Source organism: Falco cherrug, chromosome 6, assembly GCF_023634085.1.
Source record: "Falco cherrug isolate bFalChe1 chromosome 6, bFalChe1.pri, whole genome shotgun sequence".
Lineage (NCBI taxonomy): Eukaryota > Metazoa > Chordata > Aves > Falconiformes > Falconidae > Falco > Falco cherrug.
This window is the reverse complement of record NC_073702.1, coordinates 32,777,722-32,849,810: the sequence shown is the minus strand read 5'-3', so window position 1 is coordinate 32,849,810 and position 72,089 is coordinate 32,777,722. Positions and strand designations below refer to the sequence as shown.

Sequence of the window (72,089 nt, the reverse complement as noted above, 5' to 3'; positions counted from 1 at the left end):
TTTCAAACTTTACCTGTAAGCACTGCTATGTGTCTATAGCCCCCTCTGTTCCCTCTCCACTCTTTACAAACATCTCTTCATTCAGTTACATCACAAAAAGAGATTGCTTATACATGCAAATATGCATATTGAACAGTTTATAACACAAACACTACATAACAGCTACTGGTTTCTATTTGCAAAGTATAGCTATAGATTAAGGTGGATTTTGTAAAAGAGATATTAGCATTCCATACTTCTAATTCTGAAATAAATAAAATTATAAGGAGTGGATTAATTTTTGAAAGGTTAAGTAGTTCTGGTTTGATTACATGTTTGAAAATCCACACTTAGACTCCTGCTTTTGAAATTGAATTGGAAACTTCTCTAAATTTATAGCAATTACTGATTGCTCTTAGACTAGAACTAACACAGAAGTAGTCCTTTTAGTATTTTGGAACATCTGCTTTAGATCCCTAGCTGAATGAAGAAATTATTTGCAGCGAAGATGTAACATGACCAGACTTTCAAATCTCATCGTTTCTCAGTAACTGTTATCCTACGTTGATCCACTCTTCTAAGAGCAATGACACTAAGAACTCAGACACATTTTAAAGCTCTGGATGTAGTCAATGGGTTTTGCATAGGGATTATCTGAAGGACTACAACAGAAAGGGGATCTTCATTGTGCTGGTGAGTGTAGCAAAATGCTGAGTAACTTGCCAACCTACCAAAAAGCATGCAGTCCATCACCATCCATGCAGGACAGACCTTTGTGGATTACTCTGCTCACTTCAGATTTCAAGATCAAAAGTACCATCAGTAACCACACCTAGCTGTAGCTGCTTTCATTACTTGTTTTGTTATTGCACTTAATATTGAAAAAAAAACCAACAACCACCTAGAAATGATTTAGCTTGCAAATCTGGCAGGAGAACACTACTCATAGGTGCACTGCCATCTTCTGGGAGAATCTATCCAATTTCTCAGTCAGATGAATTAGTCACTTAGCCCAGTTTCTGTCCAGTGTAGTGAAGATGTTGATTTCCAGCTAGCCAACAGTACAGCCAAAAGCTTTGCATTTTGATTTTATGATCTCTTGATTCAGCACCAAGAAACAATCTTCATCATAAACTACAGTTATGAGCACTAACACATCAGACCGCTTAGGAAGAATTCTGTCATGGCCACAGAAGGCAAGAAATCACTGTAAAACATTATTTTCAAACAAAGTGTTCAACGTTTTCAACTATTGGCTCTACAATTCCTTCTTCTAGCCAATAATCCAAAGGAAAACATAAGAAAGTGGTCAGGTTCCATATGCAGTCAGAGACTCATTATAAGTTTGAGATATATTAGCTGATCTTCACATAATTAAAGAGTTATTTTGTATCTATTTTTTGCCTAATGATGCACACTGACCCTCTGGAGCAGGCTGTTAATAACCTGTTTCATAACATCTTGCATGCTTAGACAGATTAGTTGGATATCAGCTTCATGAAGGGCTACGTGTCTCTAAAAATATTTTAATACTGCTAATAAAAAGTCTGGATGCCTTAAGTGAAAAGCAAACACTCCAGCCTTTTGAAATTTTTTTTGTTAAAACAATTCTGTTCTTTTTCATAGAAGCATGAGAAAACACTGACCAAAATCTCTTGCAGAAATCACACTAATTTGTAAAATTTTTAAAGCTAAATATATACTATGTCTCCACCGCCCTTACAGTTCACACTGTAGGTCCTGCAGTGCAGAGGTAAGGAAGCAGAGAAGATAAAAATTTCACTCCCTCATATTAAGTGGAACAACCTGTTCAATGATCTTAAAATGACTGTTTTATCAAGCCTCAAAAACTTTTAAGTAATAATGTATTTTGCTGCTTATATTGGCAAGCCATGGACATGCAGGTTACTACCAGTTATACCCAAGAAAAACAAAAAATACATTTTGTGTAATTCATTTATAATCACCAAACTCACCAGATTTAACTCAACCTCTTTCCATTCTATCTCTTCTTGTCATAGGCTGGAAGTACATCAGACTGAGGAGATTTAAAAGAATTATCTATTAGCCAGTGCTGAATCTCATTGTTGCAATTTATGCTAATAAGCCAATCCTAAGCCTGTTTATCAGTTAATGTACTCGGACGCTCAGTCACTCTACCAGAAACTGCACTCATCAAAATAGATTTTAAAGCAAATGCCTCATCTTGAAATGAAACAGCTGATAAAGGGTGGTAAACTCAGGATGGGATGCAAAGATTTCAGAGAGGTCAGTGACTCCTCCTTTGCCATCACCATGTCATGGCTCAGGCTCTGACTCACACAGAACATTTCATTTGTTTAGTGGTTGGCTGCTGCCAGCTGCTTTTTCCATGTCCCATCTAACTGACCTCTGGTGAAGCTTGGCTGGGGGTCTCTGCCCTGTGCTTTGAGTGCAAAAGTAAACTGCAATCAATTAGGCTAATGAGCTCAAGCGCAATCATGTACCTTCAGATTTTCTGTTGCCAAGAATATCTGATGCTCAGAGAGATGTCAAATAGACGTATTTTCAAATCTCTGTTTACTCTGCAACTTAGTTTGATCATTTTTAGGTTCCTAAAAATGGGAACATCTGGGAAGCTCACAAATGTTTAAGTGTTAACTAATGGAAAAGGCTGCCAGATCCAAATAGCAAACTCTTGTCAAATAGCTTCTTATTCTCCAACTATTATCTACCCAGCTAAAAGGACCCTGCAATGAATGACAGTCACCAGACACAAAAAGAGTTACACTGGCAATATCATTAATGAAAGTCATCTTCAGTGCGTCAGACAAGATGCAGAAACCATGATGATCTAGAACACAGGACCTTTCCAAAACCAGATTTATAAACTTTTCCCATCCATGAGGATCAGAAACAGAAGGACTGGAGAGGTCTGTGGTACAGTGTTTATTAAACCCCACTGAGTATAGCTGTGACTACTCAGGTTCCTTTGCCTCTCTTGGTTTCTTTTGTGAAATCCTGATGGTCTTTGCACCAACAGTGAAAAGTAAGCAGTTCTTTTCATGTAGAGGGCAGTAAACCAGTGAAGTTCTGTAAAGTGAACTCTCAGGGTTGTAAAATTGTTGCAAATTAATTTTCTGGTCATGGAGACAATTAATTCATGATGCCAACCCTTGGCTCCAGACTACACCTGCCAGTCCATAGAGTTTGTTTCCAGAGGAAGAAGTGCTTCAACCGCTCCCTCCATCACCTCGCTCCAGAACGTCTGCCCTTTTTCCTTTCTCTCCTTCCAGCCTCAGCCTGGTAGAGGCCTTCCCCTGGGCTTCCAAAACTCACCTCCCAGCTTTCCAGTGAGACCTTCTCTGGCTGGGAACCACACAGATGCCTTTATTTGCCAGTAACCTCCAAGGAACAAACACACAGCTCTTCCCCAGGCTGGGAAGGGAAGAGCCCTTCACCTCTCTTACATCTTTGCCCTGTCAGAGGACACAGGCTGGGCTGCAGATTCTGTCTTTGCTCCAGCCTGAGCCTATTTTTATGAAGGGACTAGAAGAAACAAAGATGCTTTGATACAAACTATTCTGAATTGTTCTAAAGCCTACAGTATTTATTAAGGATGCACATTCACTTGGGACACAATGAAAATTCTGGGGTTTAAGAACTGGTTGAGCACATCCTACCTGGATATGTCAAGACCTGAAAATGAAGCATTAAAAATCATTAGGTATTTAAGCAAAATGAACAATTATATTTTCACTAACTTTTGACTTCACACTGAAAGCAGCTTTCCTATATTCATTAAGGGATAAGTTTTCTGACTGAGTAGGGAGAGATACTGGAAAAAATAATTGTTTCTTTATACCCTAGAATTCATAAATGTTATTTCAAATATTTACAAATGCATGGACTGGAATACAGTTTTAGTGAAATAATCTAGCACAAAAAATGATTGCTCACTTTCCCACAGGAAGAAATTGAGTTTCACCCATGCTCCCTTTCCTGTATGATTAACTGATATTTCTGAACCAACAACAGATGACCTGAAGTAACCACTCACAAGAGGCTAAAGTCATAAATAGATACAGTCTTGAAAATATTTATTTAAAAGCCAAATAACTTTCAAATCAGCTGAGCAATATGATAGGCTTGCTTGGCACATATTGAGATATAAGGATGGAATCTTCCCACAACTTAAAGCCTATGCAGTTTTCTCAGAGAGTACATGCAAGGAAAGCAATAAAAGATCTAACAACTTGGCGGGGGAGGGGGGGGGGGGGAGCGGAATATAAATATCTATGCTGGTAATGAATACAAGCTGGCTATGTTTCATTGATGGCAAAAATAAAAATACAGACCAGTTTTATCATGACTTTCAAACGGGAGTGCAGTCACAATTAAGCTCAGATTTCAACATCAATGAAAACTCAATTGTATCAGCACCAACAAAGTCTATATAATATAAATATCCATTAATAATGAGAAGCAACCACACCAAAGGCATGGCTAAATATAAAAAAGCCTATAAATAAAAATTACTGCATGTAACTGCCCAAATAGACTATGCTGGAAGCTCAATCTTATTCATGCTTTAACGAAATTAAAGTTACCTTCTATCAGCACAACATTCTCTAAAGAGTTAGGAAGCAGCTGGAAACATCTATCGAGGGTACTAGCTGTTCTCCAAAGATGCCATCCCCAGAAGCTGTGATCCATGAACATCAGCTTTTTCAGTACTTTTGTAAATTCCTCCAGTTGTTGTGGTGGCAAAGCAGAATTGAAAGGTTTGCACTGGCCCATTAATTGATTCCAGGAACTATCCTGCTGCCAATAGCTCCCATGTCAGGGTTTCTAGTTCTTTCCTCCTTTCATCAAAGAGAGGGAAGACTACAGAACTGCAGAGCCAGTTGCTATGAGTGCTGCCTTACTTCGATTTACGGAGAAGGAGAGGGAGGTTTGGGGACTTATCAGAAATATTTTCCCTCCAGTTAAGGAGCCATGCACATATTCCAGCTCAGCTGGAAAGGAACTAAGCTAGAAAACTGGCCAGTCTCAGAATGGCACAACAATATTTACAGTACGATTCACAGATTAAAGACTTGCTAGTGGGACACAGAGATATAATTCATTCTAACAATACTTATGCAAGGAGCTAAACAGGTACGCAAAGCACAGAGGACTACCATATCCCTGGCTTCCTTGCATTCTTCTTTCACATTCAAACATAAGAGGCTGCTTGAATTTAAACTATGTATCTTGAAGCTATATGATATTTATGATAAACAGTTCAGTGGCACAGGTGAGGTCAGTGTTTTATACAATGAGATTTCATCATTCACACAGTGAACGACAAAGCTTTACAAACCACAGAAGTCTGGCATCTATTCAGAAATTAATTGAAATATTTTGTTCAAAATTGCAGGAGACAGTGCAAAGTTTAATGATTATGTTGCTGTTATACTATTTATAAGGCACTTTTCAAGCACACCCATGGACGGTTGATCAGCATGTCAAACACAGTAAGATATACAAATCTAAGCAAAGCATAACAAAGAAAGTTAGGTCCTGACTTTAAAAAGAAGAGGTTGCATTCTACAGCCTTGAAGCCAGATTTGGAATAAGTTCAGTGCTTAGAATTAATTTAAAAAGAAAAAGTGCTCCTCTAAGGAAAGAAGTGAACTTCTATTCCAAGTATAAAATGTGGCTATATTTCTGGTATCCACACACTGAATTAAATTATGTCTGAAAAATTAGGAAAGTATGAAAAGAAACCTGTCTGTCCTGTCTAAAGAGAAACAGATAGGATTTCAGTGACCCAAATGTAGTCAAGGGGTTAAGGACAGAGATTCAACATAGTAGCAGGGGTAAAAATGCAAACTGATGTATTCAAAAGAGCCTAGGGAAACTGGACTTTTGTGTGCAAAGCCTGTCAGAAAATAAAATTTCATGTTGCCGTGGAAATTGAACCCATTCCCAATCACAATGGAAGGGTGGGATTTTGAAATTTCCTCTGAACAAAAGTTTCCAGGGGAAAAAAAAAGATTAATTCAGAGGCATACAAATATGTTGCTTCTGACATAGGAAACGCTTTGCGTAGGTAAGGATCAGGATTGCATTTCAGTAGTTCAGCTTACAACTATTTATATAATTAAAATATTAATACCTTAACTTAACACGCAAGAAAAGCCTTTTCAGTACTATATGCAAATACATGCATGACAAATCGAACAGATCACAAAGATGATGATTAAAGAATTCGAGTTTGCACTTTGACTTTTAAAAACAGACATGAAATGGAATTAACACTTCCTTACAAGGGTGCTGCTGGGAAGATAAATTACATCTGCATAGTGCTTGCATACCAAAATTATCTATACCAAGAAAAATAAGGCAAATATGCCAAAGGCTGATAGTGGCCTTGGAATTTGCTCACGGCAGACTGTCACTGTGTCTCCATCATGCTCCCAAGGACCCTTTCACTGAGTAAGAAGTTATTTGACTCTTTATTGACATATATTCCCAGTTTGCTTCCTGAAGGTCCTTTCTCCTTTTTCACCAGTAAGACCATAGGAAAATATTGGCCAACACCAGCAAGGAAATCTGCTTTGCCCCTTAAGTCCAAGACAGAGTCACAACAGTAATTCAAATGTACGAGGCTGGGTCCCATCATCTAGAGGTTTTGTCCCCACCACACCCCAACTTCTTGGGCCGTGGATGCCTCTGTGACACAGGTAGGTAGTCAAGTAAAGTCCTTAATGAAGCCACTGAGTCAGACTCAATGGAGTAAGTATTTCTGTCCCCAACAAACTAACAAGTTACAGAAAGATCTGAACTGTTGCCACAGCTATGGAGTCACTGAAAAAACTCAGGTCTCCATCAAGAGGATGGTAACCCAGCGCCTTTGCAACTTTTCAGGCTCACAGCTCTCTTCCACCCACTCAGCAGAGAATTATTGTGTCTTTTAAACCTGTGTCATAGGAGCAATCTGCTCTATCTTTACACAGATTTGTATCAGCACGAGTGAGATAACAAGCAAGGGGAGCAGGAGGCATTCTCGAGCCACATGTAACATCTTTGTGCTCCCCAGCTTGAGCTCAGCTCCTTTGCTCTCTAAGTAATACAGAGAAAAACTATGCTTTGTCTTCTTGCAAAAGCCTTTCACATACATTAAGATTGCCCTAACTGCCCAAGTCTTCTCTTCTCTAGAATAAACAGCATAAGTATTGATTAATAATATTATAACAATCTCTCTCTTGAGCCTACTTAGCCATTTTAGTCACTACTTCTGCTTACCAGCCACTAAGCAGTTACTGGTTGATGCTAGTTTATTTACTGGAAAGAGCTTCAAAACATATTCACCAATTATTGCAGAAGAACTTAAATGTCCATTTGTAATTACTACTTAAAAGAAATAACAATTTTCTTGGTGATCAGCCTTCACAGTTAGATTCCCATTAACGGAATCACATGACCAGATGGGGTCCAACAGGCTTTTTGTGTGTTTTCTTTTTTGTGCTTCGTAACAAAGCCCTCATGTATAAACTTGTTAAAATGGACTAATCTCCTTTCTCAGGATGTGATTTTCTTGTAACTGCTTTTTATTTTCTGTCTTGAGCAAACCAGATGATTCATTTCTGCGTACCAGTCACCACCTGAGTGTCATGCACATCAAGGGAAGGAGGTAATGGATCAGTGACAGCAATCACAGAGGTGACATGGATTTTTTGTTTTTTGCTCCATCTGAATTCTCTGAGGAAGGTAACCATTTCCCAAAAAATACAGCTAAAACTGGATGAAAACGGTATTTTTTGTGAATAGGAAATTCATTGAAAAAGGCTGTGACAGTGAGACCAACTTTATTTCTGAATCCAGCCCACAGTTGGTGGGAATCTTACACAAAACAAACAAACTGAACAAAAACAAAACAAAAAAGGCAGGAGGGATTTTGGAACAGCGCATATTTCATTTTGAAATTTTCTGAGAGCGTCTTGTTTCCAAAGATGCTGAAATGCTGCATTTCAACATATTCTAAAAAAATACTTTTTCATTGTGAAACTTTTTTTTTTTATGTCAAACCAGCCTAAATTTAATTATATGCAAAAGAATTAACCCCTCAAAATCAAATGAAACACTGAGTCAAGGAAAAAAAGCTCAAGGGGTCTTAAATTATATATTTAAAAAAAAAAAACCCAAACATTTAGTTCAGCAATCAAGTAGAAAAATCTATTGTTTGCTGCAATAAATTATACTAATTTTTTATATAACTGTGACAGGACAGCACAGGGGACAAGTATTTCCGTGCCCTCCTCCTCTCACAATAAGCCTTTTTTTTTTTTTTTTTTTTTAGACATTTCATTAAAGACAGCTTATTTTAAACAACTTGGCCAAAACTAACGTCAGCTCTTCCAACAAGACCTCAACTTTTTCCACTTCACAGTTAAGTCACCATTTTCCCAGTAACATGAGGCCTTCTTCAAGATCACCACCCCGTTTTCGACCACCATACTCCCCCTAGGGAAGGAGTGTATAGTCTGAGAGACAACTGCTGTCCTACGTAGCTTTAATGTCAGAAAGAGAGGCAAAAGATGTGATGGAAACCAGAAGGGCTGGATGACAGAATGACTGGCACAGGATCACATGAAACTTCAGTTAGAGCCGCAAGGGAAGATCCCAATCTTTTGTAGCCCAAAGTTGCTGCTCTCCACCACGAGAGCAATCTGCCTGAGCCAGCCCTGATCCATCCCTGATGTTCCATGCCTGCCTGCGCTGCAATACCTACAGTTTTCCTGGTGGAAGCAAGATTGGCTGCTGATCCCTTCAGTACCGTTGCTTCCAAATGACCACAACAAAACACTTGGCTGTCCACGTTTCCACCATTTGAGCTGCCTTCACCCTGCCAAAGATAACTTTTAATTAAGGTGTCAAAAATGACAGGATTGAAACTCCTTTTTCAGCTATTTTTTTTGACCACTTAATTACAAGTAGTTTCTCATCTGACTTGCCAAGAGGAAGGTATCTCAACCTCCATGAAAGGAGTCAGAGATAGGAAAGAGCCAGCAATTTTTCTTTCCTGTCCTTTTTTTTTGTTTTGTTTTGTTTTTTAATGTTCATATGTATATATAGTTTCTTTGTGATAACTTCATCCAAAAAAGGTCATTCTGATAACTGTGGAATTGTTTGGTCACTAGAGTTATTATTCAAATATTTTTGCCTGCCTTTTTTCACCACACAAAAGCATGCATTTTTCTTCTCTTTTACTCCTCCATCCCAAAATAACCTATCAGCCCATGTAAAGTTTATTGCAAGTGGTTTTTGTATGGTGAACCAGTTTTGTGATGGGGAAGTCACCTACATTTTAAAGGAACTGGATCCTAAAATTACATGTGGGAGGAACAGGATTTCAGCAGTACAAAGCATTTCTTCCTGACCTCATTCCCTTCACCCTTTCTTTGAGTTTGCTGAATAGCTGGGAAACTTGCATGGATTATATAGCCTGACACATCCTGTATGCTCTAAAAGGGGAGTATGTGCTGCCAAAGCCCCCTTGGATGCTGTAAAGTACAGAATGAAAAAGAAAAGAAAGGCCACAAAGTAAGCTAGACTGTCCAAAAAAGAATTCCCAAAACAAATTTATCTCCCAGGTTACACTTTGCAGTGGTTCATCCTTTCTGAAATGACCACAAGAAGGGAGACTGCACTTTCCAGAGCTGCACTATGGCACAGTCCTCTTCCATGGAACATGTTTCTCTGTAGGAGTTGAGGAGAGGAAAATGTTCAAGACATAGAGGGTAAGATTACCCAACAAAGCATCTTTGCAGCATGTCCTCTCTGCAGACATATTTCTTGCCATCATCCCCTTTTTCCTGTTCCATTACCTCATACCAGCTGCTCCCATTGCATCTTTACTCTGCTTTCAGGTCTGAAGAGGCATTTTAATGCCTGGGGAAATCATCATCAGATTGAGAGGGACATTGTGGATACAGCACAGAAGGCTACAGTCCATGCAGTGCGCCTATGCATCAGAAAACCACAGGTGCAGAGATGTCATCTTCTTTCCACCCATCACCCCAAGCACAGAGTATGCAAGAGCTGCACGACACATCCAGCATGCAGATTCTCTTTCCCAGTCCCCAGATTCCTCCAACATTAATTTTCAGATGGGGTCACAGTGGCCCTAAAGACTCTCTGAACACTGAATTTTCCCCTAAATTTTATTATGCTCCTCCCATTCTGGCCCTGTCATTACTCCTATGACAAGGCAGAAAAGCCAGGGCAAAAAGCCTTTGAGCCACCTTCCCCCCTCATCTCAGTAGTTGCTTTCAAGGAATCTTTGTTTTCTAAACCCTTTCCAGATACCCTAAATCTTATTTGGATTAATTAAAACATTAAGTGGGGCATGCAGAAGTTTTCAGCAGGTGACAATACAGTGAAAACAAGCTAATAAACCCCAACATTTCTGCTGCAAGTGCCCTTGGCAATGACCCACGAGTGCATGCTCACACTGTATTGCCTAATGGGATCACTTTGCATGCACCACACACCCCTATAATGCAGCAACTCCTCGACGAGTGCCAGCATGGTAGATTAACAGAGGTTACCTCTGGTGCCAGACATCTAAAAGCCTGCACAATAATGCTTTGACAGCTGTCCAATCTGTCTGTATACGTCAAAATACCTGAAGCACAAGCCTCTCATTTACAGAGGCAGCCTAAAAGCCAAGAGTACATTACTGCACAAAAAGCCACAATTAGGGCAGAACTGGTTTACTACCTGGATTTCTATTAACCTTTCATTCACTGAACACTGCCAGAGCTTTAGTTTTGTGGCTTGAGATACATTAAATGTGCCATACCTGTGCCATAAATCCTTATGCTGCTTAGGAACGCTTCTGATGAATTTTCAATTCATTTTCAAGCCCTCTAGCAGTGTATTTGACATCACTGCAGACTGAAATGCTTTTCCCTCAGATTCAATTGTCTAAAATAATTCTCCAGATAAATATTGGCTATTATATATTTTGATTCTTCAGTTAACACAAAAAAAGCGCTAATGCAAAACTGTGGGATTCCAAAATGTGGGATGCCAAAGGCAAAGGAACAGAATTACAAAATCAATTATAAGAAAGTTGGGTGTGCCCACATCCTACCCACCAGCTATTTCTCTTTCCACACCTGTATCTAGAGCTAATTTATTCTTAAAAATATTCTTCAAGGAAAAATATTGCTGTGATTTTGGTATGGTTTTGCCTTTAAAAACAAAAGTTGGAACAACATGAAAAATTGTCCCAAGGGAAGGGAGGTCTTTACAAAGTTAAATTCCTTAACTTCAATGTGCCATTCTTTTCATTCAGTACTCTCCATCACCACAGAACAGCAAGATTCTTACTCCACCCCCTCCTGAAATATTTAAAGAAATAAGAAAAAAATGTGTTCTACTTTCCATCCAGGAGGCTTATGAAGCCATGCTGTCAGACACCAGCATCATTCTGGTTCATAAGGAAGTCCTGTGCACTCAGTGGACATTCAGCTGGCATTCTGGCACCATGACTTATTTATCCACCAGTTTTTTTCCAAAAATCCACAATTTAAATATGCAAGACTGCAACCTCATTTTCCCAAACAAAAGAAAAGGCTACTTATTTGTGTACTTAGGATTACACCACCTGGAATAAAATGCCAAATTTATCTATCTGCCTATCTCAGGACCTAAGCTGGTCAAATAATTGATTAAAAAAAAATACCTAAAGTCCTAAAGTTCACAATTCAGAAGCAGGAAAAATCCCTTTCTGTGAAATGCATGGCATTTGATGCTGTAAAAAAAAAAAAAAAAAAAAAAAAAAGGACTAGAGAAGCTGTTTTAAACTCTTTCATGCTTGTAGTTTCCAGGTTTCTACAAAACGGGGTAAAAGTTGCAAGAATGATTCATAGTGTGTGAAACACTTCAGAAACATCCAAACTCCAGTCAGAGTGAAAGGCAGAGACAGCATCACATCCAGAAACTGGCTTAGAGAAAAGGACATATTGTACCTGCAACTCAAAGCCTGTGGGAAGACAAATGTTATTCCAGCTAATGGAATGGGTTGAAGGTTGCATACAGATCTCTCTCTGATTCAGTAGAAGCCCTTGGATTACCACAACACAGAGTAGCCTTCAAATGGCTGCTGCTAAATATCTGAACCTTGAAATTCTTCCTCATTTCTGCTTTCTCTCCCAGGTCTCTTAGAGGTATAGGAAGGTGGTGACACAGTGATATTATCCTACATCCCTAAAGGCCATTTCTTTCATACAGACCTCATTAATTTCTCACCCAACACCATTCCCTCCTAGGGACAGCTGGCTACACATCCAACAGCCCCAGGAAGGGTCTGCTGAGCAGTCCTCAAGGCTGCATGAGTCCCTCAGCCTATATGCTCAAGAGCTATGTGTTAAATGTGCCAAGGAAGAAGGGAAGCCCACGTACTGGTTCCTGCACACAGTCCCTTGCTCCTCACTACTGAGGCAGCTGCAACACAAAACAGCAGTTGCAGCTAAACAATATTTCTACAGTTTCTTCAAGCCCGGGTTTTCTTCCAGCTCCATAGATGTAAATCCAAGACTTGGCTCCACTATTATATTTATATGAATGCACAGAGGCAGATTTTACAACGCATGGCACAGTAAGAATATTTTATATGGCTTATAGGAAGCCAAGAAATAATGCAAATTTGGGTCACAGAACTACTGTCAGCATATTGTGGCTACCTCTTTGCTAACACCAGTTTGCTCCTCCTCATATTTATTATGCGGGGTGGGGGAGGGGTGGGGGTGTTAATTACAGCACCAGACTGAACTTCCACTTGTAGGTCATTACAGACTCTTAACAGACAGCTAGCAAGGCTTTTGGGGAAAGTCCAAACTTTCCTGTACAGGAAGCTGCTTTTAGCAGTATTACACTGGATTAATCCTTAACCAGTGGCTATCACTGACCAGCCTTCAGACTTCACAATGAATTCCTGTGTTTGGCTTCATGTCACCCAAGTTCAGATGCCGACATTAGAAACACAGTCCTTCCTACAAATACAGTGTTATGAAGGGGAGGATATCACCAGAGGATAATCACATCCCTACTTCTTATCGTCTAGCTCTCATCAGATCTAACTTCAGCTGCCTAAAGGCCAGGCATCTACAACCTAATTAATTCATACAGGCTTTTGTCCTTCAGACAGGACCCATCTACAGGTCGGATATTTGTACAGAAAGGGTCGATGTGCTGTCTCCCAAGGAGGTCTGTTGTTTCTCTGTTGACAGAGCCCAAATGATAGCTGAGGTTAGGGGAAATTATTTCTGCCAGACTGTCTTTCTGTCTTTGCTGATTTGTAAGAGATCCAAGGACAATGATACTAAATGAGGCTACATCAACGTCTAATACAGTCATATGCTAGCTAGAGTAGGATTTGCAGTGGAAATAGTGATGAATGCCATAAAAAATTAGATTAATTTAGCAATATATATGCCATTAAATAGTAGAAACCAACTAAAAATTATACCATTATAATGCAGTGCCTTCTTGGAGTCTAACTTGAAATAGTTTTGAAGAAACAGGGAGAGCAGACAACCTTCATATTCACCACATGAAGCTGCATGGTATTGGTTTTAACTGGCAAAATACAGGACCAGTTAAGCTTCTCCTCCATCACCAGCCCTCATCTTGGCAACCCAGTTCCCTGGCCTACAGGTTCATGGGCCTGTTGGGCATGCTGCAAAGTCTTTCCCTCCCACTGCTATATGTGATATGGGAAAAACTGATGAGTGTGGATGACAGAGCCCTTGACCTGCAGCCACTGACCTGCTAAAACCCTGAGCAAAGACTGCCTCTCCAATATATGCACCAAAAATACATGAAATGTAGGTGATTTCCTCAGGGAAAGTGTCATAATTTATACTTAATCTGATTATATCATGCACCTAAATGAGTCTGCCCAGAGGGCATATATACAATTATGTATAAACTCTATTCACCCCCCAGGAGCTCTGCTTTTTACTCCTTAACTACCTGTAACAGCTATCAGCCTATTCCACAAGGAATTACCACTCCTTGTACCACCTTAGTTGTGCCAGTGAGGTGGGAGGGCAACGCCAGAGTGGAAGTCAATAACAAAGTCTTGTAACTTGTCTAGAAACACACAGTGACTTTTTCTTCTGCTAGACTGTGCTTGGACCACGGACTCATCATGAAAAATTAATGATGACTACACGAGAAACTAAGAAAAAGAGGTCTCAGCAAATCATGACATTTTGCTGTGCTTAGAAGAGACACCACAATAATTGCGTAGCAGAAAAGTGCTGAGACAGTTTTAATGGCATCTGCTGTCTTTTAATTGACAGAGCATAAACATTTCAGAAATACAAGCAACAGCATCGCAGCCATACAGCACCAGACAGCAATATTTACCAACTGCAACCAAGCTACTGCTGTCAGTCACAAATTGCACATCTAGCACAGGGTTATTCTGATTTTGTTTGAGAAATGTCCTCTTTTGGATGAAGAAGTATTAGCAGCTTCACAAACACTTTCAGCTAATAAAAAAAAAATATTAGAGGAAATCTCCACACCTTAGTGGTTTTCTGTCACTTGCTCTAGACGTTAGGAACGTGTGGAAAATAATAAATGTATTAATAATACACAGCAACCTGTCAGGAGCCCTTGGCGTGCCACAAGCCCGTGTACTGCATTTGCCAGTTAAATCTGCCTGATACTCTCCGCATTCTCTGACAGCAACCTGTTCATGTGGGAACCGACACAAAGTCTGCTTTTAAATAGTAGTATTTTGCATTATGGTGCCTGACACTAATTCCTACTAAGCCATAAGTGCTATTTCATTTACAGACCTGACACAGATGTTTATTTAGCTCATATTTATGCTCACTGATTTGAGCCACACTGTGACTTTTCTTACAAAAAAGCACAGCCCTTAAGTGTGTTAGCGACTGCTCATATATACAGCAGAAGTGCTCACTAATTTCATTCCTGTTAAGATCTGCCTGCTGCCATCCAGGTGGATGAAACATGCCTTTCCAGACTCAGAGACACCCTCGTTCTGGGACAGAAGCAGGACTGCTGGGCCACAGGCTGGGTGGGAAGGGAGGCCAAGGTGGTAGCAGGAGGGGATGTGAGGCAGAAGGGGAAAAAAGGGAAGAAAAGCACTAGTGGAAAAGAACAAGAAATAAAGTGAAGACATGTGAGGACCCTTTCTGTCATCTTTTACCTTTCCCTTTCTTCTAAGGTCCTCTCAGGTTTTCCTGTCATCTCTTTTGATTAACGGCTTCCTGCCTTCTCCCTTTTCTCTTTTCTTATTCCTCTACATCGGCCTTTTCCCTCTTCTAACACACACCAAAAAATGGTGGCAGTGACAGAGCTCACTCCCAGAAAGGCACAAGCTGTGGGCAGCAACACTGTGCCGTGGTGTCATCCCATGCTACCAGTGAAAACTGCTGCAAAGATGGATGCTACTGTGGAAATACTGGATATGGAAAGGGAATTATTTGCCATCAGGACAAAGAAATTAATAACGTGCCAATAAACTGTTCTGCATAAAGACCAACAAATCTCTCCCACATAAAATGGGATGCATATCAGAACAGTAACCTTTTCTGTGCTTTGGTGTCTGAAACAGAGCAGCTGAGTGGAGAGAATTTAGGAAGCATTTTTAAGCAGAAAAACATGTGGTTCAGGAATAAAAAACCAATAGACAATCTACCTTCTGTTCACACTGGTATTACATACCAATAATACGTAACTATAGACAAAGGAAGAAGACAAATTAAACAAGAAACAATCCCCTCTTACGCTTATTTCTTACTAGTTAATTCGTTTACTAAAAACTTTTACTAGCAGGAAGAACATGCAGTATTTCAGTATTTGCTGTCATCTGCTTGCTTCTGGCACTCAAGACTTGTGACACTCCATGGTACCAGTGCATGTTACAGGGCTGCAGTCATGCCTCAAGGAGGGTGTCTTTTGGTACGAAACATGGCTCACATCCTGCTCCCTAGGTGCTGGATTTATTGCAGCAAAGGGCACAGAAAACAACAAAGCCATTTAAGATGCAACTGATTTGAAAAAAGCTGAGATCTCATCACAGAAATCAAAATAACATACACTGTATGATATGTACTTTACCTTCTGTTATGTTCCTGCTGCAAGCTGTATCTCTGCACAAAAAAAGTCATAGAAACTTAAACAGTATCACAGCCTTAAGACTGAGTCATGTGTTCGATCAAGAGCTTATTAATTGTATGACGAATTACCAGTCAGTAAAATTTAATACAAAAAGTTGTATACTCTGTGATCCTTGGGTAATGCTTAATATATAAAATAAGATTTTTCAGTAGCAGGGTTTTTTTCAACTATTTAATATAAATTTCTTGCAGGTTTTGTGCATTACAATATTTTTCATTGCTTTTGAACTTCAGTGGCAATGTAATATATCTTTATACTACCAAGAGAGTTTCTTTGGACAGTGAGCAATTTTATGCTGTTATTCTGCTGGTTCCTATTAGGTTTATATGCATATAAATATTTAATATTTTATATGATTGCATCTTTGTAATGTTAATTGTTCAGTAGAACAAAACACATTTAGGCTAACTTTCCCTTTTGGTATTCCTGCACTAACTATGGGAAGAATCAACCTTAATTACCTGTGAAGCATCACATACATTTACAACACTCAGCAAGTAATAAGCCAAATTCTGAAGTTTCTCCAAAGGTCAAAATATTCTCTTTAAGTCCCTATTGGTGCACTATATTGGTGCACAGCAGTCCTGAGGGACACCTCTTTCCAAAGGTATAGGTTGATCCATCCTATTCTTTCTTGTTTCGCCACCTCAGAAAGAGGTTAGAGCTCTGTGCCTCAGTAAATATAAGTGCACCTCAGCTACTTAATGTATTTTGCAATAGAAACCATGGCATACACCTGAAAAATCAACCTTCTGCAGAGGCTAAAATTGATTGCCATCTTCTGGTTTTCTCAGTCTTGAAGTCAACTCCTACTGAGTTTGATCTGCCTGAGTAGAAACTCACCAAGGGCTTCAGCATTTGGCCCAATAATTACCAAAAAAAAAAAAAAAAAATAGAGTGAAGCCTCTGTTTAAGGAAAATATCAACATCACAGTATCTTCAATTCTCCATTGCCCAACATGTAATTTAGTCACCAGACAAATGAAAGAAAATGAGTGTTCAGAAACATCATGGGCTTCTGTAAGGTCCTCAGGTTTCTCCAGCACTCCTTTATGCTAGGCTCAAGGGTTGGCCTTCCTTTTGAATAGCCCTAGAAGATCCAATCTGAACCAAAGCAGGATTAACTGGTTGCATAAGAAACCTCTGGAGAGGAGAGGAACACAGAGCTGCAGCACTCTGCCAGGCAATGAGCACCACTCCAGCCTATAGTACCAACCAGGAAAGCTGCCATCACCAACAGATAAGCTTTAGAAAAAGGAGCTGAAATAGTTTCACACATAGATGCCCACATACAATGCCCACTCTGCATCTCTGATGGGTGATATATGGTAGAGGAGAGCATGTCCACACATCTCTGTTGCTTGGCATTACAGCCCTGGACTGAGAACCAGTGCAGCTGAGATGCTGCTCACATTTGTTCCTACCACCGAGGCAGTAACCTCCAGCAACCGAGCAGCACTGACAGCAGGGAGCAGGAATTTCTAAAGACCTCCACAGATGTTTGCTTCAGTGCCGACAAAACAAAGCCTCTGGGGAAGCTCCTGGGGTGGTCTTAATCACAGCAGGATCCTCTTCAGGCACCAGAAGTGCTTAAGTTTGCAAAGGACGAAGAGGTGGCTAAATGGTACAATAAGCTCCTGTCCTGCCTACACCAGCCACTTCATCCTGGGACTCATCATTTAGACCCTTTAGGACATGATAAAGCTTGGCCATGCTGGACACTGGGGAAAATATAGGCACAATGGGAATAATTTATTTTGACAAACTAAAATGTATTGTGCTTTTGGAAAGAAATTCATAAATATTATGCTTCCATGGAGTAAAAAACAATATGTACCAATATATTTTCTGCCCCAACTTAGGAAACAGGTTCCCAGCTCCAAAATAATGTAAATGTGTTAGTGAGCACAGTTTTACATATATGTAATTAGTTCTTTTTCCTGATGTATTTGCAGGTGAAAACTTCACTTGTTTGTGCAATAGTTCTTATGTTTGTAATATATCTCTACCTGAAAAGCAGCAAATTATAAAAGCAGATTCTGTATAAGCTATCAGATTGCTGCAGAGGAAAAAAACAACCAATTAAAAAAAAAAACAACCAAAAAACACTACACCACAAAACCAAACAAACACTGATCTCACATTTAAAACTGTTCTCCTGACTTTTTCTCCCAAAAAATGCATAACATTAGCTGTGTAAAAACTAAGCCACCATATGAGGCATAATTTAAAGCCTCATATAAACAATGAAGCTTTTCTGGCATCCTCAGAGCAAAGAATGTCCAAATATGGCTGAGAGTTAAGTACCCTGAGAATTAACTGCTCTTAATAAATTCACTGAAATTTTTGAGTCCACATTTACCAAGAACCAGAAGAGAATTAAAGGGAACAGAATGTGATTCAATTCATTTTCCTGTACCATTCTCTAAAGACGTTGTGTTATAAACATCCTCCATATCCTGGATGCTGGAGGCATCTGTTGAATCTTGGTCGCTGACTACAATTCCTACTGAAGAAAGGCTAGAAATGAAGGAGTGCATCTTTTTTGCATAAATATCCCTAATGTTAAAATAAGGTAAGTCATTACATTTCTCTTTGCGATCATTGTTGCATTGGTCTGGATCAATATCTTTTTGCTTTTGATAGTACTTAGAAAACTTATTGAAAATAATGGTGATTGGAAGTGCTACCACTAGTATTCCACAGATAATACATAGGGTGCCAAGCAGCTTTCCAGCAAGTGTGACCGGGTAAGTGTCCCCATAACCAACAGTGGTCATGCTGATGGTTGCCCACCACCAGCAAACAGGAATGCTGTGCAGTTCTGATGAGTCATCATCTTTCTCCACTGAGTAGACAAGCACGGAAAAAATAGAAATCCCAACAGACAAAAACAAAAGCAGAAGTCCAACTTCCTGATAGCTGTGTCTCAAAGTGGCGCCTAAAGATCGCAGTCCTACGGAGTGCCTGGCTAGTTTCAAGATGCGAAATATCCTCATTAACCGCAGGATCTGAACCACTTTCCCCATGTTTTCAATATCTTCGCTTTCTTCTTCTTTTGTGTCCACAGCCAATGTGGCATAAAATGGGATAATAGAGACAAAATCAATGATATTCAGTGGTTTCTTCCAGAACTTCTTTTGACTTGGAGCAGTGATGAGCCTGATCACTAGTTCAGCAGTGAACCAGACGATGCATGTAATCTCCACAGCTTCCAGCACAGGGTCTTCAATCTCCCTGTCATTGGCATCCAGCCTTTGAAACTCTGGCATGCTATGAATGCACATGGCCACGATCGATGCCAGGACAACACTCAGGGATGACACGGCAATTAACTTGGCAGACAAGCAGTATGCAGGATTTTCCATTCTGACCCAGATCTTCTTTCTTATTTCACCAAAACATAGATTGTCAAACTTTTCCAGTTCTTTATCAAATATGGATGACTCTTCATTAGAGGAGTCTATACTTCTGTCATTGCTCTTCTGATCCCAGTCTTTCTCAGGACCTTCTTCTTTCCTTTCTTGGTACCGATTGCTGCAGCAGGAATCAATGAAGAGCTCATTTATGCCCCAGTACTCTATTTCCTGGCAGAAGGAAAAGACACAAAGTTCTTCCATGACATGAAGTTTGCCTGTATAGTAAAAATTCAGAACATATCGGAACAAGGAAGGATTCCTGTCAAAGTAATATTCCTTGTCTGCAACGCTGTAATCATCACACAGTTCTAGAATAGCCTCTTCTGAATGGCATTTGAGAAGTTTCCCTAGCCTGGTATGGGGAAATCGGAGCAAGGTGCTTTGATCTACTGATTGCTTAAAGCCACCCACATTCAGATTGATAAGTTCTGCATCTTTGCCAGGTCTGCGGAAAAATTCACCATAAACCATTTTGAACAGATGAGTTCCGCTGCTGGTGCCCAATGAGATTACATTGAACCTGAAAGGAACATAAGATATTGTTAGAGCATTTAATTGAGTTTTGCTCTTGCGACACATTTTTTCCCTCTCTAGTTACTGTGAGATGCTGTAACCAAAAAAAAAGAAACGAAATTATGAATACTATTTTTCAGCATTTCACAGAAGCAGGTTTAAATCAGTGCGGTGGTTTAACATAGCTTTAGCAAATTTGAAAGCAATAGGTTCTGGTTTAGCTTTTCTTAATTTTTTCTAGTGTGGGGGAAGAATGCCTAATTAATCAGTAAATTGGGCTCTGTTCTACTATCACATCAAAATTATTAGTCATGAAATAAAACTAAAGAATTTTTACATCACTGAAGTAAAATTAAGACAGAAAACTTGTCAAATCATCAAAACATTTAGTACAAAGCTTAAAAGCAGATGTCCCTCAATTATGGTTTCAGTAGAGTTGTACTGAGTTATATGATGTTGCAATTTATAATCCACTACTTCCAATGTAGACTGTAATTACTTCTGTTGTCATATCAATTAACTTCTTTCTAGAGTCATCCACAGAACATTCTGTATTCTTGAAAACATACCAAATGTACATTTGAAGCTTTCAAATTCCTGACTTCAGAGTTTGATCTAGTACATGTTTGGCTATCTGCACTCCCTCAAGGTATTTTTCTACCTGCCTTCCTACTCACCTGGAGTGTCACAACCCTCTTACAACCCTGGTCAGTTCCAGAAGCAATTCCTATTCTGCCACAGCGTAGCCACAACCACTACAGTATTGCTGAGCAGTTGGTGTTGAAATGTCATTTCTGGAAACAGTAGCTTCCAGAGATGGAACTTCCACAGTAATTTTGCCTCAGCAAGTAATTGTGGATGCCTGCAGATAGACAGAAGGACATTTAAATGTTTACGTATTTTACTCTAAGTTAAACCATTCAGCTGAAACTGAATTTGAAAAGGCAGCTATAGTTACTAGCAACTAAGTTAACTTCTTCAGTAGAACTTAGCTTTTGCTTTCCTTCTAAGGAACAGTTGTCTTCAAGCCAAAATTGGCAGTTCTTACACTTGTCACGAGATTATATATAACTTCTGATCATGAGGAAAGCAAAATTTTTTGATCTCTGACACTTAAACATCAATTAATGTATACTAAGCTAATTTATTTCAATTCAACATGGAAGTCAATGAATTTTAAATGTGACAAGAGAGCATCATAATTCTTCAGTCCTAACAGATGGACTCACAGCACGTAAAGGAATTACTTTGGTGCTCTTTAATGGCTTGGGGAAGCTAGTCAAGGAACAGACAGTAATTTCTATATCTGTCCACCTCTCAGTGCCTCCTGCAGCAGCACTAATTTTGATTCGAAGTTGGGACATGTTAGAGTTTGAATATTTTTTGCTGCTCCTCAAGGTCTCCTGGCTCAGTTAATGAAGGTCATTACGGTTACATCTATTTCCCTGTTCATAGTGCTCACATCCTTGCTGTATGTCAGCATGAGCAAGGAGCACCAGCACTGCTTTACATAAAAGAAATCTTTTATGTAAAACAAGCAAGAGTCACTGTAGACTTTAACAAGTGCCAGAGTGGATGGTTGGGATACTGGGCCTCAAGGCTGAGACCCACTTTACACCACCAGAACCCGTAGGAGGCAAAAGAAAAAAAATAAACCCACCTCACAATCTTTATTCACTGTCAGCTTTCACTCAGCCTTAGGTACTTGTATTAATGGACTAGTTCTTTTGAGCCATATAGGCACACTCCCTGAATTTGTAAAGGTAGTGTGTTTTCTTTCCACAGCTTCAAATCAAAGACTAGAGCCATGGGGTCTTGTGGAGAAGACTTGACTGAGCTGAACTGACCTCTTGACATGAACAAACTGAATACACTGAACAGAGATAAGCCTGCATCTCCACCACTGTTACAGCTCCATCAGTCACAAAAAATAATTCACTATGCAACTTCTTAGGCACCTCTATCTATTCCAGAACTGACTTCCTCATCATTTTTAAAACAAACTGACTGAACTGGTTGCATTGCAGAGGTGGAGCCATTTCCCAGCTACTGATCCCAAGTCTATTGTCCCAAATGGGAGGACCCAGAAAAGCTGCTTGCTTGGAAAGGACACACTCTGCTTCAGAGCTTCCAGCCTCCTTTTACTGCAGCAAGACCTACAATGAGGACAACCCCATCCTGCTTCACAGTAGGGTCATCCCTCACGTGCAATGTTGTCCCTGTCACTTGTTGATTATTGCAAAAGAAATGAAAATAGGAAAAGCCTTAAAAACTGGGTTCAAACTTCTGATTAAATGCCAAGGAGAGGAGAAGGAAATGGAGATACAGATCCACACTGGGAGGGAAAGCTCAGAGAGCTGACTAATTCATCAGCCAGAAGTTGAATTCCTACAGCTAAGACAGTTTCATAGTATCTGTAACATGCAAGGATTTATTTTCTCTGTGACAGAGAAAAACCACTGTTTAGAAGAGCAGCAACTCCCTGCAACTGCCATGAAGGAAAGAATTTCTACTGCCTTCTTGCCACTCAGTGCCTTCCAGATAGGGTGAGAAAAGAGAACTAGTTCACTGGGAGTTCACGGGTTGGCAGGGTTTCAGGCACAAGTTAGGGCTCATCAGGCTGTGATACAGGCCCCTTTTTCTGTTTAGAGGGAGGTTACAAAGGACTTTTTGGGCCATGATCTTCTCATTCACCTCACCTTTACCCCTGCATGCAAGGGTTCTTTGGGTTTGTAACAAACATCACTAGAGATCTACGCAGTGCTGTTCTCTCTCACTATTTTGCTTGTATTGAGTTTTTGACAGTCCTTTGTCCAAGCAGGAACATGGCGTCTGAGGCTATAAACCTCATGTATTCTAATTCTGCTTCTTCATGGGACTCGTTCCAAGCAAAGCTACTGAAAATCTCATACTAATCTCCCTGTGTATAACAACTACTGACATCTATAACAGATCAACAACCAGGCTCAGAAGATGCTGAAACTACATATTTGCTCTGGTAACTAATTCTGCAAAAACAGATCTCTATCCAGAGTGAACTTTATTTATATAGTGAAAGAAAAAAGTTATTCTGAAAAATGGGGAAAAGCATTCCTTTTCCTGGCCACACCACAACTCCCTTTAAACAACTTATGTTAAATGCAAATTAGTTTGAAACATTAATTTTTACTATGTGCATAGCCTACCATACAATCAAGATAAAGTTCTTGTTGTGCTAAGTCATAGGGGTGCAGGGAAAGCACTGTATGAGACATACCACTTTCTAACTAAGCAGACAGAATAGCCAGGTTTTATGACATGGTTAAGTGTGCACACAGAAATGATTTTAGATCTTAAGATGTAGTTTGAAGACAGGTATTTAGTAGCTAACAAAATGACTGTAAAACACAGCTGCTCCAGGGATTTCCCAAGGCTCAGCTTTTAGAAATGATTAAGACATAAAATAAAAACACTGATCTGTACTGACAGATGAAGGGCAGCAGGACTCAGCTAATAAACAGTACCACACTTCACTCATGATCTAGAGCCAAGCTGTGTTTTACAGCACTATAAATTAAAAAAAATCTCACAGACTGGGGTGACTGGAGGTCAAAGTATATTGAAAACCAAAAAGACTTGACTTATTGATTAGTTTCAGTGAGTAAAATCTTCACTTTCAGCAATTCATTAAGATGAGAGCATTAGCAATGTAAACTAGTGCTATAAAACCAGGCAAGATCTCAGATTATCTAGTGGTGCTTCAGACCATAACAAAAACAAAGCAAGTTTTACTCAGAAATAACTAAAGCAAGAGCTTGGTGTTCAGCAAATCCTTAATATCCTGGAATCTGACTTACTGTTGAGAGAGCAATAAAAAACCATATTGATTATGCAGATGATATTCATAATGGTGCCTCCATGTAATTGCTCTGTACAATAAATTCAGCGAGCAACAATTTACTGCTTTGTTTTGAGGGCACTGTAGTCATAATTTGTGCAAAATACAGAGAGAAAACAGATCTTGCTTAGGAAGGCAATGATCTAGAACTTGCTGTAATACCACTACTAAGTGATATTTAGATTAAGGCAAGAATGTACAGTAAAGTTTCAGGATAACTATGCCAAGAGGAGCTTCATGATCTGAAGAATGTCTCACTTGACTTGCAAGGACCTTGATCCCTGAGCCATGGACCAGGACATCGTTGTGCCAGGCACCATCAGAACAATTTGTGGCATTTAAACAAGTGACTCCAGCTACAGTGCAAAGACCACAAATAACAGTATCTGTCGCAGCACAACATGCTCTCTACTCAAGGGAACCCTTTACTCACTCAAACCAACTTTTTTTACTCAAGGGTAAAACTGTGTTCAGCTGGAAACAATGTTTTCCTGGAGTGCCAAAGCCCCTGTCATGAACATCCTAAGAACATAGAGCTACCACAAACTTTGCAGCTCTCAACTTGAAGTGCAACATTAACATCTTTGATCCTCTGTAAATAACAAGCATTCACATATAACATAATAAACTGCTAACCATTCCAAAGCACACACTTCTTGCCCTGGAGAGAGTATAAGAGAGTAAGCAAACCCATACCAGATGTTTGTTATTCAGTTGCTTTAATTGCTTCAGTTGTTTCAATGAGATACTGGATAAGAACTCATATAGAAGATAAAATGAAACAAAACACAAAAGAAAGATGCTTACTGGAAGAATCAACATTATTTTCCAAGATGATGAAAGAACCCCAACAAATAGAAGTTCCAAATGTTAAGCTTGAGGGCTAAATAAAAGCCAGTCATAAGGAAAGCTGTGTGAAAAGGATACAAACATTAGAATAAAAACCAAAATGACAGGATCCAACTCTTCCCAGTCCAGTTTGGAGATGGGCTCTAGCCAGCACTTCTGCAGTCATGCATTGTTGGTAAGGCCACACATCCGTTCTCTGGCTTGGAAGAGGGATTGCAAATTTCTGGGCTTTTAGCATGCTGAAAAACCCCTAAAGCTCACAAAAGGAGAGTCACAGAGAGTTTGTATGTATAGTCCCTTTGAGAGAGCTATTCCACAGATGTATAACAAACCCCAAAGTGCTGTGGTTTCCAACCTCTTCTGGAACAAACCCCTAAAGGATCTTTAGTGGCAATGTGGATCCCCATACCACAAATGTATTTGTCAGCAAAGTTTCTCTTTCTCAGTTGTCTTTCACATGCTCTCTACACAAAGTCCCCAGACTCTGTGAGGTCCCATGTTCACAACTTTCAGTACATCTTTTTTGGCACGTTGCACATTTGAGCATGGTAGTACCTCAGCTACTGGTAATTCCAATTTGGGACAGTTTCAGCTTTTGTTAGCATTAATCTGTCTGTGATTACCCAGGCACAATGGAAAGAAAGTTGAACTGATTTACATTTGGCTAGACTATGTTGTGCTTTGCTACTTAACATATTCAAATACAGCACATCCCTACAGATTTTCTACCAGTTTGCTTCATGGCTATGTTATCTGTAGCCTCAGTTCCTGCTCACTACACAACGGTACTTCTCAAGACTTCAAAAGTTCACATTTCAGGATGGTTTCCTCTAAGTTGAAAGAATAGACATAAAAAGGGCCTAGTCCTGCTCATACTGAAGTCAAGAGATAAAATACTGATGTGACATGCAAATCTCTGTAACTCTACAAACTATTTCCAGACCTCAAGGATATTATTTCCCAAAGAATCTGATTATTTTGGCAGATTTCTGTGTTAGGGTTCCCAATTCAGAAAATTGAGTTTTGAGCAAACTCACTCTAAAGAGTCTTATTTGAGCACCCAACCATCCCCAGGCACCAGATTTTGCCTCTGATGCAGACAGCCACCTGGGCTCTGACATCTGCTAATTTCCTGACAATTAAAAGTTTCTACAAATTACCTTAGCTACACACATGCAGCTTTGGACACCTAAGTACGTTTAAAAACCTGTGGATTAGACCCTAACAAACTTCAGCTCAGGATCAACATTTTCACTGATTTTTTAAGTGTTTGATTTTGTCTGCTTATCACAGGGCAAATATTTGTCAAATGCACCACCTAAAAGTACTGTCTATGCTTTCTGACCCACTGAGCATAGTAAAACATCTGAATGTACGTATAATTTACTTGATCAATCACAATTAACGATTTGGACTGAAAGCTAGTTAGTATGACTTAAGCTACTGTCTGACAGCTGGGAAGTAATAATTGCTTTAGCACAAATAATTAAGCCTGAAAAAAATTTAAGGCAGTATTACTTGGCACAGACTCTTTCATTGTGATATAAGCTGTAACAATCAACACTCATTTGTAGTATTTGACACAGTTAAATGTCAAATCTTTTGCAGTCTGTGGAGGCAGAGGTTAACTTAAAAAAGTTATCTAGCACAGATGCAAGACCATCTGAAGAAACTGCTCTGTGGTTATGGACATTCTGTGAGGCAAAGAGGATAAATCCATCAGCTAAATTATTTGTTCAGTTGTAATTTATTTGTTATATTCTATTGGCAATGACATCGTTTATCCAGAATATTGCATTAAAATACCATAAGAATAAGAAAATCATGCAACTACATTTCTTTTAAAATGGACTCAGTACAACCTCCCAGAAGACCTTAGGTAAATAAAGTTTGAGCTGAAATATCCAGGACCAAATTTTGTTCTGATTTTACTTTCGTGTGAACCTATTTGGGTCAGTTCATCCCAGTACAATTCTACTGATGTCACCAGACTCTTTTAGAAACTGAACTTGTGCCAAATGTTCGTGCATCTTTGCAATAAAATGGAGATCAGAAAGAAATTATCATCACTTGGAAACAACAACATTGGAGCACTGCTGCCAAACAAATATAAAATTATTTAAATATCTGTACTTGTGGAAAAATAGTCTTCAAGGCAAAATTTTTGTACAAAAATCACCTCCTCAAGAAGACTGCATAAGGAAGAAATCGAGCTGTTATAGCTCAGAGTAAAAGAATACAAGCAAGAATAGAAGAATAAGCACCTCCAGCCCATGGTTTATACCACTTAGCTTAGGTGCATGTTTTCAGGTAGGGTGAATCACCAGAGGTGGGGTCCATCTCTGTACTGGCTAGATAAGCAGCCTGTATGCCTAGTATCGTAAGGTTATTAAACTTGCATGTGGCTAACACTAGGTAAAATGAATCATCCCTAAGTGAAATTCTGCTGATAGTCACTATGAGGGTGCTGGCAAGGAGAGAGTATATGCCAAGGCATGGGTATGAGAAATGGGCAAAGGGAAAAAAGCAGCAGCTGTAGCATCAACATGACAGAAGCTTCTTTGGGAATGCAATCTATGGTCTGAATTGCTTTCTCATATACATGAAGAGCAGGGAGCAAGATCTAATCCCACCCAGTTATCAGAATAGCATCTTATAAAATGATTACAAGGAAAAAAAAAGAAAAAAAAAAAAGGAAAAATGAGAATAAAAAAATGTAGCTTCTCCCTAACTTGAAAAGCTCCTGGAGATAACACACAATGACAGTTAACGAGGCTTGCCCCTTGCAATGTTCCCAAAGGCTATGCAATTTATATTCTGTTCATATAAATTAGAAGATCATTATCCACCTTAACTAAGTGGAAATGACAGATTAAAATGTGTTTGCTTGAAAATCTACTCATAAATCCCCACCAATTAAGCATAGCTGTCCCTGTCCATGGCAGAGGGTTGGGCTACATGATCTTTGAAGGTGCCTTCCAACCCAAACCGTTCCATGAATCTGTGATAGTTGTAAAGCTGCAGTTATACCACCTGTTGGCTTCCACAGACAGCTGACCACACTAAGAATTTCCTTGAGCTATACTCTCCCAGTTGCTGAAGGTCATAGAAATATTTGAGATGAGAAGATCCTGAAGGCATTATTATGAACAGGTCAGCACTGCTGTGGTTTGATGGTAAAAGAAGTTGTCTCCAGGTTAGTTTGTTGGCAGTAATCTTGTTTGACAGGTCATCTTAACGACACCCATCCATAGCACAGTTTCAAAACAAGAAGTACTGTTAGAAGTGAACATTGTAAATTGTAGGTCAAAAACTCTCTGCAACGTGGGTAACGGATCCCTTCCTCAAATTAATATTCTGTACTCCATTTTCCACCGAGTCCTTCATTGATTTCCATTCAGGTACTTCCCTAATAAGCACGATGAACATAAAATCCTATTGTTATACCTATTGTGGTGATTTGTAGTACCACTAGTGGTCAAAAACATCTGATATATGATCCCAGCATCAGACACTTTTCCCTATAGGAAAAAATGACATGGAATAACAATACCTCAACATATTTCTTAAAAATAATTCTGCATTCCTCTCATCATTGATTAGCCTAGAGTCTAAGGAGGTTCTCAGTGAAATGCTCTTTCACTCCTACAGGTAGTTTGGCTTTGAAAGGTTAATCATTTAGGCAAATAAGACTGTGCGCATACCCAGACAGGGAAAGCAGCATGCCTGAGATCACACAGTAGATCAGCTGCCCAGAAACAAGCACAGCCCACACCCCCTCACACCACTACCCTCTTCAGGGTCTCCTCAGTAGCTATCACATACCAGGTACTGGTACCCTGAGGCACAGGACCGGGTTCTTGGGCCCAGAGCAGCAGTCAAATGCATTCTGACAGACTAGCACTATAGCAGGTAATTAAAAAAAAAAAAGTGACTTATAGGAGTCCCCTCATGAACAGAAAGGGCCATCTCTAACTGGACCCAGCAGCAGGGTCAGTGGCCTCTGTTTAACACGCATGCTGCTGCTGTTACCCAGCAAAACTACTCAGCTGCCCTATTAATGATCCTATGCAAGCTCATATGTCCCAAAATATACATTCAGCTATGGTAGAAAATCTAAATAATATTCCTTCATTTACAGTGCTTTTTCAGGAATCAGTGGTTGCATTGAGAGGCCATGATGGCAGAGGAGAGAAACTGCACAATCTATCCCACCACTACAACCCCTCCAGGCCTAACATGAAGGGATAAACAGTTAGACATGATAATTTTTTCTCTAATACTCAGGTCCATGAACAATTTAACCATGATATCTCTTGAGTTTTCAAGAGGAGTGTTAACAGTTCACAAGCCTCTGCACAGGGGTGAATTATAGCCATCGTGAACCATAACTCTTCCATGTTAAGGAAAGGGTTATGGAGTTTGCTGAAAAACAGAATATTCTTATTTCTTGTGGAAGGGGAACAGAGAGCTAAAATGACGATTTAAGTCACTGCCAGGAAGGTTGACCCGATGTTCAAAATTTTTCATTCCTTAGTCCATCCTAGATTTTCTGATTTTAAATGAAAACTAGTTGATCTTATTTCTCACTTTGGATCCTAAGGGATTGTTCTCCAGTTCCTAGCACAGACGACTCCTGATGTTGCAGGACTGTTGTTCATTTCTGCTCCTAGATTACCTCTTTCCCCTACTAATCTCTCCCTCTCTCTCTCTCCCCCTCCCTCTATCTGTGTCAGTATTTCTAAAGGACACAAAGTCCAACCCTAACAGTCAGTTTCACTGGGTGAAAAAGTTGTTCTGAAGAATGACAAATCTATGCATGCAGTAAAGTAGGGCTTTTCTACATTATGCTGGGAAGAGATACCTATCGTTGTACAGGTATGTTGTATACCTACAAACGGGACTATGTTGTAACACATCATAGCAGAAAAAGCTGTTAGGAGACATGTGAAATCAGTCATGTCTGTGCTACCAACCACACCTTCACTAGCACTCAGCAACAGGACCAAAGTCGCTAAAAGGGCAATTCAGCTGCAGATGGCACAGTGCTGAACCACTCAATTGGCTACCCATAATTTTTGATTCCATTATAGTTTTATTCTTTAAAGTCATGGCTTTAGAGTAAGCTGTTTAAAAAAATTCTCTCTCCACAATATTGTTATGACTGTATCTCAGTCACTTTGTTGTTTTTTTTTTTTTTTATTTATAAAAGAAATGGTTACATTAGTAATATAGAATCATAACATCATTTAGGTTGGAAAAGGCCTTTAAGATCATCAAGTCCCAACCATAAACCTAATACTGCCAAGTCCACCACTAAACCATGTCCCTAAGTGCCACCTTAATGTACTTCAAATAGGGAAACAAGGTAAGAACAAAATAGTCTCAAAAAAATCTGTATATTAGAACCTTTTGAGTAAAAATCTACATTGTGACCAAAGGCGGGGGGGGGGGGGGGGGGGGGGGGTGGAAATCAAGGAAAGATCCTCCCCCAGTTCCTTAACCACTTTTTAAACAAAGCTTTTTCTTTTTAATTCAATTTTTTTCCCATCTTGCATTTCGAATTCAGTTGGAAAATTATGTACATAATCTGAAAATTTACGTCAGTCACAAAGCCAACACCCTTCCTTGTGAGAGAAGGATTCTTCACTTACCATGTGCCACCTTGCATCATGGAGTCAGGTACTGCAAATATGACATTAGCAGTTAAAAAAAATTATTCTTTCCCTTTGAATGAATTACAGATTTGCAGAATGTTTACCACATTACAGTAGGTTACAGGTTTGGCTCCAGCTGGGAGAAAACCCCTTGCAAGGGTCATCAATGTATTGCATTTGATTTCATTTTCAGACCCCAACTCCAACCCTGCACAGATTTACATCTTCCACCATTCCATAACCAAGACTTACACTGATGTTTCCGATATATTTGATGACACCACAAAGTTCTCTAGCAACCGAGAAAGACATAAATTAGGTTGGGGAATGGACCTGAAAAAGCAATATAATTAAATTCCTCCCCCACCTCAAGGCAGAATCCGTTACTTCTAAACAATTTTTGACAGATGATTATTTAATCTCCCAAGATAAAGCCTGCCCAAGACAGGCTGTGGAATCCAGTCCAGTGCTTGAATGCCCTGGTTCTCTCAGAATTACTTTCCTAACATCTACTTAAGCATATTGTGCTGCAGTTCAGGCCAATGGATGTACATACTTAGCATAGATTTGGAACGGGATGGAGTCTCTGAGGATGGACAACAGAAACAAGCTATCTACAAATTCTCCCTAAGAGCTCAGTTTCTTCCTTTGCCATATATCTAATTTTATGTGGCATTCTGAGTAGCTAAAGTTACATGGTATTTATTTTTTTATGTTTTGGAAAAAGGTCTATTAATCTCAGAGATAAAGTTTTTCTGTACCATAGTGAAATTCTCCAAGATACTTGCAGATTTTCTTAGGCAACAAGAACACAAGCAATTGTTACTATGGATATTTTGGGTGAAAATTTCAACCAAAAAATTGTAAAAAAATTTGTGTTTGAAGCATGCTAATTTCACTAAAGGAGCCTGCGTTGTCCAAAAAAAAAAATCTTTTGGCCCAAGATAACTCTGAAGAAGAGCTCCAGATCTCATTTATGGAAGTCCTGCAGTCTGCTTTGATCAACCATCACTCTCAAAGCATCCAAGTAACTTTTGCAACGTGTGAGCATGCATGACATGAGGTCACACGCTAAGGAAGGATATGGGGAGGCAGCTGGAGAGACTATCTGCAAGAGAGACTTTCTTGAGCATAGAAACCTCTGGATGCAAAAAAGGAGTTGGACATATCCTGCCAGCCAACACTAGAAGCAGTTGGTCCAGCATGCTACAGGTCAAGCCAGCCAGCTGTGTACATCAGGTGCTGTCTCAGAGTGGGAGCCAAACTGTACCATGGTGCTACAGAAATGGTAAAGGCAGACCAAGCTTGGGGGTCACACTGTTTGGAGCCACTGTGTAAGCCTTACCCATACTTAGGCTTCTAGAAGCCTCGGTTTCTTGGAACACTCAGATTTTGGGACACATGTACATCATTTCTATATGGACAAGACTTTGTTCCACCTCTCCTCTTGACTTCCCAGGTAGTATCACAAATTAATTTGTGTTGAAACGGTCCTTTACAACCCAATGTTCAAAGCTGGTCCAGTTAGAGCAGGCTGTTTGGTACCAGTTGAGTTTTGAGTATCTCCAGGATTTCCCAAACCCTCTGGGCAGTTTGGGCCAGTGTTGGATCCCTCTTATGGTGAAAATAATTTTCCTAAAATCTAACCAAACACTTTTTTGTTCCAACTTGGGTTCACTGGCTTACATCCCATTGCTGTACACCTCTGAGACAAGTTAACTATCAGGTAACTGTAGACCACAGTAAGGTTTCCCCTGCACCTTCTCTTCTCTAGATTGAGCAAATCCATCTTTGTCAGCCTCTCCTTGTATGCTGTGTGCTCCAAACCCCAAGCATCTTGATAGCTTCTGCTCATTCCAGTCTGTCAATGTCTGTAGCAGAGCCCAAACCTGAATGCAGTTCTTCAGGTGCACTCTCACAGTGCCGAGCAGGGAGGAATAACTGCTTCTGTGGACCTGCTGACTACAGCCTTGTTAACAGAGCCCAAGATGCAGATGGAATTCATTGTGAAGGCACACTGCTCACTCGTGTTCAACAACTTGCCTACCAGGATGCTCATGCCCTCTACAGAGCTGTTTTCCACTCAGTCAGCCCCCCAAACTGTACTGTTGCATGGAGCTACTGCAGCCCTGATGGAGTTTCTCCAGGATATTGAAATCCCTTTTAACAGCATCTATCAGCATTACCAGTGTAATATCAGCCATCTCAGTCCTCAGAATCCAAAGGTATTTTTCCTGCTTACTTCACCTTGGCTGTGCCCACATTCATTAAGCAAGAAAGGACATTTGCCAGAAAATGTGTGAAGCAAGTACGTGACAGATTAAGATACAAAACTGCATCACTACAACACTGTTGAATTGAATATTCATAGAAATAGCTGAGGTAGTGTCACTGTACACAAAAAGGAACAGCCAGCAGGTAAGTTTTTCACCAAATAAGCATTAGTCCTACTAGTGCAATTCATTTCAGCATCTATCAGTATTATTACCCACCATTTTTTCAGGAAGTGTTGAGTAGCTCTAAGACCTGCATTTACATATGCAAAATAATACCGCACATTGGCACAACTTGCAAGGTTCTATAGGAGTTACGTGCATGGGCTAGATTCTGACAATATTAATACATGTGTTTCCACAGCCCATCACAATATAGCCATTTACTCAACACAATGTCAGGCCTTATAAAGTTACTTAGGTGTAATTTTCACTATTTCCCTCCAACAACAGAAAGTTTGGAACAGAGTATAAAGCCAAACCAGATCAGAGGGAATTTCAGAAGCCAAAAACAGCCCTTTCTCTCCTTCCTTCTCCCACTTTATTTTTACAAACATATTTTTCTAGTGTCTAAGATGACCCATACAAACTACCAGAGAAGAAAAATTAAGACAGGTGGCTGGGTAAATCCTAACCCTACAAAATCAGCAGAGGTTTTGTGGAAGACTTCAACTGAATGAGGGATTTCTTGGGTTTTTGCCTGAGCTAAACAATATGGAGTCGGTTCATACCAACAGGTCCAGAGGAAGATCCGAGATGCTGACCATGAATCTTCAGAGAAAGAAATACATTTAATTAAGCATATGTGCATTGGAAAAAACTTACTTAAAAGCAATACATACTTGAGTTTAGTTGTAGTTTCCCTTTATAAGCTGCTGCTTGAAGCAAAGTACCACTAAACACCACTTTAAGCAAAAACCTGTTTGGCCTTAGCCGGAGTGCTAATCCACAACTCACTAGGAGGAAGAAGACAGCACTTGAAACTGTATTTTTTTCTCTTGGTCTACATTTGAATGAAGTATTTCAGTACATTCTCAGTAAAACCTTGGACAGAAAAATGATGACTTCTGCCTCTCGCTTCATTTGTGCAGCAGTTTCCCACAGGCCCCAGGGGTCCCAAAGATCTTTAAAGTTCAGACTTGGTATCTGAATATACAAACACTTGATACAAGCTGAAATCAGTATGATCTATCACTAAAAGAAACACGTCTGATTACCTAAGATTCAAGTCTCCGGCCCAGAGCCAGGAGCTGTCAGAGGTGCCAGCTAAGACTCGGTCCAAAGTTTTCAGATAGAGTTGGATACACACGAGCCAAAAGAATCTCTTTCAAGTCACACTGAACTTCTTAAAAGCTAATGAATAAAGTTGTGCTTAAGTATTACCATGAACTGGAGCTTTTGCTGAGCTCCAAGGATTACTGATAGCTTAAGAAGGCTGAAACACATCCCTTGCCTCTGGTACTTACAGAAGATCTCAGAAAAGGCTGGCTTCAAGGACAGGAGATGAATGATACCTCCCAGAGACCCAGGAATAAGCACTTTGCCTAGCAGCAAGTGCTTGCAGATTAAGCTTTTATCGTTTTTAAGATTCACAGGTTTCAATGTGTCCCACAATAACTTTTATTTGAGTGTTAAATACACTATGAGACCCAAAGAGCTAACTTGTCCTTAGTTTTGTACTGTTCCGTCATCCTAACAAATTAAAGTAGGAAAAAACCACTCTCTGCCTGGCCTAACACACAGCAAAGAGCAAAACAAAATCACAACTCCCTGAAAAGAACAGCTTACAAAAAATGAGACCATAAACATTACTGTTTCCAGATTAATGGCTCTGAGTTAAAATAGCAGCAAGAACCTGTGCTATTCCCCTTGTTCAGCTCAAGCTTTTACCAATTTCATGGGTGAATTTAAAGAACAGTATTGATCCATAGTGGCTATCCTTTTCAGTGCAAACATTGCACCGGACAGAGACACACACAGATCTTAGTTTAAGCAGAATATACAAGGCAGTTCTTTTCAACTGCTTATTCAGGAAAAAGGTGTCTGCCACTAAAATGTCATGCTGAAACCATCACATCATTAGCTAGGGCTAAAACATAGAGGACTGATTCAAATTTGTGCTGCAGTAATGAGTTCTTTTCAAAATCAAAACCTAACTTCTGGCTCTATTTGTTCTTCTTTCAACTGGAAATAAATAGAGTTCATAAAATTACAAAGCAACTTTGGAATCATAATACAGTTAAATCAGCAGTTACAATGATTAAGATAACTGAAGAATTTTAATTAAAAAAAGAAAATATATAATAAAATGTTCAATAAAAAAGACTCTTCTTTGAGACATATACAAACTTCCACCTCCCCCCTTTTAAACACACTGACAATAATTCTACACTAAAGTAATACTGTAGATTTATTATTGCATCTCACAAACTGTGAGGTCAATTCTTCTCTCACTAAAATCTACAGTGAGAATCCCCTTGCCCTCTGCAATATGCTTCTCCCCTGGTATCAAGGAGGCTTCTGAGCTGAAGCCTTCATAGCAGTTAACAGTGCTGGAAGCAGCATCAGCTCTTGTCAGCCCAAGCAGAGGAGGTAGAAGAGAAGCAAAGAGCAGAGCCATCAGAAGTGCTTCCAATTTTTATCAAACTCCCTAGGCTGTTTCTTAACTCCTCCATGCAAATCAAAGTTGTTATAGCTTTTTCCTGAGTTGGTTATCTGCCTCCCACAGGTAACCTGCCTGTAGTCACATGAACAGCAGCAATCAGTTTGTTAGGCTCAGAGGAAAAGAACAAAAACCCAGAGAAATATAAAATGCCTCCTATATGGGGCAGCAAATTGCTAATACTAAGTTTTACAAGATTATTACATAAAAGACAGGTTTTATCCATAAATCTCACAGCATTTTATTGAGTACTGTGAGGCAGATACTTTGAGATCCATGCTTTGAAAGCCAAGCATGAAACTTGAGAAGTGACCCATACATTGTCACATAGCAGGTCAACATGTTCCATTTCAATATCCCCAAGTCCATAAAGCCTCTGTCTATGCTTTGCTTTTAGTGAGAACCAAAAGAGAAGACAAGCAATCTGCACAGGTTGAGCTCTGAGCCTGTCATCAGGGTAGCATTGGGCTAGAATGATTAAACGTGTGGAAGAATTATCCAGTTTTCAAGATATTAGTTGGCATCTAAATTGCTAGTCCAAGTTGATGAACAAAGGACAAAAACGTACAAGAGAGGGGAAGCAAAATTCTGTCACAGATTATAAAGAACCTGTCCTCCTTAAACCAGCCACACTGTGTTTGGTCTATGTGGCCTTAGCTGGTTTTAATGGCAGGCTGGTAAGACCAAAGCATTTCCAAAAAAAGGAAAAAAGTACATTTATTAGCCTTTACCCCAAGACAACCCTGTTCAGAGCATATGCAGCACCAGCAGCACACATACATACACCTCCAGAGCACTCACACCTTGCCAGCACAACCCCTTGCAGGGCCAGAGGGGACAACTGCATTTCTTGCTGCTGCTGGCAGAGGTAAGGATGGTGCAATGCTGCCTGACTGCCACCACACCGGGATCAGTTCTGCTGGATCAAAGTCAGGCAGCTCCCTCTGCCAGTGTTCAGCCTTTAAGACATAAACCTACCTGGAACAGACGGCAAAAGACACAGAGCCTGCTGAAGTCAGGCTGATGTCTGCAGTCAGGGCGCATGGCCGCGCTGAGCAGAGGGGAGTCCAAGGGGCTGAGCTGTAATGGTCTCCCCTTGTGTCTCCTCCCAGCAATTCCTCAGCAGCTACGAGAGCCGGTAAATCAAGATCTCTCACCTCAGCCCCCACTCACCCATCAGGGATGGGAAGGCAAAACAGATAAGGCACTTCAGTGTGAAGGGCAAGAAGATGGGCTGGAGAGCTTGCGGATAAAGGGGTGAAGAACAGAAAATCATGCTAAGACCAAGGACATCAGGAGTACCTAGCAGACAGATAATCAGTGAGGGAAACAGTTTAGAAAGGCCAAAATGAGTGAAGTCTTCCATAATCAGCATTACCAGCCACAGAGACCACCGTGCTTACTCCAGACTTAGCCTAGCTCCTCGCAGAATAGTGCACAAAAATCAAGGTCTCAGGCTGCACCTGTAACACAACAAATGGCCTGAACCCAGAGAGCTCCAGGACAAGAACAGTGACCACAGTGGGACCTTCTAACATAAGTGATAAAGCGCATCTTTCCAGAAGACAAATCTCTTTTGAAAGTAAGATCATGACTGTGGAATGAGCTCGCTCAGAAACTAAGGACCAAAATGGTCAACACCATCTTCCTCTCCAAGCAAGATAAATGGTTTAGAAGTCATCTCTTCTAGAGCAGAATGAAAAACAAAACAAAAGAAAACCATTACAAGCAACTGTCACATACAGAATACTCTTCTAAGAAAAAATGGGCAAGTTATTAACAAATGACAGATGACAGCAGTTTAAGACACTACTGTTGGGACCTCAGATTAATTTTGAATGACAGTAAGACAGACAAGACAGAATACAATGTCATCAAATGAAATAAAAATTAGAGTATAAAGGGAAGAAGCATCAGTAAAATACAGAAAAATAAAAGGGGCCAGAAGGAAATGGGATATGAGAAAGAAAAAATAGTAAAGAATGAAGAAGCATACTGGGGTTACACCTTGGAGCAGATATCACTGGACGTTAACCGGTGCAGAACCACTGAATGAAACAGGTCAAGGACAGTTTCTGTCAGCTGAGGAATTGGCCCTCTACACAGAACCAGGCAAGGGCAACCAGACAGCACCCTGCCTAGTATTTGGTTGGGTGTGGGGCTTTTTTTGGGGGGTGGGGGTGGTCCCCCCTCAGAAAGTAAAGAGGCAACACAGGAAGAAAATAAATAAATATAGAGATAAATTGAAAAGGAGAAAATGGCTAAACAGAAAAAAAAAAAAGATGAGTAGTAAAAAAGAAAGAACAAAGAGACAGGTCAAAGGCAATACAAGAAGAAAATATCCACAGGTTAGTGGAATACATTTTATTTATTCATGAGCAGTGTTTTATTATGTGTCCTTGGCAGACATCCCATAACTGAAAATTTGCAAGGTAGGGAATGATGCAGGTTTAGAGACTTGAGCCTTGTTTCTAGTCATTAGCCTTGGGCAGATTTTTTTAATATACGTGCCCCAGTAGCAAGTAAACAAGTTCTTCAAATCAAGAACCTTCAGACAGGAGGCACGCTGCACACCAATGGGCTTAGACAGAGAGGTATTCCAGGAGAAAAGGCAGAAAGCATGATCATAACCTGAAGGACAGGCTGTTAGGAAAGATATTGCCCAACAGGATACAGTCTGCTTCTCACTCTGACTCTAGCTCACCTCAGACTCTGCAGAGCATCTGCCTTCCACACGTAATCCTTGTTAACCACCACTTACTTTACCTGAGAGCATGTGGGGCTCGGCTTGCTCAGCTGGCAGGGAGAAGGGATGCAAGCAGCAGGCAGCCACAGGAGCAGTGGCAGCGGTCTCTGGCAGTGATCCCAGCACAGAGCAGGCAATGTGTACGATGCCAGCTTCACTGGGGGCTCAGCCAGAACAAAGAGCACACCTCTGGCAGATGCACCAACACTGATTGGGGAAAGCCCAGCTGTCTCCACTCTCCACATGGGTTGAAGGTGCCTCTGCAGCTCAGCTCAATCACTGCTGAACCTTGTTTTGTATTGAGGCTCAACCTGGCCCATGGTCTTGGCGCTATTAATACTTGATTTTACCTTGCCTGTAGCTGTAACTGCACAATCAAAGCGATATTGGTGGCTTAATACTGATTTATCAGGTTTGAGGTGGTTTTATTCTTCTTGCCCCAGGAAATTTGCTAAGTCCTAGAGAGAGCAAGCAAAGAAATGTTCTCCTTCAGGACCTCTCTGTTTCTACAAAGGGCATTTTGGGAAAACATCTGACCTTGCCTGTCTCAGGAATAACACAGGATCACACTGGAGTTTGCATCAGTTCAGCTGAAAACCACTGTTCTTTGATTTTGTTTTTCCCACACTCACAAATAGGAAGTTGAAGGGCTGCTACCATTTCTGTAGGTTGCCTTAGTGCTGAGACTGATGACAAGACATGGACACTTAGATATGGTGTTCAAGGAAGAAGGTCTCCTAAAAAAAATTTAATGTCCTCTTCTATGAATACATATAGATCTTTCTTATTTTAAGATCAAGTTAAACAGATATGTTCAGCCTGTATAAATAACATCTAACAGACAAGTAAAGAACTGTGACTTAGGAAATTTGGATACTGTTTCTGGACCTTTCCCATTCTTCAATTCCTGCAATTGAAAAAAAATGAAATAATGATATTGCACCTCTTTTTGTAAAGAACTGTTTTGAAATCTATAGACAACAAACACCATGTAAAAGCTAGGTATGATTACTGTCAGTTAAAGCTCTTTTATCATCATTTAGCTATCTACCTATATACAAATAATTTACAGTTTCAGAACGTAAAATCATTTTTGTCTACCCACAGTACTATCTCAGCAGAAGTTTAGATACAAAAACTAAGAAGCTTTTTCCTTATTAGCCGATTGTCTTCCACTCCCTCAAGCATTACCTTTCTGAGCAATGAAATCCAGAAAAGTAGAAGGCAACTGCGAGAGGGTACAGTCCACTATAAAAACCCCTCCATTCTCATCACAAACTGTTGCTGGTCTCAACACTGCTGCAATGGCCAGCCTTCCCCCAGCAGCAGAGGCTAAAAATGTGCTTCAAAGCTGAAAAGCCACATCTGCTTCCTAGTGAGCTTAGGATATCAACACTGACCAAATCCTACCAAAACAGTGGATAATTTAACCCTAACTGCTTAGAGCAGAGAAGGATTTTGGGAAATGCTGCAGTTGTGACCAAGGAAAGTAAGAATGCATGGCCCAGGACATGTCTCTGAAAAGGAGGCCTTCCCAAGGTATCCCAAGTCAGACAGCCAGAATTTGACTCACGCATACCCTCCGAAAACCCTGGCTCACGTACAAAGTGTATTTTTGCCTCCTCTGTCCTCTTAGGATGTTAGCCTGAGTACCTTATGCCACCTATTGGCCTAGACCAGCGACGGATGCTCTGAGGAGAACTTTAATTCTGGGAAAGCAACTGTGTTAAAAAGGATCTGTCAGTAGATCTGTAAATTCTGCTAATGGAATCAATACGCTGCTGCTGCTCAGATCTTGAGGTCCACCTTCCCCGGCAGCCAGTCCGAGTTCAGCTCCCAGAATAACCAGCACTTGTGCTTTGCATTAGGCAAAAGAGAAACAGTATTGAGGGCTACCTCACTGGCAAGAAAATCCCAAAAATGAGCAGCGAGGATTTTCACTATTTTACAGAAGCAATTAAGAAAAGTCCTTTATAAAAAGAGAAAGCCTCTTCAAAATCCACCTGGATCTAAAATCAGGTTAGACTACCCCCAACTCTAGTAAGTCTACTTTAAAAAGCCCACGCAGGGAGAAGGAGCCTTCTCCCGCATTCCTTTAGCCACTCAGGCTACTGAAGTGATTCGCAGCTGCTTGCACCTAGTTTACTTTCTAGTCCAAATGTGTTTTTAAAAGGCGAGGCAGACCTCTGCAATGCGAAAGGGATTCAGAGACATCTCTATTGATCCGCTCTCGGACAAGCCATTAAAAAGCGGCGGCGGAGCAGCCGGCAGAGAACAGCGCGGCCGCGCCCCGGCCCCTCCGCGGTGCCCGCCGCCCCCCGCGCCGCCTCCTGCGGGGCTCGGGCAGGGCCTGCAAGTCCCGAGCCGGAGAGTTCAGGGCCAGACTTCGGCGGGGCAACGCAGCCCGCCGGGGCTCCCCCAGCACCGGGTTGAACCTCCCCCCCCCCCCTCCTCCCCCCTCTGCTGTTCGCCCCGCAAAACGCCCGGAGGAGCGGCCGCAGCCCCGGCCCCGCGCCCCCCACCCGCCCGCCAAGCCGCCCGGCGCGGCGGGGAGCGCGGCCCGGGGCGGACGGGCGGACGGTGCTGCCTACCTGGAGCTACGGGCCGCCACCGGCCGCCCCGCCGCGCTCCGCCCGGCTCCGCGGGGCCGCACCGCGCAGCCCGCGGTGGGAGGGGAGGGGAGGCGGCGGGCGGGCTCAGGCCAGTCCCCACCCCGGCCTCGGGCACCCCCGCCCCGGTGCCCCGCTCCCGTCCCGGCGCCGCAGCGGACCGGCGCGGCCAGCGGAGCCGCGCTGCCTCCGCCCCTGGGCGTCCCGCTCCGCACCCCGGGGACCCGCACCGTGCCTGAGAGGTGCCGCTTTGCCCGCGGGGGTTCCGCACCGCTCCGGGCGGTCGCGCTCGGTGCTCCCTAAAAGTCCCGCTCCACAACCGGGAGATCCCGCATCGTGGCCGCGGGGGGCCCTGCACCGCCTCCGGGGGTCCCCCGCCTCCCCCAGAGAGTTCCCTCACTTTGCCAGGCGGTCCCGCACCGCGTCCGGGGTGGAGTGGGGGGTCCTCCCAGCTCAGCGCTCTCGGTGAGCCCCGCAGCCACCCGGCCCCGGAGCACGCGTGGGGACCCGGCGGCGCCGCTCCCTCCCGCAGCCACCTACCAGGCACCACCAGGCAGTTCCCCCCTCGCCCACGGCTCGCAGGAAGACACGGGGAGAGGGGCAGCCCCTCCGGGGAGGGGGCTGCTGCCGTGGCCGGGCCGTCGGGGGTGGGATGGAGCTGCCGCCTCCGGCCCCGGGGCTGCGACGGAGCAAATCCTGCGCCTGCCGCCGGTCCCCACGAACTGGGCTGCTGGGCTTGCACCTTCCCGCTTTTGTGCAGCAGCGGTGCCAAGTACCACGCAGATAATGACAACGCGGGTGGGATTGATCAGCGATTGATTCACTACCGCTGATTTGCTGAAGTGGCAAATACACGGGTTTACCTGCCGGCTGGACAGTGTTGGATGTGGGGTATTCCCTGGGACGCTGCAGAGGGAGATGATTTCTTCTCCGTGTTATGCCCCAAAGTAGTTGTCCCCGTCAGAGCTCATTTCTGCCTCAGTCAAAAGCAGAGGTAAGGGGAAGCCAGGCCAGCTCCCAGAGCAACTGCAAGGCACAGCCACACCAGCCTTCGAGAATGAACATCTTGCCCGTTCCACTGGTACCGTTTAGAAAATTCCTGAGGGTGAAAGTGGAGGTTTATTCCTTTGTTACAAATTTTGACACAAAGGAAAGTATCTCCTGCACTTTTGGCCAACTTCTCCAAACTTTTCATCAAAAATATCCTTTAAACCATCAGCAGCATCATAACCAACCACACGATTTGGGGAAAAAAACAAATCTGCTTAGTAACTATTTCTTTTTTTGTCCTGCTCAACCCTATAATGAAAAAAACCATGCACAAATGTTGCAGAAAATTTTCTTCTGTCTTTTGAGAGAAAAGAAAAAAATCAAGGTATTTTTTGTTTGTTAGTTGTTTGGGGTTTTTTTGGGGGGGTTGTGTGTGGGGGTTTTTTGGGGTTTTGTTTTAGACTTCATTACATGTTTTAAAGAAAAGTATTGAATGACTTCTTCTTATAGAGTCAACATCAATACTCACCCTGCTGTTGTTCCTGATAATAACTTTGAAGTCTTACAAGTATCTTCAGTTCTGAAGACTGAAGAGAATGGGGATTCTAAGATAATATATTTATCTCTGATTGTGTTTACTGGTATTCCCTTAAGTTACTATTGCCATGTAGTAAGGGTTCTTTTTCTTACAAGTTATGCTGTATAATTGCAGTAATAAATTCATTGTTTATCATCGTCCTGTTTCATTAATCACAGAAATTTTAATCACTGCAGAATATGGCCTGTCCAGATATTACATCAACCCTTCAATGTTGCGCACAGCAATCTGCAGTTCTGCTACATGTTTTTTCAAAAAACATAATTAACCAGCAGTATATTAAGATCAAAAGTAATGACCTGCATGGAATGATATTTAGTTACAGAAAGTTTGTGAGAAAGCGATGCCCTAAGTGCAGAGTGAATTTCTCAGAACTATCCAAATACGAGAATGTGACCAGAATACTTCCTGAAGACAAATGAGGTCATCTTAGTGGGTCATTTGGAGATTTCAGCATAAAATCTGAAAGATCCTGCAGAAATATTGTTACTGACTTTGGAAATGATACTGCAGCACAGCAGCCCATCAGATGGTTACACAACCTAAGTCATCACAGGTGAAAATGTGAGATGCTGGAAATTACCCAGGAAGGTGGGAAGCAAGGGCACGTATTAACATCCGGTGACACCTGTAGTGGCAAAGGGGGTTGTGGTGGGTTCATTGCTCAGGTCAACATCCTCATGACACTGATGACCCTTAGCCACTGTTGTGGCTACTGGATATCTCCGATGGTACTGCTTTGCCTGGCATGGAGGGCAAAAATTTGCTGCCTTGGCTTCTCACCGAGCCTGTCAAGCTGCAACCTGCATTATCATAACTTAAAGCTCCTTGCATCAGCATGAGCTTGCATTGCTCTTTTCTGGACAACAGACCCAGTCCCTTGGGGGCAGCATATTTAGAAATGCCAGTTCTCTCCTCCCAGTGTTCTGCAGACCCAGGCATCTTCTCTTTTTCATCTGCATCAAGAAATACCCCAAGACTTAGGAACTGCATTTATTTTTGTATTTGATGCATCATGGTTTCTTTTTACATAAGCAGTGTCTGAGCACTGGGCTGTCTGAAGGAGCATCTTCCCTTACAAAGCAGTTTTTCATGTGCTTCACTAAAACACAGCAACTCCTCTGAGCTGTGATCACGATTTTACACGGAGGGTTGACTTGAGATTTTTGGCAGCTTTTTTGCATCTTTGTTTGAAAACATGCCCTGGAATTTGACTCGTTCATCTGGAAAAGGAGAGAGGTCATTTCTAGCTTCCTGATGCAGGAAAACTTGTTGGCAGCTGTTTATGATGGGCATGAGCTTAGCTGCTGGCAGTGGGGAAAAGAGATGAAGGGAAATCTAGGCTATAACACCACCATCTTCATTGCACTGCAATGGTTTATAATATTGCAAATTGGTGTTAACTGTTCCTCACTGGCTTAAAAGGATTGTGAGATGAAGACTGTTAGGGAAAGCGGCATATATAAGACTGGCTCAAAGAATCTTGTGCTCTCACCAAAGGTCAACCAGAAATACTTGTATTCTGGTACAAATCATTATGAGGTGTCCAGACTAGTTTTCACAAATATTAACTCCTTCAAAGCCGCTGGTAATAAGTCAAGACAAAACTACTGTTTTAAATCTCTCTTAAGAAGAGAATATTTTTGCCAGTGGAGGAACAAAGTGAAAGGTTGGCACTAGTGAACATATGGCTACATCGGAAGGGACTGAGACGCCCCATAAAATGGCTTACGTCCTTTTTATGGCTCTCAAAAGTGTGTAGCGAGCCTATCCAAAGTCAAGCTGCCACTGGCTAATCAAAACTGGAAACAACAGTGCCCTGAGCCCTGTTGTGCATGAGTTTGTTGTGTTTGTGTAATGCTGCCATCCCTAGGGGCTGGCCGGTTTTCCTCCTATTTGTTTTCTTCCCTGAATTGCCTTCATTCAACCAAATTCTGTCAGCAGTTACACCAGGGGGACCCTATTAAAGACAAATGGACTCAATGTTCTTCCTCCACAAATGCTCATAATTTAAACTGCACAGCTGTGGGACAAAGTGGGAGTAACTCCGCCTTAGGTGCTTTCTTGAGGAGAAAAGAAAAAAAAATACAAAAAAAGGCAATTAGAATGGCAATTCTTCTGTCAGCAAGAGCTGAATGTGATCTGCTCTGCCTGCTGCAATCCCACCCACCTCAGCTCACAGAAGGGAATGTGGGACAGGGCCTGCAACGCTTCTTCCAGTCCATGCAGGACTCGCTGACGTACAGCCACCACACCAGCGAGCACAGGGAGCCATCGCTTGCCGCACAACAGCCTGTGAGAATCACAGCTTTTCCCTCTCCCACTGACCTATGTGTTCCTCAGGGCAGGACTCTGGGTTTCATTTGCACCTTGGCTGGATGCAAATTGTCTCGTTCAGTTGAGGCTTACATGGGGTTTGTGCTACATCTGCAGAGGCTCAGTCCTCCCTCTCAAACAAGTCGGAGGAACCGCTGTTCCATAGTATCATGTAGTATTACTATGCTCTTACGCAAGTCAGAGGTAGATCGGACACGGAGCACTCCTGTACTTGCTTTTGTGTTCCCAGTCTGAGGACTGTCTATGCTCTTTTAATTTGAGAAAATCAGTGGGAATTTACAACTTTTTTTGTTTAGTTCAGGAAGACAAACTTCCTTTGTAAATCATAGGGACCCTCCTTAATTAGCCTAAGAAAACAACTGCATATAATACAACATAGCACGTTCAGTTCACTAAATAGCATATTTCTAATGGTAACAAAGTATTACCAAGAGAAAGATAAAGACTTTTACAGGGTTTGTGAGGCAGCATCATCCAGTAACTTGAGGAAACACTACATCTGGTGCAGAGCCAGGAACGAACTTGGAGCACTGGAATTTTTTTAATAATTTTTTAAATTCTGAGTTTGGTAGTAAAGTATGAGTAGTCAGAAGAGAATACTGCTATCAATTGAATTTAAAAGCATCTGCAAAAGTTGCTAGGAATATGAGCCATAGCAGATCTTCAAGCAAGCAGAAGGAAAGAAAATCTGTCAGTGCCAGCTACTCCCTGGTTACTGGGCTATTGACACATTTCTTTGGAAGACAATTCAAATGTATATATGCATTAATTCCATTTCTGGAAAGTATGTTTTCCATTTATTCTGAAAACATATTAATACAGAAGCTTGTTTAATAGAAGATGATGGATGGCAAGCTGCTGAATTGCTATTCTTTGAGGTAGATAGGAAATTCCTGGTACCTTTCCTAACTCAAACTAATCTGAAACGGCAATGTGACCTGTAGCAAAATAGGTCTAAAGTAGGGCCTTGGAAGCAAAATATATAAATGACAGCTCATGTGGAAATGCTGAATGCAGCAGCTATCATTACACAGGCTACTAATACAGTAATTAGACATTGGATATATATAATCTGGCTTGTGTGTCACAGTTTAATTCTTGCCTACAAGAAATACATTGGGCTTTACAGTGCTAGGGCTTTTAAAAAATTAATGGAATAATTTAATAAGCATAGTTACTGAGGTAAAAGAAGACAAGGTCTTTCAGTGGGAAAAGGATGTCTGTAAAGAATGGTGAAGAAGGATCATATGTAATCTTTCATTTCTCCTACACGTCTATGGGGGGAGATGCCTAGGAAGATGAAGTAGAAGGTGGGGCCTTCTTTCTTCAACCTCCTTTCTCTTTATTATTTTATTTCTCCTTTGCTGGCTGTATTCTTGGTTTTCAACTATTACTATTCAGTGTTACTAAGGTATTCCCTTAGGAATCTCAGTCCAAGAACACAGATTTATGTGGGTAGGTGTGATATAATCAAGTACAACAGAAGAAATCCTGAAGATTGGATAAGACAGATAGGGCTACAGGAGGACCTGAAAATCAGGGTTTGGAAGGCAAGGTAATAGTAAAATGAATAGAGTAATATTGAAGCTATAGGAGTCTTTCAATTTGCTTTTAAACCCTCTTTTATTCTAGTTCTAGTTTCTTTCTTTTTAGGGATTTGTCCATCCTTTGCATTTCTGTTCAGCTCTGAAGTCCTTGACATGTCCATTTCTCTGACTTGCCAGAAGTCATCAGCTGTGTCGGTGAAAGATAGGATTGCAAAGATTTCCTTCAATACTTAAGAGAAAAATGGGCCAGGAATCAATGTTGCTATACAGCATATAGCACTGATTATTGAGATGTAAGGGTATTTATATCAGAAGGCATCCCACCTTCCTCTTCTCATGAATACTGAAAGAAGTTATGGCATTCTTGTGGCTCTGGATTAGCCAAGTAAAATCATTGGAACATGTGAAGGGACTACTACATCTTCATTACCATCCTGTGTTTACTTAATGTGTTCTGGAAAAAACAGAGCATTTGAAAACTAAGAACTTTGTTCACATTTTGGAAAGTTTCTGTTCTGAATAATCTATGAAGGCAGACAATTGACATAATTACTATATAAGTTCCAAAGAGGATCAAAACAGAAGCCTTTCAGCTCTAGACATTTTGTATTTTAATAAAATGATGTGAATTTCACCCATTTGCATCCCTTCAAAGGTTAGGTCTTCAGTCTGGGATAACCAGTAAGGACCTTCTTTTGTCCGTGGCAAGTGATTTATTCCATCTATCTTAGACACACACCTGACAACAAGAACTGTTTTTTTGGGGGTGCTCATTTTCATCTGACTGACTACAGGAAAAGCTTAAGCCTAATGGCTTAGGCTAAAAACCTAAAATCAAAGGACTAAGTTTAATGTGAAGTGAATTGCATTCTGTGTGATTAAAGAACAGGGAAATCTCTTTCTGGTTAAGGCAACGGATACTTACATTATGATTTTTTTGTGATTTAGCAGTTATGGAAGAAGGGCTGACCAAAATGGCATCAAAATGACTGCACAACCCACTGCAGGTGAGACACTAACACATTCTCAGTGACACGACCAAGAAGAAACACTGACGTTAGTGAAGGAATGCTTGTTCTGCCCTCAAAAGAATTGACAACCATCTTTGCCACTACATCTATAAATTGGCTAAAAATGGAGAAGTTGAGTGGAGAAAGTGGATGAAATGTCCAATGTCCAATGATCTAACATCCAGCAAAGAATGATGAAGCAGGACACTGGCTGTAGTGGTGGCTAACAGTGCATATGACTGGCTTGGCCTTCACATTGCACGTACTTTTCTTGTGGCAATTCTCTGTCCTTTCTGGAAGTTTTTTGAATGTAAACAAGCTATATTTCATATAGCTTTACTAACAGGGCATATAACATGATACAATTTTGTGTCGCTTAAAAATGGGAGCCATTTCACATCCAGCAGCTGAAATGCATCAAGGAGATATGACTTTTGCTGAATCCATCTGCTCAGAGATCTGACTAGAAAGACTAGAGAAAGAAGTCATAAAGGTAATTGGTCACAGTATGTCTATGAGCCATCAACAGAACATGACCGTAAAAACCCCAAGACATTTTCAGCAGAGACAGAGAAACTTTCATATTGTTCATTATATATAGTGCTGGTGAAATCTCATCTGTATTCAGATTTTCTATATGACAGAAAAATGTGCTACTAGGATGGATGTTTTGAGGAATGGAGAATCAAGTTTAAGATAGGATGAGAAAGACTAGGATGCTTCATTCCACAGAACGAAGCATAACACTGAGTATGAATTCTCCTTCTGAAAATGAGAAATAAAACCAAGAGGTGAGTGAGAGTAATTTAGGTTTAAGAGCTGTACTGGTACATGAACAAATCAATATAAATTGCTAAAGAACACAATCTGGATAAAAATTAGAACATTTCCAAATGTCAAGGAAATAAAGATCTGGAATGTTCTTTCATTAAAGAGTTTGGGGGGTGGGGGGGTGACAAATTTCATTTGATTTGAAGTGGGTTTTAATCAGCTGATGAAAATGATTGCATAAAGGATTGCCTGCAATAGTGGCGTACTAAGTAGATGGATTTATGGACTCATAAACTTCTGAGATTGTTAAGAATACCACTGCAAGCAAATGTGGAAAACTTCCAAAGTAATGTAGCAGCATTTAACATTTGCATGAAGGAAGCTGTGAATAGTTACCCTGATCTAAAGCCCTTGTAACACTATATCCACTTTCTTACAGTGATTAGAATCAGGTGCTTTAAAAATTGCTTCCTTCAGCAACAAACATCTATTTATATGCCCAGTTTGAATGTGGAGACACTGGATGAACATAGGTGCAAGCAATGTATCTGATGAGACTGGGCTTTCCAAAGCAAAAAGGTGGGCCAATTTTAAATCAGCTACGGAGCCATCTGATTGCTTAATGGAAAGAAACAGGAATCCCACAATGAGCTTAGTTTTAATGGCACTGTGTCACCCCTTTCTATAAATGCAACAAATAATACAGAACTCAGTAAAATATTTATGTGGATGAATTATGAAAGTTCTAACACAGTGTTAAAACATGAACTTTTGGACCCCTACAGCCATATTAAAATTTGTTTAATGATCCCTGTAACACTTGGATTTATCCGGATATCTGAGTTAAAGTAGTTGCAGCAGAATCTGTTATTTTATGAATACTTTCTTGAAGACCAGCCACTGCTCATTGCCTTGCAAGAGAAAAAAATAACACTCATCTCATTAAGGAGCTGAAGACATTCAAAGCACATAGTGCTTTCTCAAAAGAAAATCAACATCAGCATTGCTTCCCAGTCCTGTGCTATAAAGAGACTGCAAAGGAGTTTAAAGCAAACTGCTTTGAAAACATACAGGATTCACTTGCTCGACACAGGAGCTCTAAAAGCAGTCCTGGGACATCTACTGGACTAATATGCAATATTAGCAGCCTGATAGATAATTTAAAAAGCTGCATCATTACTCCTATACTGATGTCAGTGTGCTGCTCTTTAATTTAAAAATAACATTGAAACAAGATCCCTTCAGTTTATGTAAAATTAAATCATATCTCTAAGTCTAACATTATTTTATTCTTAAGCTATAGTAGTCTTGCTTCAAATATGTATAAAATCTAGAATAGCATATTTATATGTTGTTTAAGCCCAGCTTTTCCCCTTGTTTTTCTCCTGCTCTCCTGATAGGCTTGCTCTTGCTGGGCAGTATCGCAGGCTCAGGCTTACGAATGGACCTGCAAGATCAACACAGCAACATAGCAGTTTTACAAACAGACAAAGATGTGAAGCATCTAAACCCCAATTTTCAGAAGGCTTCTCTAGTAGTTACATGCCATGTTCAAATCACATTTTACAGGTGCCTCACTTGGGCATTCTAACTCAGCCATGTCACCTAAGTTCAAGAGAGGACTGTCACACTCCCTACTGTTCAAGGTTGCCTGATCCTGCCTGTCTCTGCAATAACTGGCAGAAGTAGTCAAAACATCTACTGTTCTGAAAATGCAGTGTTTAAAAATCTGTTATCAGAAGCAGTACACCATCTCTATACACAGTCATGTCCTCCCCATGCCAAAATAATCCAGCTCCTCTCCTTGTGACCAGTTATGCTAGCATTGATTTAAGACAACAGCAAAAATCCATCTTTTTCTTCTAAGGTTAGTGATTTTGGCCAATTCAGTCCACAGAATAGTCCCATGAATAGTCAAAATGATGCTCCTAGGGGGGCAGCACCTTGTAGCATGAAGACAGGCAGGTCTACCAGATGATGGGAGCCAAGCAGGGAAGACGTTAAGGCAATTTTGCCACTGTGAGCAATGCATAGTTAAACTGTAGCCTATTTTGACAGGAGCCCAGTAAGCTAATAAGTGTTTTCACTAAGCTGCACTAAAAGCACTCCTGAACTCTTCAAGAGCCTTTAATTTTACATCTCCCATACAACTTAAATAATGAAATTACAGCCAGAACCTGTTCAGAACTAGATGTGTGACACCAGTCTTGTTCTAACTGGTCTTCGTTTATTTTGAAAGAACAATTCCTATTTCCCTGTGACACAAGCAAGGTCATAATGAAACATTCAATTGTTTGATAAATTGTGAGGGGTTTTAAGAACTAGTTTCTACTGCTTTTTTTTTTTTTTAAATGGAGGCAGAAAGAACTGTTGGCACTTTCAGTAGAAAATACTGAGCTTTCACATGAAACCAGGAAGGGTCAATTTATGAAACTGTATTAGACTCAAGTTCTGAATCTCAGTGAATAATCGTTTTCTGTCAGCAAAGTGAAATTAAGAAACAAAACAATGTGTAAGTCAAGGTCAAATAAAAACAGGGTTCAGAGAGGGTATGTTGTTACACCTGGATGCTGATAACTGTTCTGATTAGTGTTGGGTAAAGAAGACTTCCAGACCCCTCATCCATCCTGGGATCTCAGCATCACCCTGATTCCTTCAACTGTAATTGTAATTACTATAGAGCAATTCCCTTCAGCAAGATGACATCAGTACCTATATTAAAACTTGCCATGACTTACTGCCAAACTACTAAGTGTCCTTGCAACTTTGAAATTATTATTATTGGCATACTGTCATCAGCTGCCATGGTACTTTGTGGAAGCTGTGGTTCAGTTGCTGAATATCTCCTATTCTTCTCCATGGTCTGGAGTGTCTTGCCATGCAACACCTTCTGGGATGTGGGACAAACTGTTACCCATCAAGGTCAAGACACCATAGTGCATTACAGACAGGGAAGGCTGGCAGGGGAATTTGGCCTAGTGTGGAGAGCAGTGAGATTATAGACTCATAGAATCATTTAGGTTGGAAAAAAACCTTTAAAATCATGGAGTCCAACTGTAAAGACATTTAGTGTATAATCTCCAAATGATACCACAGAACCTCAAGAGATTTCAGCCCAGCATCAAAGCAAGCTGAAGCAAAGCCCTTAGATTCTTCCAGACAGAAATTCTTCTGAATTCTTCTTCTTTCCAGACCAAAGTTCACTTCTTCTGAACTTTCTCTTCTGCTAAATATTTATTTCTGCTCTTTATCTCTATTTGGGAGAAAAACAAATGTCAAATTTATTACAAGGGCATAACGCCTTTTCTTTCTTTTTTTTGACTGGAATTGATGAATGTTCAACGGCATTCTATGATTCTATGATTCTCTGACATTTATTGTGGAATCAATAGGAGTATATGAAACACAGAAAAGATGTGAACAATATCTCCTTAGGCCACAGACTTCTCTCTTTCCTGTAAAATACTTAATCTAAAGGCCAGTTTTCCCTGTAGGTATGCAAAGGCAGTGTAAATCCAGATTGATATTTAAAATAATGCTGCTACAGTAAACCACAAATGATCTTCCATACTTATATGGCCTTTTTGGTACATATATTCTGTAGCGTATGAGCAGTTCACAAACTTTTCCTGTATCTTGCCTAACAGTACTGTGAAACATTATCAACCCTGTCTTATAAATGGAGGATGTAGATAATGATGTCTAATCAGGTTCCCAATCTGAACCAGGTAGAAAATCTGAAACAGACTGCCCCAATCCCAGTACAATGTTCGAATCCAGTGCAATGATGCCTGTTCTGTCTCACTGCTCAAGACGAAGAGGCGAAAAGAAAGGGAGTTTGGAAGAGCTAACATGGCTTTTCTGTCTCGTAGTCTTTTCCACAGACTGCTGTGAAGTCAAACTGTAGGTTAAGCTCATTTTGCCTCTCTGACATTATTCGTAGGGTAGTCTCCATAGACAAGAGACTTGACTGGTTCCTTACACAATCCATTGCACAAGGTGGGGATATTCCCAGACCTTACCATATATTTAATGGTCCTACATAAATGTCATTCATCATTTGGCTCCTTATGATTAGAATCTGTTTCTGCAGAAGAAGGAAATCTGGCAGAAAGCCAGAGCTGTTCACTAATCGTCATGAAAAGTGCTGTGAAACCTTTAGCTTAACACTGGATGGCTGCCATTTACGGGGAAGAGACATGTCATCTGAATTTGAATTTATCTTCTCCCCCACAGGCTATACGGAGCTCTTTCAGCAGGGCAATGCAGATAAGCACTGACACAACTGAATACACTTCCAAATTTCAAAATAAATCAATCAATAACAAAAAGTTTTTCAGTGTTTACAGTGTGCTGGGAACACAAACAACCTCCTCCTCCTCCAAACTTTGAAAGCCTAATCCAAAGCTCACTGAAATCAGAAAGGATCAGATTGCTGTTTGTTCAAGACTGCAGAATTAAACATTAGAGACTTCCATAAACAAGCATAAAACTGTATTCAAATAAATTACTACAAGTAATTCAAATAAATTATTACAAGTTAGATTCTATAAGGATACTCTGGGAAGATTACTCTTCTATTGCTTCTATATTGCTTCATTTTGACAGCTAATAAGACATGGAATTACTTGAACAGGTGGAACAAATCTGTTTATTTGCTAGTGATCACACACTATTTTTACTTGCTGTCTCTGTTGCTACAGTGTCTGATTAGTACTGGTGCATGGTCTTGCACCAAAGAAAAATTCCTTCCTTCCTACAGCACCAAAGACTTACTAGATAAGTAAATGATATTGCAAGATCCCAAAGGCTTTACATAAATAGAGAAAAGATAGGATTCCAAATCAGTGAAATAGCAAGTATAAATCCAGAGAAGTAGTGGAAGTGACCAAAGAAATCTGTCTGAAGAGAATAATCCTGGCCAGTGAGCATAGGCCTGAGTGTTTCAGGTTCTTCAGCATCACAGGAGACCTGAAACTGAAGATGAACTAAAAATACAAAAGGTTTATACCTGTGTGACCCATCTGCATGACAGGAGCTACTTTACATGTCCATTACTTTAAGGGATATAAATGTGCAATAGCATCTTTAAATACAGACAAAAAGAGAAAATGGAAGGGAAGAGTAAAATGTGTTTGCCTATACTTGAAATAGAACTAGATCACAGATTGTATTTTCAATTTAAGAACAAGTAATTATTTCCTTCTTTATTACAGTTGTCAAGTAACCATATATAACTATGTATAGACAAAGACAGGGTTGTATGGGGGCAGCAATTATCAATGGACATCACTGAATGATAAATAAAGAGCTAGCTCAAAAATGCTATTCATTGCACACAGATGTCTGGACCATGGGCAGATGTCTTAAATTGTCTACACAAAGCACTTTTGTGCTATCATAGTAATTCAAATTGCTTTGCATTTGGTTCCAGACGTTTCCACAAATTGCTCTCCACTGCACATAAATTCCTATTCTCAAATTCTAACCAGACTTCAAGGGCCAAACTACTTCCTGGTGGAACTCTCTCACTTAATTTGGCTCAGCTTTATTGATGCAGACAAACCTTGAGATTGGTATGCTCATGTATAGGAGATCTTGTACATAACTCCACAGGTTATGGTTCAAGGGAGGGCATCCACTGCTCTTGTACCACCACACTGAAGGAGGTGATACTCAGAAAGCATGAGCTGGGAGAAGGTGGGGTGGAGGCATGGCTTCATGCAGGCTCTGTGTGCAAAACATGATGTGTTTCACAAGAAAATATGGTCATGATCAACAGTCTTGGAGAGAAGCTCGTTCCAAATGTCCTGCTGTACAGTATTCAGGGAAGAAAGGGCTACCATAGCTTGCTTTATAAAGCTTTAACTTGGGATATTTGTCCTTTTAAATGTGCTGGTCCCAGGTTTAATCTAAATTGTCAGCTGAAAATCATTATACCTACTGTCCCTAAATACGGAGAAGCCCAAAGAAAACCAGGTTTACTGACTCTCTAGGGTTCTTAGCTCTACTGTACTCTGCTAGCAGGACTCTGCCTAACTGAAAATCAAGTCAGCGATGATTTAAGAAATCATTCATACCCCCAGAGGAAGTATATCTTGCAGCAGAGGCAGCCCAGCGTAAGTTGCTGAGTTTTAGTTAATGGCCTTGTTCTGTCTAATGTGTCTGCTCTTGCAGGTATGACTTACAAATGAACTGTTTCCCTCTGCCGCCCCCCCCCCCCCCTTTTTTTTTTTACATGGAAACAAAGACAGACAGATAGATTAGTTGGTTAAATATCTATTATTCTGCATTGCAACCCTATGAAGAAAATGAGTAATACATTTCCTCATGGACATTTTACAAGGGCCACTTTATACATGTGAGACTGCAAATTCTCTCTTGGTTTTATTACTCCTATTAGCATAGAATTACGTATTAGCTAATCCTAGAGGAACTATGATTTGACTTTAACTCATCATGCATTTTTGCATGCAGTCAAAATAGCTTTCAAGGTATGCTTAACAGATAGCCATACTAGATTGTACGTACCTCCTTTTTCCTTCATCCAAGAGTCATGGCACTACATGACCTGACCCTACTGCCCAGTTGCTAGTTGCCGTGGGAGAATTACCAGTTACCAGCTGAAAGGCTGCTAATATTAAAATACGGTGATACCAGCACATGGTTTCACACAGTTATTAGCCATGAAAGTGTGCATAATACTACATCATTTCTTCCTCTTCTTGCCCTGATACTGACTGAAAGGCCAAAAGGAAAATTTTGTCTGTAATCTTGGACATTTTGGCCATACAGTTTGAGTAAAGCCTTTTAGATGTCAGTATTCTTTAGAAATTCAAATTGTAAGAGACAAGACTTCTTCTTGCTTTTCAGTTGACAGGTCATAATTTAGGTCTGACGGGATATAAATGATCTCAGATTTATTTGTGTTACTGTATTACCCAAAATCATAATTATGGTCCAAGGCAACACGTGACACTTGCTAAAAATTAAAAAAAAAAAAAAAAACAACCAAAAAAACCCCACAAACAAACCACAACAACCCAGAAACATAAAAGTGTCTAGGAATTCATCTACAGTTGATTGGTAAAAAAAACAAAAAGAAGGAACTAGACAAACAGTGCCTGTTTGAGTAAACTAGATGGGTAATGCTTTCAGTACCACTGTGATAAGGCTGAGTTGTAGCAGGACTACTGCAGTTCTCCTCCTATTTCAGTATATGCTTGCTAGTTCACTATTCACTGCAAGAAGTGAGTAAGACATCTCCAGGATGCCATTGTGCCCCATGACCTGAGCCTGCATGTGAGTATTGGCAGGTTGAAGGATTAATGGAAACACGGCTTGAATTTGTTTGGGGTGAAAAAGCACGAGCAACCCTGACACCATATAATTGGTGTGATGGGCTTGTCAAGAGTACAGATCTGCTCTAAATGTCAAATGCAGCTGATGCAAGCTAGAGGAAATCTCAGGCACTTCTTTGGTGGCACCTAAAATCAGGTTCTGGAAAAGTGTAATAACCTGTTTGGAATATTGAAAAAACGCACTGCACAGTGAAATAAAGCCATAATTCAAATGGTTTCCACTCCAACAGCAATAAACACGGATGTGCTATCCAATATTTAAACCCTTACTGCCTGATCATTGTTTTATTTATTATTATAATCTATTATTTAGATAGTATCCTTGGTGGATAGCGCTTCTCAGGAGAACTCCCCTTAAAGTTAAAAATTTATCGTATAGGGAATTTCAGAAAGAAACAACAGCAACACAAACCAGTTGGGGGTAACACTTGTTTCTGGGGTAAAATCCAACATCTTGGAACGTTGCAAACTTGGGCTTTACATTCAGTTAGGTTTTTTATACCCTTGAAGGCGTAGGAATGGTGCAGTAAGCTTAGCCACGGTAAGCAGCATAAATACATACGTCCGTCTAAAACGAGCCTGTGTAATCTGTGTTGGGTTTAAGGACAAACTCTGGGTACGTAAACGCGACCGCAGCAGGCGCGCGGCGCCGGGGGGAGGGAGCGGGCTGAGCCGGCCGGAGCAGAGTCTCGGGCTCCCTCTCGAGGACATCGGTGTTAATGACAAATCAATCAGCCAGCCCTACGGCGCGGGCAGCCTGCACGTGTGCAAAGGAGCAAACCCCAAATGTCACAGGCATAAGTCTAGGACAAAAGAATCCCCAACATAAGGTTAGTCTAGATATGGAATATATATAGAGAGAGAGGGTTGCAGGCAATTCTGACTACTGATTAGGAAACACTGCCAAGCTTGCCTCTTGGCAAAGGCATTTCAAACAGATGAATGACATGGGCTAACATGCACAAGGTTATTTGTTTATTAAATTATTACATTTATATTAATTTAATAATTATATTAAATATAAATATAAATTATTACTGATTACTTATATATAAATATAAGCTGACATAAGTTTTTCCTATGTCCAATGGAGCCAGCGCCAGCTGGCTCTAAGAAAGACCCACCGCTGGCCCAGGCTGAGCCCCATCAGTGACAGTGGTGGTGCCTCTGGGATAAACCTATTTAAGAAAGGGGGAAAAAAACCCTCCAAACTGCAGCTGGAGAAGATAGGAGTGAGAATATCTGAGAGAATCAACTCTGCAGACCCCAAGGCAGTGGAGAAGGGGCTCCAGGCACTAGAGCAGAGAACAGAGCTGCCCACCGTGAAGCCCATGGTGAGGCAGGTTGTCCGTCCCCCCCCACGGAGCCCCCGGGGGGCAGCTCCCCCGCCGCAGCCCGGCAGGGCCCCACGCCGGGGCAGGGGGTGCCCGAGGGAGGCTGTGACCCGCGGGCAGCCCGCGCTGGAGCAGCTCCGGGCAGGGCCCGTGGCCCCGCGGGGAGAGGAGCCCGGGCCGGGGCCGGGCTGCGGGCAGGGCCGGTGCCCCCGCGGGGACCCGCGCCGGGGCCGGCCGGGCCTGAGGGGCTGCGCCCCGCGGGGGGACCCACGGCGGGGCCGGGCGTGGGGAACTGCAGCCCGGCAGGGCCCCAGGCTGGGGCAGCCCGTGGAGGGCCCCCTGCCCTGGCAGGGCCCCGCGCTGGGGCAGGGCAGGGTGTGAGGAGCCTCCCCCGGAGGGGCAGGAGCGGCAGGGACAGCGCGGGAGGGACGGACCCAGCCCCGGGCCCTCCCCCTGTGCTGCTGGGGACAGGAGTGGGGGGGAGGCGGGGAAAGTCAGGAGTGAAGTCTAGCCCAGGAAGAAGGGAGGAGTGGCTGAAAGGTGATTTAAGGTTTAGGTTTCATTTCTCATTATCCTACTCTGATTTAATTGGTAATAAATTAAATTATTTTTCCCCAAGTCGAGTCTGTTTGCCCATGACAGTAATTGCAGAGTGATCTCTCCCTGCCCTTATCCCAACCCCCGACCTTTCTTTCCCTTGTCCAGCTGAGAACAGGGACAGAGCTGCTTGGCCATGGTCAAACCACCACACGGGGTAAAGAAGTGTAACTCCAAACCAACAAATTGCCACATGCTTTACCAGCACAGCACCAGCTGTTCTACTGTCCCCTGACAACCCAATAGTTAGGAGCTGGCAACTATCAAAATGGAGGAACCTAGAGGCCTCAGTAGGAGCAGATTTAATCAGTAAAGCAAATGAACAGGTGACATGAATTATAAGTTCATAGTTAGGAGGGTAAACAGCTGAAAATGAGTTTCATCAGTATAAAGGTGGCAGTCTTTCTATTTATCCCAAGACTCTGAGAAGTCAGAAAGGTTTTGCTTCTGTGTAAGGCTGATGAAGGAGTTTTTTGTTTCTGTGTGACTATAAAGGAGAGAAAAAAAAACCAACCCACACTCACAGGCTGAGCTAAATGTGCAATGGAGCTGAGTCTAGTACAGAGGTGAGAGTTTCATGGCTGCTAAATATAAATGGTCTTACCTAAGGTTTATATATTTAAATTTTTCTGGCTTACCTTCCCTGCTTTTCTAGTAGTGACTAAGGAAATCTCATTTTGTAACTTCTGGGTGTGGATCTGTAGCTCTAAACTGAAGACTAGTCTAATACCAAGGCCAGAACTTTCTGAGCACAGAAGTTTATTAGCAAGCTGTTATCACAGTTGAAGATGCTGCTAATCCCTGTTTTCTCTTACAGGTTGTTGCTAACAGGGATATTAATCTCTGAAATATGGACCTGGGAGAGACCAGGTAATGCTTCTGTAAACTGCTTTCAACATAACAGTTTCTAAGCTCTTTTCATAGGTGTTATGTGTGCTTGTGTGTGCGTTTCAGAGGAGTACGAAGCTGTTGTGGCAGCTGTTACTTGCACATTTTTCTGAGAAGCTCCAAGCACGCAGGTGTCTGTTGATAACTGCTTGTGGTCACTTTTTAGGTTTATGTACCATTATATTAAGCAAACCTTTCTACCTTGCCTCATTCTGGTAACAAGCACAGATGATTTAAGAAGGACTTAATTGTTGTTCTTGTTTTCTTTAACATAGTTATTGACAATACAATTACGTAAGGTTTTTAAATAATATAAAGATATCAGTACTTTGCCTGAAAAGAAACAGTTTTCATAACCAAAACTCTTGTCTACTTCAACTTTGTCCTTACAAAACAGAGGTGGTCCTAGATCAGCAGATACAGAGATCTGGTTCTAAGACTATCTGACCTACCTGCTGCAGGTGCTATATAAACATGATAGCATTTACCAAAGGTCAAAGTAAAAAGATACTTGAGGAGGTTTAATCCAGCTTGGAGCAATTGTATAGCTTCTGTACTGAATCAGATTGGTAGCTTAGACTATGGGCAGAATAAGGTCATGTTTGCCAGCACCTGTGAGCTGTGCCCTAGTATGAACATCTTTGATGTGGGAGTTGAACTTAAGGGTTCAGTGCTGAAATCTCTAGGAAAGATGATCCTCCAAGCCCTTGGAATACATCGTTATTATAAAAGGTCTAGTTGGTATTGGCTTACTTATGCTATGAAAACTTCTCTTTGAAACAACAAATCCCCATTTATTTGAAATGCATGTCAAACGAAAAGTCTTCTCTGGTCTCTACTCCTACATCTAGAACAGTTTATTCTGTTCAGCAGTTTGGAGGTTTGGCAGCCACAGCCTGGTTTATGCTGTGATGATAGCTTGGGACTTGAGCTTCTCAAGCCATTATCTTTGCTCCTGCGTGGTCATTTCCTACCATAAGCCACTGCCTTCTGGTATTTGGGCAAGTGAATAGGGTAGGCTGATGGGTAGCTGATGTGCCTGCTCCCACCCAGGTTTGGATTGTGGCTTCTTTTGAGAATAAGTGTGTATGGGTTTGTTTGTTTGTTTTGAAGTTTGTGGACTTTTGTTGGTTAGGTGTTTGGTGTGGGGTTGGTGTTTGTTTTGTTTTTGTTTGGGGGGGGGAGGGGAGTGGGGCATGGTTTAAGGGTGGGTTTTTTCCTTAGGAGGGTGAGACTTCCTTGTTCTGTTTTATTCCATCAAACTTGTTCAGATTGGGGCAGCCAATTTACTGCACTTTTTTTGACCCTGTTCCAAAATCCTGTTTCCATGATTGGCTGTTGCAGGTAGCATTGCCAGCTGATCACCCAAGTATGCTAATATCAGGTCTGGCTTTTCTCCTGGAAATATCGCTGTTTTTTAAAATAAAACCCTCTAACACCTCCTGACCAGAGATGTTGGAATACAACTATCACAACACTGACTTTATAAAGCAATCTGGCAAGTAACAGATTTGTTTGTGTGTTACCTTTAATCCTCCTCTTACTAGCTTTTCAATACATTCAACACAGGACCCATGAGTTCAGAGTGCCTGGGGAACCTTTTGCGTATAACACTGAGCACAGAATACTTTGAGGACAAATACTTATCTTTTTCTGTTGTTGGTAAGTTGGTATAGAAGAACTTGGAGAGGGAATTACACATGGTGAAATGTTTAAAATTCTCTGAGGTCTTCCTATGCTTGAATTCCCTGCACTGTTCTAAGATTATAGAGCTTAGTAGGTTGGACCTTGTTGTTAATAAAGCCAAATGCTACCTTTATTTCTGTATAAAGTATCCTGCAGACAAGTTATGTGATAACTCGGTGATATCAAGTCTAATCATGGCTACCTTAGGACTCAAATGGAAATGCAGCTGGTAATTTCTAGGCATGTTAATGCTGGTAGATTTGCCTCCTGGTAAAAATGCTTTCCGGTAACAGCACATACTATTCTGAAAATTCACTTCCTGAAGCTGGCACTACACTACTGATTTTGCACTAGTGGCTTTCCACCCTCTTTGCTTACAACTAAGGGATTTGATGGAGGCTTATAAATTCTTAATGAATCTTAAGGGAAAACTAGCTGGGCCTTCTGGTTATGGGCTGGTAGTCAACAAGAGGTGCATTTGAGAGGTGCCCTGGAAGGGCAGAGTGAGAACTTCTGGGCTATAAACATTATCAGGTGTAAAATCATATGCATAAAATGTAAACTCGGGCTTGAACCTGCTCTCCATGCTAATTAGCTGTTGAACTATAGTCCATGCTATCCATAACATTCTAGGAAGGCAATGTTAAACTTGTGAAAAAATTAATATATGTTCTTTGGTCAGGTGTTTTCATCCCTACACAAAGAAAGGCACTCTGCAACTCGGATATGTACAGCTTGAACGTATAGAGCAATTTTTTTTTTTTGGGGGGGGGGGGTGTGAGCCAAACTAAAGCCCAAAACACAAACAAAATAGCCCAAAACCACAAAGACCTTTTTGTAGCCTAAAAAAAATATCCAAGCTAAGCTTTATTGTCTTTGTCATCCTGGTAAGACCCTTAAAGAGACTTCATTGGTTGGGCAGGCACCAAAGAGAAATATGGGCCTGTGACAGCCACAGATCAGACTCCTGGTATTGCTAGGTTATCATCATCTGTCAGTCCTGATGACTTTGACACTGACTTAACTTCTGTGCTTACTGGGGGTTTTGCCCCTTTAGGATTTAATGATTTATTAATATAGAAAAATTAATCTTTTTTAATTTAGAAAGGATTAAATATTTCTATATTGGTAATATTTTTTTTTATCTTCAGTCCTTGAGCTGCTAGTGTCTTCTGTCCCAGTCTGTCTAATTCTACCTTTCTTACTTTCTATAGATATCACAGCTCTTTTTTTGCCACTTTGCAATTTTCTTATGTCTGAGCCCAAGGTATGCAGTTAGGCCCTATTAGGGCAGGGTCAGCTGAACCCTGGGGCAAGGGCAGGTTGCTTGGGAAGTTTGCAGAGCAGGAGGTGAACTCATTAATACAGCTTTTCATTAATTGCCCATAGATCAATCTGGAATAGCCTGGGAGCTAGATGAGGCTGTGGCATCACAGTGTGGCTATACAGTAACTTACAGCAATTGGAGTACCATTGAATTTCGTGCTTCTGCACTAAGCTGCCATTCTCACTTAGAGGTAAGTCTATTATAGGCATTTTTTTATTATGGTGCTGTTGTATACAAGCATTATGTGAAACATTACCAAATTATTGATAGATATTAACTGAGGTGCTGCAGTGTCTTGAACATCTATGTGCAGAAAATTATTTAATTATCCTCAAATGTATCCAGAGGTCTGAGACTATTCTGTCATATTGATATTTGAATGGCCTGCAGATGAACATATGAAGAACTATACCACATGAGCCCTTGAAGGGCAACTGTTTTCTCTTGGGTAAGAATAGGGAATTTTTTCTGGCAGCTGTGTTACACTCTGCTCTAATATTTAGTGTTTGAGACTTGTTAGGGTAAAAACTCACAAGCTTTGGCTGCTTGTGTTGCTTGCTCACTGCTACTATGTCATAAAACATAAGATTAGCTATATTGTAAAAAGCATTTTTTTGTCCAGTTCTGGGGGTATGTAAAAGGTTGAAGCTGCTCCCCAGAATTTATGTTGCTATGTAGCTGTATACCTAGATGCATATAGCCTACGTAGTCAATCAAGCAGAAAGCAGTAATGCTTCAGTATGGGTTTATTCTGTGCAGAGCTTAGTGGGTGGATGCTGTAATTTACTTTTAGGTCACAAGGACAGGTGGTGCCTAACTAGGGAAAATTAGCCTAACAGGCAAGTGTTCACTGTGTCCATGCAGAAAGATGTGTTCACAGTAACTATACAAATCAAAGCATCTCCTACTCCTGATATGAAAAATGCTACAACTCATCTGAAAAGTGCAAGTTGCTATTATGGTCCATGGAGTCAGAGAGAGCTAGTATGTGAAAGTAACTACATGGAGGTAAGTACTGGAAGTACTTATGGGAACGTACTTAAAGTACAGTAAGGAGGTGAGTACTGGAAGACGCTCTTTCTGAAGCTGATTAGATGCTAGGAATGTGTATTGGAAACAGTTTGAATGCCCTGCCATGAGCAATCCATCTTGAGTTTAGTGATGCATTTATATTATGCTTTGAAAGTCTACTTGCAAGCATTAATAGCCAATAAAGTTGTGAAATGGTATTCAAAAGGTTAAGCTAATGGATTGAACTCACTGAATGCTGCCTCAACAAATCTTATGTGAGATAAAAGAAATGAATACTTTCCAAAGGAACTTTCCCTACTGAATTTTCTGGGGAGAAATGGGGGGGGGGGGAGGGGCAGGGGCAGGAGGAGAGGGTGAGGGTGGGAAGGATTCCTCTTGAGAGTCAAGAACAAATTCCTGGCCTTAACTGGAAGTAGAAATGGGAAGATAGACAGAAACTGAAATCAAGTGGACAATAGATAATACACGATGCATGATGGCATCTTATGCCATAATTTTTCACTTGGCAGAAGGAAACCTCCCTCTAAGAAATGCTAGTTTCTTTTGAAAAAGACTTATAGGGTGTTGAAGACAAGGAAACAAGTGCTATCAGCAAACCCCTTACACAGGCTTTTTTCTTTCAGGTTTCTGTCAGGAAGGAGGTTCCACAGACTGTAAAAGACTTCACTCAAGATGAACCTGAGGACTGGACTCATGCCTTTCCAGAGGTAAAACTACAAGTTTTTTCTTCCTAGTAAAAATCTAGTGCTATTTCTGGCACAACCATCCTTCTAGTCTATGTCAACACAGTACAAAATGTCCTTTCCAAATGCACTTAAGCCGGAAGAGCAGAACTTCTGTACCAAGTGGGTTTAGTACATGGATTTTATACGTTAGAAATCCAGGCAGCTGTAGGCCATGTATCCAAGAAAGAAATGGAAACTGATTTCTCAAAGAGCCTAGGAATCAAGTATTCCCCAGGCAAGAGACTGTGCAACAAAAACTGCCTGTAAGACCCCACGGTCCAGAAGTGAACTGTGGATAGGCTTTTCTTCTTGGACCCTGCATTTGCAATGCAGCAATGCAGTTGGTCTCTGATGCTCTTCATATGGGAAAGCTTTCTGTATGTGTGAGGGGGGAAAGCTGGAGGGGCATCTCACTAGCAGTATTTAGAATAAGGCAACAAAACTGCTGGGCTGTTCAGTAAAATACATTGTTGAATAGAGTTAATCTGTTACTTTGAACAACATGTTTAAACTGTTGATAAACTTCTCTGGGTAGGCAAAAGCAGGAGAAGCTTCAATATGGCAAATAGTATTCCATCAGCCAGAAGAAAAAAAGGCTCTGCTTGTAAGTGATGCTTGGAGTGCAGGTTATGGACTCAACACCACAGACACCAGGATTCTGCTGCGAATACCATACACTGCTGTGCAAGTTCAGCTGGTAGAGGTTGGTACTCTTATTCCACCCTATCAAGGTACCAGGCTGTGTGAGTCTAATAAGATTTATTCCTACAGGCTCAGGGAATTACCTTTTCTGCAGTGAGATCAAGTATGTTTTACAAACAGCGATGGATGATTCTGATGGTGGATACTGCTGTGGCATGTCCTGTAGGTGAGAAGTGCAGTACCTTGCTCCAGTGCTTTCAATGTACAGAGACTGACTTGCAACTAGAGTAATGAGCTGACAGCTCTCATATCTTGTCCCTAAGATGGTGTGGACTACACTAACAAAACGATAATCTGGACTGTTCCAAAATATGTTCAACCACTCTCTGCTGGAGCAACTAGCTTTAAAGATGTGCTTGTTGAAGCTGGTGTGAATCTACACAAACTCTCTGCCAAAGAAATGGATTCCAGGAAATATGTGTTATTGAATGACTTAAATGAAATTACAATGAAGATACCAATAGGTGCAGAAGGTGGCTATTACAAGGTTAGTGACTCATGTTAGGTGCCAAGCAACAGACTTTGTGGGGTTTTTTATTTTTTTGGGTTTTTTTTTCTGGGGAGGAATAATTCTTCATCCTGTTCCCTTCAAGTGAAGGGTGGGAGTGAGGGGGAGGAAAGGTGTATATTAAAAATTTCAAAAGCCCTGACCAAAGACAGCTCTTGTAAGCACCACTGTGTGAATAATTTTTTTTATCACAAGCACAAATGGACAGAATCCTACACAGAACTATTCCTCAGGTTAACACAGAGCTTTTGCATTTTAGTCCTGATGTCATAGTCCTTGGAGACAGTCCTAACTGCACTGTAAAGCATAAATGGGTTCTAGTGTATTTTACACAGACCACTTAAGAGAATGGTAATGACCCATTTGTCTACCAGACTGTATGATATTGGGAGAGGCTGAGGCTATACATCTAAATCTAGTTTCTAGGAGTGAAATGAATCTTGTACAAATGTAACAACTGAACTCCAAAGAAAGTGGCAGGAGGAGCCCTTTCACTGCTGAAACAGTCCCCTCCTGCTTTGGAACATGGGAGTGGGGGACAATTTTCCAAAGGAGGTTTTCTGAGTAATCTGATATAATCTAAACTCATAGGGATACAGCAAGTGCCTCTTAGGAGTTCATAATTCCTGAGCAGAGAAGGACGGTTGTCTGGAGCTGTAGTTCTAGCTGACCTCAAGATGTTACAACACAACTTTAATGTAAAACCATATTATACTAAAGGGTGTTGATTTGAAATTTTAGACTTCTGTGAGCAGCGGACAGCATGGGGCAAAATACGTCATCAACCTGTTTTTGGAACATCAGTGGGAAGATAACAAATGGGGACTAACCAAACATACTATCATCAAGGAAATAGAAACACCATTTGAACAAGTAGAACTTGCTATAGCCACCAGTAAGTAACTGAATGTTTAATTTACTGAAGGTTTTGGTACTGCTAATAGATAATGTTACTGTGTTCCTTTTCAGACTCAAATCTGAGTGTGAGGCTAATAAATGTGACAGTGGGAACATTCCTCCCAGATGTGGAGCTTGTCAACTTAACCATTGAGGGGGCAACTGTTGCTGTACCTGAAGCTGTTCAGCATGGATACCTAACACACGAGATCAAATATGCAAATGGAAGCAAAGCCTATGTAATTCAAGTCCAATTTGATGCGCCAAGCATTAAGAAAGAGGTGTGTACTATGACACAGCAGCATACCATGATATAAAAATGATTATATCATTTAGTGATTTTAATTTCTAAATATGATTTTCCTAGTACATGAAAGCTGACATGAGAGCATACAACATGAATGTCACACTTGAATTTGTAACCCATCCAACAAGTGAGACCTTCGCTGTCCCAGTCAAAACAGTGTCAGCTGTTAAAGATGCAGGTAAACTAGTAGAATATGGGCAAAACTGTACCAGCTTGGCTGTGAACTCGTCTGTTAACTGGGCTGATTTCAGTCAGGGATACTGTCAAACTCTGGGATTAAACTCTGATGGCAGCTAGCGTGCTGGCTGACTCTTGACTGTATTACAGTATTGCCTAGTGCAAGAGGCTTTTGTGATGGGAGGAACCTTCACCTCATTATCACTCATGGGAATGTGGACCAAAACTGGCTACCCTTCATCTCTGACTGGCACCTGACCCCAGAGACTGTGCAGAAGTACAACTACAGCTTGAGGGACAATGGCACTCACTTGGCAATCTCTGTCCCTTTCCTTTCTTCCCATGTGAACTATGAGGTAAGGATGCCAGCATGTAGCAATTGAAAAGCATGCTCTAGCTGTGAGATGGCAACGTGATACATGATGTCATTGAAGGTGAAATGAAACTTCCCTTTGAGATAGGCTTCAAAGGATTAATGGAGGACTGTTTTCTGCCCTTGGAAGAACACTTCAATTTCCCTTGGTTAATGTTGGCAGAAATAGGAAAAAAAAAAAATCTTTCTGCGAGCACTTTAAGGATGAGCTGTCTCTTAATGGCACCTGTATGTGCAATGGAGTTTGTATTGCAAAACGACTGGAAAAGTTCATTGTGTGGGCTTTGAAATTAAAAAAAATCTCCTGTGGATTTGACTTTGATCAAGCACTATTACCTTTGGCTTGTATAACCTGCCCTCTTTGTTTTTGAATACTTTAGTTGAACGGTATGTCTTTATTCTCTTGTTTAACCTGTGATTGTCATCTCTAGGATTTTCATACCTCTGGAATAAAGACTTCACTCCACTTAACCTTGAAGGATGGCATCACCTTGGCTAATAGGAAGCACTTCTCATTTTCCTGCAGATTTTCACCTTCAGAGCTAATACGTAATGTGTTGGGGATTAGCTGTTAATGCAATGAGTTGCATAATTAAGTCACACAAGCCCAGGCAATCTGAAATGTTTCTAGAGTTTATACTTGTGTGATACTCTGTTTGTCTGTCAGATTTCATACAAAGTAATATACTAGAAGGCAAGTCCAATTACAGATTGGAGTGGCTATCCTGTCTAGTACTGGAGGGGGGGAAGGAGGTGGAAAACTAGATCCCCTCACACCTCCAAAATCATGAAGCTTTTTTAAAAGGGTTTTTGTAGCTGTTTTTGACATTAAATGATTTGGTGGTGTTTGGGGTTTTTTTTGGTGGGGTATGGGGAGCATTGGCATGTAAATTAGCTATTCTAAAGCTACTCATCAATACTGAATGTACTGGATATCTTGGCTAGGAAAATCCTTTTGGGAGAGGGTGAGAATTCCTAGGAAAAGAGAAAGGTAAGGGAAATCACCAGCTTCATCCATGTAGTGCACACTTTACTGGCAGTTGGCCTGGAGAAAATCAGGTGTTAGTACTGAAAAGAGTCTTGCTCAAAGCTTAGCCCTTGTGAGCTGCCAAAGAAATTGCCAGCTAATCTATGCAGAACCTCTTTGTTGTGCTAGGCTCCAAAATAAAGGAGTTTGTGTCCTGACTTGCATGAAAATGTGTTTTTCAGAGTGCCTGCCCAATGGTACTGTGGTTATTACTGCAGTAAAAGTGGCACGAGTTGCAGACCTGGACACTAGCCTGCTTGTCTTGAGGGACAGACGGTGCAAACCCAGCCTAGTGACAGAGAAGACTGCAACCTTCAAGTTCAATGTGAACACTTGTGGAACAAGTAGAAAGGTAAGGGCTTAGTCACAAGAAAAAAAAGTTTACTCTGTGTTGGGGCAGAGTTATTACTAGAACTGGCAGAGGCTCAGAGTTGAGCAGAAGTTGCAAGAAGGTCACAGATGACTTTTTGTTAAGTAATAAATCCACACTCTTTTTATGAAGATACTAAATTCAGTTGGGCAGAAGTTCTTGTTTGTAAAAATGGTTTTCAAGGTCAGAAGTGCTTTCTGAAACTAGCCTTCAGTTTAACACCTCTGAATTGCATAGTAATGGAATCAAATGTGAGTTTATGCTGTTGAGATATACTCATATGCCTTGCAGAAGCTGATTAGTGTTGCTAATGACTACTTGGCCCAAGACCAGAGTGGGACCTGTGTTTACACAATACATAAGCTGCAGGGACAAAACAGTAAAGGATCAGGTCATGCTCAAATTCAGGTTATCACGAATGCAGCTTGCTTCTGCAAGTGTTTCATCTCATGCTATACATTGATCTTGTCAACAGAAACAACTGATCTCTATCTCTGGCCCAGTGTTCTCCCTTTTTGGGGTGTTATGTCATCTTGTCATATTCAAGGTGGTGTTAGCTAATAAACTGTTTCTTCTTGACTATGGTGTAGTTGCCAGCTTTAGTTCAGCAAGCGCAGAGCTGTTGGCCAGTAATTTCTGGCCATTCCTGAGCACACTTTGCTCATTGCAATCTACCAGTCAAGTGGAGAGATGTGGATATTGTGTCAAAATCAAAGTAAACTCTAATGTAACAGTCTTGTTTGTAATTATGTGTATCTTTCAGTTCAATAGCACAACCATGACATATGAAAACGATGTCCTCTATTTCAGACCTGACAATGGTACACCAGTATACCGGTAAGTGTCATGCCCTAGAAGGCTGTCCAAGGTATCTTGGTTCTGAAAAATCTAATGCTAAACCTTTTCCCTCAGACTGAAATTTGTATGCTGGTATGCAATCAAGCAGACTGTTGATGTCCAATACGAATCTAAGAAGAACCCACCACCCAGTATTAAGCCAGGGTTTGGCTCTCTTGCTCTTTCAATGAAGCTTTTCAAAGGTAACACTTATGATTAGACTCCATAGAACTACTGAACAGTTGAGACTGGAAGGCACATCTGAAGGTGATCTTGTCTATGCCTTGTGCTCAGGCAGGGCCACCTAGAATAGGTTGTGTCCAGATGACTTTTGTAAATCTCCAGGGATGAAGTGGAAACCTCTTCAAGGCTTCTAACAGAGGTTTTGTGTTCCAGAACCCAACATAAATGGTCAACTATCTGTAGTGGATCGGACTTAGCATCACTGACACATGTTTTCTTGCTTGGTCTGGGCATGCTAAATGTTTTGTGTAGCGGATGTAATGTCAGCTTCTCTCTGTCAACTCCCTAATTGTTGCTAAGCAGAGTTAGTACTGACTGAAATAATCGTAACCTGTGTCAGAAGGAAGCTACGTGCCATACTGCTGTAAAATGTTAACTGAGCTAGCAGAAAGGGTTAACTGAAGCCTGGACCAAATACCCACTCTGACTGGAGCGGCCTGATGAAGTTTTTTACTTCCCATCCCCCCGGTATTTCTTATAGAGACAGTTTTTGAATGAGTATCTTAGTCCAATGTTTTTTTTTCAGGAGCATCTCACTTATGGATCCTCAGAGCCAAGGAATACAGTTCAGATCTTTGCTTTCCTTGCCAGTTCTTACTTTCCTGCCATCCTATCAACATTTGTTGTCATTCATACACTCCCTCAGGTTTTAGTATAACTGTGCCAGAGTAATTGGTGGTGGAAAGATGAGTGAAGCAGAAAGTTTGTGAATACTTACTCTGTAAAAAGGGAACTTTAACATCAATACTCTCTTCTAGAGAAATCCTATTCAGAGCCGTACCAGGAATCGGAATATCCTGTGGTAAAATACCTGAGGGAGGCACTGTATTTTGAAGTTGAACTGCTCCAGCCTAAAGATGTAAGACTGGAACTAAACCTGAACAACTGCTGGGCTGCGAACTCCCAAAGCCAGGACAGCCTTCCACAATGGCCCATCCTTGTAAATGGGTAAGGAGGACTTCCTGCCTGTATTTGGTAACTGCCCAGCACAAGGCCCCTTACCGTAGCTGGGAGAAAAGGGGAAGAGGACAGAAGTTGGCTTGGATGCACTGTTCTGTCCTGGTGGGCACTTGCTGCTAGGCTGTGGAGTTCATGTCAGTGTCAGCACAGTGGCTATGCCTTCTGGTGGCAGCAGATCATGGGGCTGGCCAGCAATGCTTCTAGCTAACAGCTTCCAGCTGGAAAGAAAGAACAAGAAGCAACCCTGACTGTGGCCAAATGCACACCTCATCACTGGGGGAGGCTCTAGCCACACCCTTATGGTCCAAGGAAAACTGAGAAAAGCTCCTCTGTATTTCATTTTCTTGCTTTGTTTAAAGATCTAGTTAAAGTGATGAAGGTTTAGATTAAATATATTTTTTTTTCACTTTCCCCAAAAGATGCGAAAACAGTGAAGATTCCTACAGAACTGTCTTCCATGAAGTTAATTATAGCCTCAGAGGTAAACTTCCTCAGCACCTAAAGAGATTTGAAGTGAGGATGTTCACCTTTGTACAAGGCACAACTCTGTTACAAGAGCAGGTGAGATGTCTCCATGGTCTGCCACATGCTTGAGCCTGGAGCACAGCATGCAGCAAACACTGTGTAAAGTTTCAGCTGGCCAGGTGCTGCCTGGGGTAACTAGCCACCCCTTTGAAAGCATAACACTGTAAGACTAGCCACTTAGCAGTGTTCAGGTCACCTCCTTTTGGGGTCAGTACACATATCATGTTTGCCAAATAAGACTTCTCTACACATAATATGAATATTCTTGTCTTGTAGCTGTATTTCCACTGCAGTGTGGTGATCTGCAGCACTACACAACAGCCTTCAGGCTTTCTTTGTCCAAAGAGATGCAATCCTGGGAAACACAGACTTGGTAAGAAAACAGGCACTTCTCAATTCACTCCTGAATCTTTGCTCAGCAATTATAGCATGTGCTGTCATGAGCTGTGGCAGATAACAGATTCCTAGTCCTAGCATGTGCTGTAAAGAAAACTAAAAGCTGAAATGTCTCACCAGATCATAGTGTGGAACCAGTTCAGCGTGGGCAAGCATCATCTGGCGCAGTGCTTGTTAGGAAGGAAAACAACTAGCAGAGGTTGGTGTCAATCTTAAATTACGCTACTGGAATACCAAGTATGCTGCTGTTGTAACATAACACTTCTGTATGACTCTCTTCTCCTTGTAGGTGAATATGCTGACTTTTGACAGAGACTAAACAGAAACTATTTAGTTTCACGAAGCTGCAGTGAGGTGGCCTAAGCAAGCACAGCCTACCTAGACTTACAAGACATCTTGAAAGTATCTACTGGGAAAATATATTGACAGCCTCTACTGAGGAAAAGGGTCAGCTAACCAGTATGGATGTATCTTTGTCTTTAACATAAATTAGTGTGTTGCTGTCTTATATTTCTCTACAGTGTTAAACTCTTAGTCTTTTGTGGATTTACATCTGACCTAGTCTGCTCAGCTAGCAAGTCCAGAACTTCTGTCTAGTCACTTGGCAGTTGGAAGCTTTTTCGGGGGAGTAAGGGGAAGAAGGTGGCAACAGGTGTGAAGTCAATTGTAAATCACTTTGAGCCTTTTTAAAGTTTCAGTATGAATGAAAGATTTCAGGGAGCTTAATGTAGTAGAAAAAAGTGTTTTTTGAGGCAAGACAGGGTCAAACATGCTTGATCCTGTAGTGGCTATTGACAGGAACACTGCAGACTGGATCTTGCAGGTGTTGTGGCTTTGCATTGTCAAGTTGCCTTCTCTAGGTGGGGGAAATCTTTCACAGGTAACATCAGTGACTGCTTAGCTGAGTAAGCTGTCAGCCTAAACGGAAAAAAGCTTTTAGTGAAGACTCGCAGTAGTAACAATACATGGATTCTATCCATGAAGTGTTAAAGATTTTTACTTACTAGAGAACATGATGCTTATGAGCCCCTGTCAGATTATTGGGTTGTTTCTTTTTTTAATGGGAGGAAAATTTCTCCATTTCTTCTTTGCATCTGAGCAGTGATGTGAAACCAGTTCAGATTCAATATTTTCCTGTTTGAAGGAAAGCTATTGTTTAGCATGAATCACTATCCCTTAGGGCTAAAGATATAATAATGGGTGTCTGTTTTTTAACTTTATATTAAATAGAATTATACTACAGGGAATTTCTGTGAAGGTTAACTTGAGCAAGAAACTATTTTGTGACTATTTGCACATTGTGAAAAAGCATGGTATCTAAAAGGTGGTAGCTCTGTTGCTACAATACCTGTACAGAGATCTCACTAAACAGTTTGTGCTATAATTACAAGTTCAAATTTGTAAGCCTCATCTGTCTTCCAGTTGCCTGCTAAGCATTTCTGTAGTAGATGTCTTTCACTGTTATTTCTGGGAAAATCTGTGTGGGCCTCATGATGAGGGCATGTCAGGTCCCTAGCTGTGCATCAAGACTGTTTTTCAATAGAGGAGGCTACTGTGATAAAGGAGTCTTATTTTGGTTACCTCTGTGGTAAGTGAAGACTAAAGCTGTGGAGCTGTGATATTGATCAATGAGATGTAAATATGCCAGCATGGGAATAAAAAAAATAAATAATGCAGAACACGTAAAGTCTGCTGTCAGGCTTACAAGTCAGGACTTTGTGCTTAGTGCTTTTCCCTACATTAACCCAGTGGGTTGAGCACTAGTTATTCCTCAGTCTGTGGA

At 41.1% G+C, this 72,089-nt stretch overlaps 2 protein-coding genes across 2 annotated transcripts; one reads left to right on the top strand and one right to left on the bottom strand.

Annotated features, from left to right (window-relative positions):
- Positions 1–13,310: 13,310 nt before the first annotated feature.
- On the bottom strand, positions 13,311–20,109 carry KCNS3 (potassium voltage-gated channel modifier subfamily S member 3). Its single transcript, XM_005432872.3, has one exon. The coding sequence runs from the start codon at positions 20,064–20,066 to the stop codon at positions 18,582–18,584; it is 1,485 nt and encodes a 494-aa protein (XP_005432929.1). The 5' UTR covers positions 20,067–20,109; the 3' UTR covers positions 13,311–18,581.
- A 37,760-nt stretch (positions 20,110–57,869) lies between these two features.
- Positions 57,870–70,615, top strand: LOC102046800 (uncharacterized). Its single transcript, XM_055714101.1, has 21 exons — positions 57,870–57,892; positions 58,144–58,196; positions 59,784–59,876; positions 61,290–61,417; positions 62,092–62,235; positions 62,883–62,966; positions 63,520–63,687; positions 63,756–63,852; positions 63,950–64,173; positions 64,936–65,089; positions 65,164–65,372; positions 65,459–65,576; positions 65,726–65,931; positions 66,380–66,497; positions 67,158–67,327; positions 68,109–68,182; positions 68,258–68,385; positions 69,184–69,373; positions 69,805–69,946; positions 70,187–70,283; positions 70,596–70,615. The coding sequence occupies exons 1-21, from the start codon at positions 57,870–57,872 to the stop codon at positions 70,613–70,615; spliced, it is 2,640 nt and encodes an 879-aa protein (XP_055570076.1).
- The last annotated feature ends 1,474 nt before the right edge of the window (positions 70,616–72,089 follow it).

Coding starts and splice junctions, on each gene's coding strand:
- KCNS3 (XM_005432872.3), bottom strand. CDS start 20,066: ATGGTTTATGGTGAATTTTTCCGCAGACCTGGCAAAGATGCAGAACTT.
- LOC102046800 (XM_055714101.1), top strand. CDS start 57,870: ATGGAGCTGAGTCTAGTACAGAG. Junction 62,967..63,519: donor GGACTCATGCCTTTCCAGAG/GTAAAACTACAA, acceptor TTCTCTGGGTAG/GCAAAAGCAGGAGAAGCTTC. Junction 63,853..63,949: donor TGCTGTGGCATGTCCTGTAG/GTGAGAAGTGCA, acceptor CTTGTCCCTAAG/ATGGTGTGGACTACACTAAC.